This window comes from Fulmarus glacialis, unplaced genomic scaffold, assembly GCF_000690835.1.
Source record: "Fulmarus glacialis isolate BGI_N327 unplaced genomic scaffold, ASM69083v1 scaffold8023, whole genome shotgun sequence".
Lineage (NCBI taxonomy): Eukaryota > Metazoa > Chordata > Aves > Procellariiformes > Procellariidae > Fulmarus > Fulmarus glacialis.
The window spans coordinates 1-50,785 of NW_009204811.1; the positions used below are offsets into that span (position 1 = coordinate 1).

A 50,785-nucleotide genomic window follows, 5' to 3' on the forward strand; every position below is an offset into this window, starting at 1 on the left:
CGGAGCGGTTCGTGTGGGGATCCCGCCGTACCGACCGCCCCCGCTTTTCGCGAAGTTAAGACCGTGTAGTCGCCAGTGTCACCGTCACCTGGGGGCAGTAATGTTTTTAATTTTATGTTGAGTTAGTGTAGGCAATCGGTGTTCTGCCGTGGTATTTCAGTGCTTTGTAGTGGTCAGCACTTCAGTATTGTTACCTTTTTGCTGGACTGTATGAACCATGTGAATTTAGTGTGATCATCCATTGCCAAAGCGACATTTGATGGAAAAACAACTTCCTAATTAGTAATAATGTCAAATTGCTGGCATTAAAGTGTGATGTGAGACGTTTTTACCATGGTAAGTTTTATCCAAAATAGATTTTTAATTGCTTGAAATTCAGAAAACAGATTTTCGAAAATTAGTATCTCCAACTAATTAACAAGAGCGTACTTAGTAGTAAATAGCATACAGAGAGAAAGTTATTTGCTATTTGGTGTTTAGTATCTTCAAACTGTGCTCTGTTACACACTACGACATTTTACAGGAAATTGTGGAAATAGGCATGTGTGGGTGGAACTGTTCCCCATAAAAAGTGAGATAGGGCCATTTATATTAAAATTGAAGATTACTCCTACAATTTAATATCTTCACATGTGTCAGCCTGTCTGGGTTTATTCACCTGTTGCATGCACCCATATGTGAAAATATATGTGTGTGGTTTTTTCCAAGGAGATATGTTTAAGCATATTTAGAGCAGGCTTACAGAAGAGATCTGCCTTTTTACTGTATCAATCATATTACGTGTTTTAATTTCATTAGCAAGTCTGTTTTGAATTTGAAATACATAGCAATCTCACCTGTGTCTTTACAGTTTAAGATAATAACCTTAAAAGTAAGAAATTACATTAAGAAAATGTTTCTTGTATTAAGAAAATTAACAGAAATGCATTTTTATTTAAAAGCATTGAAATGTAAAACTTGTAAAATAACTGAATCCACACTCTAATTATCTCCTTTTTCTCTTTCGCTTCTTTCCCTTCGTTTTCCAGATGTGAGTGAGGTCAGTATAATTATTTTTTATCTAATAGGTAACACTCAACTTCAATTACAGGCTAGACTTCTTTTTCATGGCAGAATTATTTACTAACGTTAATTCCCAAGATGGTCATGGAAAGATACCGATTAAATCCTGAAGGGACTGCCTGGAAAGGTACCCACCCCAATTTCTCAAGTGGGACGGCCTTTTTAAGAGACTGCCTTCATAGGTGTAAAGACCATGAGGAGAAAGTAACGGAGCAGTGGTGTTTGGACATTATACCTGGCAGTTTGGATTGGAGATGACTGTACTTTAAAGGCAGTCTTCCAGTCTAAATTTCATCACACAGAAGGATTATGAGAGAACTAAGGTGTGACTTTCTTTTATGCCAGTTTTGTAGGCTGTAATAGGTATAAAATTGTCAGTCTTCAACAGAATGTTCTAATGCAGTTACATGTATCTTTGCTATATAATAAACTCCTAGCCTTCATAGTAATTTCAAACCATAGGGCATACTTAAATACACTGTACTGAGAAAAATTGTAGTTATGTAAGAAGATGAGTCTAAGTTTGTACATTATTTTAGTTTAAAATATTGGGAGAAATTCTATCTTTTTTTTAAATTCTCTTCTTTATTTTTTCCAGGTACCTGCAGGGCGGAAGGTAAGCATTTTTATTTTTCTTGTGTGGAAATGGAGACGATATCAGATATTCTTAGGAAGATTAATATTTTGTTGAATATTGGATGAAAGGAAAACTGACTACATTCATTATTTCCAGTGTTCCCTGAGAATAGCAGTAGCACTGAGATGAGTAGGAAGTAAAAAGGAGAGAACAATGGGTGCAACATCTTAACACCGGCGTAAATTCAAATATTGGATTTAAGCTGCTTTACCCAAGAGCAGAACTAAGCCTACCAAGAACTAAACTGCATCAAAGTAGCGTTCTTGTTCAACCAGAGTTCCTTTGGAAGGATTTACATGAATTGAACAGTACAGCAATGTCCATACAGGTCTAAAAGGCCGAAGAGATTCTATTTTATTTCTAAAAGTCACTACTGTTAAATTAGAGCTAGTTATTCAGTAGAGACTAAAACCAAGTTTGCAAGTACTTCTGTGGACTATGCAGTGATACTCTTAACTGTAGTAGTGACGGTGACTAATATATTTCCAATAGCTTATTGTGGAAAAAGAATATGCTGTCTGTGGAAAATAGCTATCGGACCTGTATGTGCAGTCTTCTTTCCCTTTTTCATGTACACTAATTATTTTTAATGTATCTGTTTCCCTGTACATCCTGGAAAATTTCCACGGAAACTCATTAAGTTTTATTTTCTTCCAGCAGGGCCCTAGAGGAGACAAAGGGCCACAGGGAGAAAGGGTAAGGAATTAGATTGACATTCATTTGTTTGTTGGAAGACCAGCAGGAAAAAACTAAGTTTAGGCATTGATGTGAGATTAAATGAATGTACCTATAGAAGCTTGCATGTACAATTTCATTAAACAGAAACCAAGTTATATATGTACCAGGTTCTGCCCCGGCAATACCTCACCAACCTAATTATGGTCAATGTGCCTGAGCAGATGTGGTTGAGTTCAGGCGGCAGCCTAGCACTCCAAGTGATAGTTTGAAAAACGTTTTTCCAACTGCCCACAGTGGAAATAGTGCATGAAAATGCAGAAGGGAAAGTTGACACATAAAGATGTAGTCTTTGAACAATACGGTGTATGGATAAGCTCTCTACATCAAACCTGAATAGACAAAGCTAGCTTTGAGGGTCGTTCATTATCTGTGCCTCCAAAGATGGCTTGAGAAAGCTCTCTTCTTGGCAGGTAGGCATTTGTCATCTACCTTCTATTAGTCAAAGCGGATATTGTACTGTTAAAGGCTACTGTAAAAGTAACCATAAATAAGGACAGTTGAATAATTTAATTGTAATGTTCATTCATATTGCTGATACCTGCTTTTCTGATTTGCTTCTGCATCATTGCTGCTTTTTGTAAAGTGGTATTCTGAAATTCACATCCTTACCTGGCCAGTGTGTAGTTACCATGTGTCTTTTTTGTATCTTCTGAAAATGAAAATGCAATAGTACTGATAGGTAGCTCTTGAAGATTTCTTAGATCATAATATGCTGACAAACATAATGGGAACTATTAGGAAGAGTATATCTGTATGGTCAACTGGATATTTGCTTTAGGCTTCCACTAACTAAATTTGTTTAATGAAATGAGATACATGTTTTGTCCTGAGTGTAGCAAGCCTAATCCTGCTCCTTTAGAAATCCATAAGACTTTTATCATGGATTTCATCTAGCACTGAACTGAATCCAAAATACAGATGAAATTAAATACCTCGCCTCAATGGCCACGATGGCAAAACTTGACTAGCTTTGTGCATTGAGGATGAAGGAATATACGGGCAAATGTTGCTGGACTGAACACATGTAATTTCAAGCTGTTGTAAAAGAAGTTATGACAGTTACAGCAGAGTCACGGTACCAAAAATCTGTAGAAGAGCACTGCTTTATTGTCATTGAATTTGCAATTATACCGGCAAATAGTCTAGACTGATTAAAAACTGGCCTTTGACTTACTCTGGATCTATGTTAGTTTGTACCAGTAGGGCTGACTTCTGCCAATCCTCAGTTGATCAAATTTTAGGCTCTCACTAACAGAATCTGACAGGCTGTGTGGGTCACTTGGGGTTCATGGATCCAAAATTCAGTCACTTAAAATGAAACTTCCCGATTTGGAGATTACGCTTTGGTAGCATAGATCCAATAGTGCCCCCATAAATCTTCTCAAATATGAAACTACAGTAAATACCTGATACGATGTGTGGCAAGGCAATGTAAATTCAGGCTATGCTTATTTTCTAACGTTAGCCATTTACTGAAACTGCATATATAGCACTGCTGTAGTCTGTGCTGTAGGTGCCTGGTTGTTAATGAGTTTATCACTTCAGAGATTTCTTTAGCCACTTCTAATGTTCACTTTATAATCCTCTTTTTGACTCTAGGGTCCACCAGGTCCACCAGGCAGAGATGGTGAAGATGGTCTACCAGGTCCTCCAGGCCCCCCTGGTCCTCCAGGTCTTGGCGGAGTAAGGCATCCAAACTTTCTATTACTGAAACTGATAATTTGTGCTTTGTGACTAAGACTGAATGCATATCTGCCGGAATGCATTGGAGAGTAGAGGAAACATTCTCTTGTGATCGGCAAGAAATTGATGGTCCCAGTTCCAGTGAAACTCTCCTTGGGATGTATATTTTCCGTGGCAAATTTGGATTCTGTATTCCACAGGGACTTATGCACAGGAGCAAATCAACCCTGTTAATTAGCATTAAATTTATACAGCCATGAAGTGTATGGATTAGGAATCAACTAAATGAAACCTGTGCTGTGAGGAAAAGAAATGGCACTTTGCGATTGGGTTCAAGAGACAGCAACTGTATTGGAATAAGCTGAAGAAGATTACCCTTAAGCTAAAAGTCCATACCTAAAAGTCCTTTAGAATTTTAGAATATCTTCCTTTAGAATTTTTCATTTCTATCTGTATTCGTGCTGCAGAACGTAAGTGGACTGTGTCACATATACACTTTCTGCAGAAGTGTCCATCACTGTTCTCTGCAGGATGCTGGCTTTAACTCTTTGCTTGTCATTAGCTTGCACAGGGAGCCTGAAGACATAGACAGTGTTGTATTGATCAAGTTTAGTAAATCCTCCTCCACGGAAGAATACTCTTTTGCCTTCAATATGAATAGCAATAATTCATTTTCCTATTAGCAAACCCCAAACTGCTTTCATTAATTTCTGTTATTTTAATACGCTAATAAAACAAAACAAGCAAGAAAAGGACTTTTGATTGTGTTGTATAGAACTTTTTTCCATTTTAGTGAAGAGGGAAAATGTACTCTACAAAACTAGATGTATATTTGCCTACAAAACTTATATTGATAAAAGATCAGAAATCTAGTGCAGTGTTTCTGAGGCTGCATGCTCCTCAGATCTTTTTGAAGCTGAAGGGCCCACCTCATCCGATAGTCAGTTGGGGCGGGTACATGAATTTTCCTTAAGCAATGTGATGAAAAAATAGGTATAACTTGCCTCATTGGAAATTAGGCAGAACAGTTTGAGAGTTTCAAGAAAGTTTTCAATTTTAAATGAGCACTGAGTTTATATTCTTAATTTTAAGTTCACACTATTGCAATGCCTCTCTATCACTACTGCATGGGTACTTGAGGCCGTTGTATGAAAGGGCCTTCCTAGTAAAATCAAGTCTTTCTGGAAACAAGTGAATAGAAATGTATTTATAATAGAGCCATGTTTGCCAAGTTTTACGTATGCTGCTTTAATCTACTATATAGCAAGTCAGGCAACAGTTAGATGTAGAATGATAATTATCAATACTTTTTAAAATAAAATTTCTAGTATTTTAATTTCAAACTTTTTGTCACCTACAGAACTTCGCTGCTCAATATGATCCATCTAAAGCAGCTGATTTTGGCCCAGGACCTATGGTAGGTATACAATTTAGCACTTGATAACTTGCATAGATAACATGTTTAGTATTTTCCTTTAAGTCTAATCCAGCTCTATTAACGCAAAGCATAGTTTTAAAATTAGTGTTTTGATCATATATCGAGTCAGACTGTAAACTGACATAGGACAATGTGAAGTGCTTGAAATACAGTCTTAGGACTTGAAATATGGCCTCGGGACTGTGTATTTAACTTGCATATAGCGTTACTGGGTCTTTTGCTTTAATTCTGTCTGTTGACCACACTTTTATGAACCAGTGAATCTCATAATCTGATGTCAGATAACACATGTACTTTGATATAGTATTACTTTACCCATATTGAGACAGAAGATTGTGTTTTAGGAATGAGATCAATTGTAAAGCTGCTCACTAAAGCAGACGTAGGTCTAGAAAGTAACTCAGTATCTCAGCTCCAGTTGCTGCATTTTTCTCCTGTACAACCCTTTTGATATCCTTGGATTGCACAGGTTTGGTAGGAAATTGGCCACCACATTTGGTTCTCAAAAATTGAATGTTAGTACTTGCTACTACAAGGCTATTCTGAAAAGGAATCTTTATCGGTTATTGTATACTATGTCCAAATGGACATTTAAGGAGTCTACTGCCTCTCCACATGAATTTCTAACCCTTCCTGATGTTAGTAGATATTTTCAGTGTACATAGCAGAAAATGGATTAAATTCACCACTCACACTGACATCACAGACAATGCATCTGATGGGTGAGCAGCAGGATGAAGGCTGCCCAGGATTATTCTGGGTCAAGTGCTTGCCTGAAAATAGTGTAATATTAAACAAATTTTTGAAAATATTTTGGCATCCATTTAGATACTAAATACAGGAAAATAGGAGTATCTTTAATCAAGTTCTGCCCTCAGTGTCTGACAGTAAATAAGAAAATGTAGAGGAGGATTTAGTTGGGGTGTCACAATTTCTAAGGTCCAATTTTTGCGTTGGTTAGGGATCATCTGACAGCAACAGCAGTAGAATCTATCTACTGTGAGGAATTTTTAAGTTTCATAAAGAAAATGTGAGAGATTGGGAAGATAAAAAAGGAGGGAAAAACAATTATGCAATATAATTTGTGAAGAGATTCACAGGGCTTATGCACGACATATGATTCAGACTGTCCAGAAACAGTTATTTTTCTTAGAATTACTGCATATTTTTATAGCCACAAGATTGCTTTAGCTTCCATAAGTAAATGCCTGTATTTAATATGCATTTATTTCCCTTAATAAAAAGTATTCAGTCTTACAGGAAAGCTACATAAGCCATTGAAGAGTTGGCACATGATTTTAGTCTTGTAGTGAGAAAATCTAGAAGAGTTCCCAAGCAAGTTTTAAAACCAATTAAAGCCATAATGATTTCTCTTGAAACATCTCATAAAACATTCATTTGGACAATAGAAGCCTAAATTAAATTTCAGTTCAAAGTTGTTTGCTTGCTTAGTAAAGCTTAAGACAACTGCTAAGAAAGAGCAGTAATCTATGGAAATTTCCTTTTTAGAAGTGATTCTTGACCCTTTTTTTCAAGAGGTATATAAATTCTAAATTCAGTCAAGGAGAGTATGTTAGTGACTTATTTTGGAGGTGAAATGAAGATAATTTAATCAAGAACAGAAAACAATGACATTTAAATAGAAGGTGATCAGTATTTGAAATAGACATATACACAATATATATGAGTTGTTTGATTTCTTTCCAAAATTATGTGTGAACCTCCCAGTTCATTGTAATACTGCCATTTATGTACCTTTATTTTCCCTTTTACCTTTCTACCATTTTAATGATCTTTTTCTCAAACATCTCTTCTTGAAAATCATGATAACATTGACAAGCCCAAAAATACCATCTTTCTTAATGTGTTGTTATGACCTTCATCTTTGAACTCTGGAAGTTCACGCACAGGAAGGGAGAGGGTACATAGAAGAATGAACCAGTGCACTTCCTAACAAGCCAGAACAGATTAAGAAGCCTGATCACAAGGTTCCCAGCCATAATGGTATGTTCCTAATCATCTCACTGGATTCTGCACTGGTTCATTGCCATTAGAAGATCTGTTTGCACTTGGACTGCCTGTGCAAATTCATGCAGACCTCTTAACTACCTCTAACTTGATTTGGACATTGCACACTGAAAACTGTAATGCTTACCAATATTTTAGGAATACGAGGAATTGGTGTTGTAAATGAGTTTATATAATGGTGATTTTTTAAAAAGATTTTGTAATTTTTCTCCTGTAGGGTTTAATGGGACCTAGAGGCCCACCTGGAGCATCTGGACCCCCTGTAAGTACAGTCTCATCTCTCCTATTGACCAATTAAAATTAACATACCGGTAAAGTAAAAAAATAGCTTGTTCAAACACTAACAAAATCTCCCTCCTCTTCTAGGGTCCTCCTGGTTTTCAAGGCGTTCCTGGTGAGCCTGGTGAACCTGGTCAAACAGTAAGTACAGGTTTCATGTACCAACACTGTTAGCATTAGAAATAGGACACCAAAGTAGGCTTGTAATGCTTAGGCCCATTTCTCCTATCCATATGTATGTCCTTGAATGTTCGAATTGGATATTCCTGCTTGATCCTGTTATAGAAACAGAGCTGAACACTCAGATTCAGACTCCTTCAGACTGGAATCATAAAGTGCAAAGTCAACTAGGATGCAGGACCTTGCTTCAGTTCAGGCTCCAGCTATGCCCCAATTCAAGTCGGAAACCAGTGAAAAGACTTATCTGAAAAATGATGCTTTAAGTAATCCTCAATCTATTTTTAACAGGGTCCCCACGGTCCTCGTGGTCCCCCTGGTCCTCCAGGAAAGGCTGGTGAAGATGTAAGTGGTTATTAAATGTTTTTCATCTCTTTTCGGGCTGTGATTCAACTCTAACATTAGGTTATTGTTAAACTAAGCATTCTATTGGCCATAGTTTTTACATTTTTCTATAATATTGGATAGAATAAATAAACCCCTGAAATAATTATTTTATAGTGCAAGAGATGCAGTATGTTGGAAAAGTACAGAAAAATGGATAACTTCAAAACCTCTCCAAATACATTATTTAGCTTCCTGAATACAGGAAGAGGGAAACTTGAAAGCTAACAAGCACTCTGTATTTATTGAAAAAGAGAAACTTTGCCAATGTCTTTTCTTTTTTTAATGGTTTGTGTTGTTATTTTATAAAACGAGCTTGACTTCTTAGTGCATTTTACTGCATTTTTTAGGGTCACCCTGGCAAACCTGGAAGACCTGGTGAGAGGGGTGTTGCTGGCCCTCAGGTACGTAGCCATCTACGGTATACAATATGAAACAGTTCTCTTATCAATGAAACCCAATGACATTTCTGAATTGCACCACATTAACTGTCTAGTAATATTCCCTATATGCATTAATCCAATTTCAGTTCTTAACCTTCAGAGATATCATATACTTATGGTTTTGGTTTGTGCTTCTGCCCTCCCAGTAAAGCTAGTATAATTAGTAACAGAAGTGACATAGTGAGGAGTTACACAGGAGCAGGTGAGCAGGCACCTTGGCATAGAAAGCTAAAACAGCTGTGCTATCACATGATAATGCATGAAATTTCTGAGATTCAGAGCTGGAAAATCCGGTTGATTACTGTTAGTCTTGGAACAAGTCTGGTCCTGGGAGGTTAGGGTGAAAGACTTATGCTTTTTCTTTCTTTTTAACTGCAGTATATAATATGAGAGACAATCATTCATGCACTGTATGTTTTTAGGGTGCTCGTGGTTTCCCTGGAACTCCTGGTCTGCCTGGCTTTAAGGGAATTAGGGTGAGTATATACATACCTTTTCCCTGAATAGCTAAGACTGACAACACTTCAGCATACTGAAAACCCCTGGAAATCTCCTCAAAGTTAAGAGTTCATGAATCTCTCTGAAGTTTTTAATATCTCCTGATATGAAAGAGTGATTTTTTTTTTTTAATCATAAAATTATATTAGGAAATAATTTTGTATGGAAAGAAGGATTTACCTTACAAGACTAACAGTTTGTGTATAGCCATTTGTGGGAAAATATATATTATTATTTATTTTTCTACTCAATATAGGGACACAATGGTCTGGATGGTCAAAAGGGACAACCCGGTACTCCTGGCAACAAGGTAAACATGAAATCTGAAAATGTAGGATGTAGCTCTTCCTAGCAAAAGACATATGAAGTCCCCTCCAGTCTTCCATGTTGTCATTAAACATTGCCAAGCTGCAATAATTAGAAGTCAGTGGATCCATGTAGGACAAATACGTGTACCTTAACATGAGAAATCATTCCTGGGGCCTTATTCTTGAGCCCTCAGTCAAGTTAGTACTTTCAATGAGTAAGACCTTCAGAATTGGGCTCCTGGTGATTGACTATCCAGGAGCACTTAAGACTGATTTTGCTATCTCTGCTTTCTATGGATTGTATTTTGCATTTTGGTGGGTTTTTTTAAAGCACACTAAAATGAAAACATACCATTTTTCTACAAAATTCTGCTGTGTGAGACACATGCTCTAGTGTAAGGCTTTCTGCTAAAAATTTGGATAGATGCAGTGCTCTTCTGAGTTAAGGCTATTTGATCTTCACAGTCTTTTTCCTTTTTACCTTCTTCGGATTAGTGCATATTTGAACACTATCCTTAAAAAAAGTTTTTAAATATTGTCTAGAAACATCTCTAGCAAACTCCTTCTCTCTTAAGTTTCTTCCCCCATTCCACCTCAGTGCCTAATAGCAGTGTTCTTAAAAAAACACTACTGCAATATTGTGTTGTAGGAAATTTTAATGCTGCTGACTTATTCACAGGAGATTTGTATTCAAGAACTTTTAATATAACAATGAAAAGCTCAAATACTAATTCTCCCTCTTGCTTGTTTCTAAGAGCTTAGCACTACTTGCTTATAGAGTTATTAATTGTAACATAGCATTCCCCAATATCACTGCAAGCTGTTAACCTTCAGAAAAAGTTGATAAAGACATAGCAAACACTCAGTCTGTCCGGTTGTTGGAGATTAAAAGCAGATAAAGCAATTAAGTAAAAGAAGGAACAGTTATTAGTAAGAGTGCTAATCTGACTGGAGAAAACAAGCATAATAAATCAAGGTCACTCATGGTGTAAGTATGCTGAAAGCAGTGATGAAGGCAAAAACTTGTGCTGTTTGCAGCATTTAAGACTAGGTGCATTCAGATATATTCAGGATACAAGTGCTCTAGGACAAATCTTGTCACTATAGACCAGCCTAGACTAACTGCAGGCTTGTTGAGAACACTTAATACTAAAAGGAGAGGAGTCACGTTTTAATGGCTGTTGCTCACATCTCAGCATTATTGGTCTCAAGTTAAAAATACCTGAGGCAGATCCTTATTTCCAGCCATTTGACAGGAACTTTGTCACCTTAACCTAAGGCAAAAGAAAGCATCATTCTGCTTCTGCTCTAACTAAAAAACAGCTGCTGATTGATCTGACTTGGTAGTTGACTATCCAAGCCCTATCTCTTAGATGTGTGCTACAGAGTAAATATCAGAATAAAGAAAGGGGTAAAGAAAGCTGAGATGGGTAAATGAAGCGATTTGCTCTGGCCCTCCTCTTCTAAGAGGATTCTAACTGGCCATGTTCCAGTATATGCAGGGACAATCACAGTCTCTGCACCCTCAGGACGTGATGTGCTGTTACTGTATGCTGTAGTGCAAGTGCTACAGAAGACAAAGACAGTAGGATCCAGCAGTTGATTATCTCTCTAGATGGTGTTGTGCTATCCATCCAAAGCGTCCTTTAAGTAATTCAAGCCTGCAAACTTTCTTTTTCACAGGGAGAACCTGGGGCCCCTGGTGAAAATGGTACCCCAGGACAACCTGTAAGTATTTACTGCTGCTGTGGAAAATGATAATCTGATAGATATGGTTCAGCCAGCATTTTGGTCAATTTTGTCATCGGTGACATTCCAGCTAGCTAGATACTGTAATGTAATAGTATGTGAATATTTAGAACAGAATTGGCTGGCTGCAACACACTTCATTTAGAGACTTAGCAGAAGAAAAAAAAATCTGTATATCTTTTTCAGTGAATAGGTATAAATGAGTTAATTTAATTTTTCGTTTAGGGTGCTCGTGGTCTCCCTGGTGAGAGAGGAAGAGTAGGTGCCCCTGGACCAGCTGTAAGTGCCTTCCCATCTGTCTGTTTGTAATCATGAGCGGCCATTTACTGTGGCTTTCTCTGATCTTCAAATCTCTTTTCAAACTCTATTTATCATGTTCTCCCCTCACAGGGTGCTCGTGGAAGTGATGGCAGCGCTGGCCCCACCGGCCCTGCTGTAAGTTTCAGTCTTGATCTTTGACAATCTGGTAGCGTTAGGCCTTGTGTCCCTCTTTCTGTTTATAGAGGATTTCTTGGGCTTCTGAGAAGTTGATTGTGTGGACGTTTTTAACACAGTTCTTTGTTGCTTATCAGACCATCACAAAAAGAATTAATGAAACAGACAATTGCAGAAAATTGCAGACAATATCCTGAGAGCCTCAGGATTTATATTAAACACATCTGTATCAAAGGAACCAAGTATTCTCTTATTTGCACTGGTGAGTTCATAGGGAAACACTCAATGAACAGAATTCTCATTTCCAACAGTCTAACAGAACAGTTCTCATTCCAAAATTAAAGAGACTTTATATCTTTTAACAGAGATATACCATGCACGTGTTGCAGATGACTATAATTATATACATCCTGGAACTATTATATGGGCTCCAGGACACAGCTTTGCACCTGCAACATTGTCCTGTCTGACTAACAAGAGCTAACCTTTTTCATTCACCACTGATACCTGAGTTATGTGAGCTAGTGTGAAAAGCCAGTAAGATCCAACTGTCCTGATCTGACTGGTAAGCAATAACTATTCTAATAAGTGCTAACCCAATGCAGATTTGTCCATTTAAAAGGAGTTAGTGTTGCCATAGCATACCACTGACTACAGTAAACTTCATTTATTTCTGTTGAATGTGAGTACAAGGGTATAGTTTCGAAGCTGTAAAAAAAATCAGGAATAGCCCAGAATAGTTTTTCCTTCCTGCCTTCAAAATCTGAGTCAATGATGAAGCCGTACTTGGTTCTGTTAACTTTGCTAAAGTGCATTTTAATAATCCTTGTCACTGCAAACATCTGTTGTGCTTTAAGAGTAGAATGTTTGCATAGGTGTGAATTTCACTTCAGTTCTCCCATATGGGGTATTTAAAAAACGTATGTGATTGGGCATTTAAATTGCAGGCAAATAGAGACCTTATAGCTAAGATGTTATACTTTGTAGTAGAACCAAAACATTTTAACTATCTTGAAGGCAATTGAGTTACTATAGGAAAAATATTCTGGAGCTGCTGATTGCAGAGGTGTTACTCTGAATGCAGCAGCAGAGAGTTGCATTGGGTCCCAGTGTCTATGCCAGGCTAAAGTTATTTTACGCATACTTAGGTTATGATACTGTAAACATTCTGCGTAGCACTTATTAACACTCTTTTTTTTTTACACTAAAACTGAAATAATGTTTTATTCTCCTTGGCACTGGGAATTTAAAAATAAAAAGAGTCACTGCAATGGAAATTCTGAAAGTCTATATTTTCATACATATTTTAAAGGGCATTTGTTTTTTTTTCTTCACCTATGCAAAACCAGTGAGAATTCCAGGTACCCAGTTTATAACAAGTACAGTAGGTTATATAATGTTGGAATCCAATTCCTCTTTGCTATACCAGCTGACCCATTTTACTCCCTTGGATTTATGAGGCAGCTTTATAATAAGTATTTATAATTGAAAGATGTTAGTTAGCTCACAGAAAAGTAGATATCAATCCCCAATAGCTATGAATGAGTTGGATATTTCATTAATAATTGAAGCAAAACTATCCCTTTGTATTTGTATGCATTAAACAATAACAAAGGCTATGAATCCATCAATGTATCTTCTCTTGTGGTATCTGGGTACAGTACATTAGGAAGCTTGTCCCATCATAATTACAAATCTCACAGCAATAGCTAGGCGTAGTAGAATCAGTAGAAGGCCCCCTTCAAGCTGACATGCCATTGCCTTTGACAAAAAAAAAAAACAGGTTAATGACAGGGCACTGGGGCTGCACGTGTTCACTGGGTATGTTCTGGGTATGAATCAAGATTAATAATCCATTCGCATGTTAGAATCTGACATGTTCTTCGCATGTTCTTACTGACTTCAATATAAGTTGTGCCAAGCACTGGCTTGTAAAATGGTTCAGAGATCTTACCAACCCTCTTCCCATGTGTGAAGAAGGACAAATGCTGTCATCGACACAGGGCTCTTGTGTGTGACCAGTAGTCCAGAAGGACTACTGGTGTGAAAGCATACACAGTTACCCCTGCGCAGTAAATGTGTTGGAAACAGCCACCTAAGACTTGCATTTGCAGGATGCAGTGCTCCCCTTCATTCATTGTGGGATTGTGCAGCAAGACATCTTGCCTTGCAGATGCCTGCCTCTGCCCATCCTCTTGTTTATTCTTTCTCAGGTGTTTGGCCTCAAGGCAAGGTTTTACCAATCATTGATTAATTCACACTTTTTTAGCTGCAAATGTTTTTCAGCATTGACCTCACTCTTAACTGTTTGTAGTGAACAAAATCTGTCAGTTTGGAGTTGCAAAAAGCGACTGATATTCTGAGGTGGTAATGTGCGGAAGTGTCTAAGTAAATGTGCATTTTTTTAATCTGTTTACTTCAGCAAGCAAGATGTTTCTGTCATCACTGAATACCTTTACACAACTGCTTCCCTTTCATTGCCTAGGGGCCTATTGGTGCTGCTGGTCCTCCAGGCTTCCCAGGTGCTCCTGGTGCTAAGGTACGAACATCTGCTTCTACTGGTATATTTGATGTGAAGGTGAAATACAGTAACTAGTATTGCTAGGCAGCAAAAAAACACCCTCTCTGAAATGGGAGTGGTTTCTTATCAGTTACAGATCAGGACGAGGGTGAATCCCTGCAGTATTTGGAGAACATCATATATGAATGCTAATTTAAAACACAGCAGTTATTTCACAGCTGAAGATTTATGCTGGGCAGGTTCAGGAAGACACATAACCTCTTTTTTTTTTTTTTTTAACTGTTTCCTCTGTGGTGCAGTTGTATACACCTTTGAAGGGTGACATGGATCATGATAAATAAGCAAAGTAGCAGTTTACATCACTTTACACAAGTAGTGGAGGACCAAGAAGCTGCAGTTGAGTACTGGGCTCCTTCCAACCTGAGTTCTTGAAATTACAATGGAGAAATTGCATTTAAACTTTTCAGGTTTAGGGCAGTACCATTTTGCTCTTGCAGACTATAACTTAGATGATTCAGTTTATTGCTCAGATCTTAGCATTTTTACCTGGGTAAGAGTCTCATTATTTTGAATTTTACTTTGTCCAAGGAAGGACACAGGATTTTGGGCAAGAGTAGCCCGTATACTGCATTTACAAATTCCACTGGTCATTTGCCAAGAAGCTCAGACCTGCATACACTTACATGTAGTGTGATACAGTTTTTCACCCTTACACAAGTACACAAACTCCATGTCACAACAGACAAAACTCTTATCTTAATCCACCTTTAGAAGAAAATAGAGTATTGTTTGCTAGACCTCTTAATATTAACTGCAGGAAAGAGGAGGAAAAACTGAGATCCTATTCTGGTTATTCCTGTCAAAAGGCAAGACTTTTAGAAATCATTAAGTCTTCTCTGATGCAGATGTGAGTGTGGTTACAGCATGTAATTTCAAGAGAAGACTGCCTACGTGTCCAGGGTGAACCCTGACTACTTAGAGAATTGCTGAAGAGAAGTTGTCATTATATTCAGTTTTTCATAGTAGACTTAGTGAATACAAGCTTCTGAGAGTAAAACCAAGAACTTTTTTTCCTGTAATTTATTCCACTGTGAACACTATCCTACAGCACTCTGATCAGGCCTGGTTTTGCATTTTGCATCAGTGCAAATGGCATCTCAAGGTGCAAGATAGTGGTCAGTTAGGCCAATGCTGGCATCTTAGGTCAATGCTGGAGGCACGTGGCTGCAGATAAGACTGGAATCATAATTCTGACTTTCTAGATCAACCTTCTGTGTAAACCTTGGCAATAACGTAGCTTCTCAGATATGCTAAGCATCTGTTGTGCCCATGTTAGCCATCAGCTTCAGTGGAGCCCAGCTAGGCATCCCAGCTTCAGTGCCTTTAAAATGCAATAAATGCTCTCAGCTCCTTGATTTCCTGGCCTCTGAAGTGGGAATATATGTATCAAATTGTCTTCTTAACATCAGGCTCCACTATTGCCCTAACACTGGGTACACTGATAGAGGGCTCTATCCTTCTCTCAAACAGGGTGAAATTGGACCTGCTGGTAATGTTGGTCCTAGTGGTCCTGCTGGTCCAAGAGGAGAGATTGGACTTCCCGGTTCTAGTGGTCCTGTTGGCCCTCCAGTGAGTAATTTGCCAGACTTTATTGTCAGATGGGTGCACCTGAGACTGAATTAACCAGTATTGTTGTCTTTCTTAATAGGGCAACCCTGGTGCTAACGGTCTTCCAGGGGCTAAAGGTGCAGCTGTAAGTACAGCCATACTCACACTTGTTGGCTCTGAAAAAAAACAATTCAGTTAATGCAACAGAAAAGATAATGGGCTCATAATACCTTTTTTCCCCTCCGTTGGACAGGGTCTTCCTGGTGTTGCTGGTGCTCCTGGTCTGCCCGGTCCCCGTGGTATTCCTGGTCCTCCTGGCCCTGCTGGTCCTAGTGGTGCTAGAGGACTTGTTGTAAGTGACCTTGTATATTGCATGTCTGCATTTGAAAATTGGACACAGTTGTGTTTTTGTATTTAATGCAGAAATTTTTTCTTGCTCCACTATAATTAAACATTTTAGTTCATTTCTGTGTCTTACTGCTTGCTTCAGATGCAGAGACTGAAGAGGTTCACTTTGCACTTCCTTTGAGTGCAAGGACTGTTAAGCTCTGACCATGTTGATAGTATCAAGAGGGATGTGGCAGCAATCTCATAATCAGGCCCTCAATGGGTATCCTCAGCAGAGGAACCATCTCTGGATATTGCATAGTTCAATTATTGTCATTTCTAAGCATCTTTAACATGTCCCTGTTAAGCCAAAAATACAGTTCTGTTCATTGACCATTTATCTCAATAGAGGCAGGCATAGCATTGGATGATTAAAGAGTTTTTTGATTCATGAAAAAGCTGTCCAGGTAGAAGAGAGATTTTTGGAATAATGCTTAATTCTATGATCTCTTTTTGTTTTGGACTCTAGGGTGAACCAGGCCCTGCTGGTGCCAAGGGAGAAAGTGGTAACAAGGGTGAGCCTGTAAGTATGGCAACATGTGAAGGTTTTTTCAGTGAAAAAGACTGATAGTATCTGCAACACAGCATCTGATTTCTTCTTTTTCTCTGTTTGCCTGAAATAGGGTGCTGCTGGACCCACTGGCCCTCCTGGTCCTAGTGGTGAGGAAGGCAAGAGAGGCGGCAATGGTGAACCTGGCTCTGCTGGTCCCCCGGGCCCTGCTGGTCTAAGGGTAGGTTTTCTTTTCATGTTCCAGAATTAGAAGCAAAAAGGAAAGAGGAAATAAAGCTCTTTATCAAGCAGCACTATCCACCTTTCAGGAACAGATTTCTTTCTTTCCCTTTCTTGATTTGATTTGTGTTCACTTGCAGGGTGTGCCTGGATCTCGTGGTCTCCCTGGGGCTGATGGCAGAGCTGGTGTCATGGTAGGACTTTTTTCTGGGTCACTATTTCTAAACCATCTTCTTTTATATACAGATGTGTGATACTTTTTGCCACCTCTGCCTGATTTTATTTATTTATTTTGGTAGGGACCTGCTGGTAACCGTGGTGCTAGTGGTCCTGTTGGTGCTAAGGGTCCTAGTGGTGATGGTGGCCGTCCTGGTGAGCCTGGTCTTATGGGTCCAAGAGTAAGTTTGAACTCTGTGGTGTAAGTTTGAACTATGCAAAAAGAAAATTACTTAACAATTTAGGGACAAAATTCGTCAGAAATCCAACTGCAAAAATTGAGCCTGTGCTAACCACAATTAGGGCACTTCCACCACTCCATAGAAAAAACATTCATGAGGAAATGATTAAGAAGCATCGAAATGTTTATTGAAATTAGTTTCTTTTGTGTGTGGTAGCATCTGATTGTCTTGTCATGGAGCAGTGCCCCCTTGTACTGGATACTACGTTGACTTCTGAGCGGGGGTTCCACTTGTGATTATTTAGAGAATGTGATCATTAAGATCACAGCTGAAGTGTGTGCGTTCTCTGTAACTAACTAAAAGAAAAGCAAACCCTGCTAAAATGATGTGAGGTGGCTGATCTTAATTATTTTAATTTTATTTTGCAAATTATTTCACTGAAAACAGCCATCCACTTTAGTAGTGCTGGCTCCAGCCAGATTATGTCCATGTCATTGTCTTTTATCCTCTTTAATCTACTCTTTCTCTACCCACCCCACACCATGAAGTGAAAGGGTTTTCAGTGCATGTGAACTATTAGGCATCTGCAAACATTTAAGCTCATTCTCTGCTAAAGTAGAATCTAAGGGAGTTTATCGGAGTGAAACAGGTACTTACCTATACCGATTTTCAACTGGCATGGGAGCACACCCCACCAAATTAAACCGTAGTGTGTTTTAGATGTAGGCTTGGTAGGACATACAGTCTTGTTTCCACAATGTATATTGATAACTTAGTGTCTGTGTGTAGAAAAAAAAATTTGGTTAACTCTTGGGTGAGTTGGTCCTTCTGAAAACATGGATTCTTTCCTTTCTCAGGGTCTCCCAGGTCAGCCTGGAAGCCCAGGCCCTGCTGGCAAGGAAGGTCCTGTTGTAAGTACCCTGCTTTTCATTCTCTTTCCCCAGTGCATGAGAAATGTAGACATAAACTGAGATTTTAAAAAGCAGACATCTCAGCGCTGAGCTCTAACACAACTATGTGCAAAACCAGCAAGATTGTACTACCATATTACTCAGAAGATCAGTGAGAAACTTTCCATTCATTTATGTGGATCTCAGATCAGGCCTATGTCCTGGAAACAGAAGAAGAAATACACAGTTCTACAAAAAGGAGAAAAATGGAGGAATGCATGAGCATGCAATGTAGAAACAGTATTTAAAAGTTAAATGGCATTTGCTTCCTGTCACTACACATTTCCTCTAAAACTGAACTCTAAGCACCAGTTTAAATTACCCCAGCCATTTAATAATATGATTTCTTTTTCTAGGGTTTCCCTGGAGCAGATGGTAGGGTTGGGCCAATTGGTCCAGCTGGTAATAGAGGTGAGCCTGGCAACATTGGATTCCCTGGACCAAAAGGTCCCACTGTAAGTACAATATAGACACTTTCCATTACTGTGGAGGTATTTCCAGACTAAGCTGTAGGTCCGCAACTCTTAACAATCAAACACATCTCCCTGGGTCGTCCTGTACTGCTTATTGGATGGCATCCACTTACATTCAGGAGTTCTATTGTAAATTATTTTCCAGTTATCTAAAATATGATTAAACAAAAAACAATTTAATTTTAGGAATATTTGGACATTGAAGTGATTAGAATAATGTATGTCTATATTATAATTTCTGCATGTCTATTTTATCATTTCTGTGTATACAGTTCAGTAAAAGTTCTGTAAAAGTTGGCCACCAAGCCTAAGTTTCAGTTCCAGAGTATTGTTATTTATGGGGCACAGTCCAAAGCTCACTCACTTTAGAAGAAAAGCTACCAGTGATTTCAGTGGGGCTCTTGACATACCACCCGGAGGCCACAGATAACAATAATCATCTCCAGGATCTGTGGTGTTGCTATACATACACAAACGCACACATATATATAATGTATTGCGTAGGATATTATGCAGAGTGTCACAGACTATGATCTCAGTAAATAAAGGAATGGAGTTTTCAAAAGACAAGACATTTATTTGTGTAGCTATCCCTTCTAACTGGTTCAACAAGCTAGATGGAGCTTGTGGGTTTTTTAATTAGGGTTAAAGAAATATTACAATAAATCTTCTGGCAAGGAGAGTATCAGTCTCTGTCCAGTAGTCTAAACTGAATCTGATATGAAGTCTTGGTTAACTTTTGTATCTTTTTCTTTCAACTTCAGGGTGAACCTGGCAAACCTGGTGAAAAAGGCAATGTTGGTCTTGCTGGCCCACGGGTATGTGGATATGTTTTCTTTATCAACCTCCAGAGAGAAAAAAGTAGATTTTCAAAACCTCTGTAATAAGATTGCACTGTCCTGTGCAAGCATGAACAGATGATGAAACAGAAAAGCACTTTGGAATGCATTCACCTAGCCTCATATCAGTGGGGACTATTAAGGCATAAATGAAAATTACTCTTCTTGCGTATTAATTGGGTAATTAATCATGGGGTATTACCATCCTATGAAGAGGAAAAAATAGCACTCCTTGTGCAAATTTTTGAGGACAGTGTATGGTTTCTAATTTATCCTGTAAATTTCCAACTTCTTACGGATAGTTGAAACTTACTAAATCTTCCGTTTAAGGGATCAAATAATTGGTCTCTTATGGGAAAAATGCAGTCTATCAGCCAAGTTCCCATATCTGTAATTCCAAAAGAAGTTTTCCTAAGGATGGATGTGCTGCAATAACGAAAACAATCACCAGAATTTAAAATTGAAAGCATCTTTAGTACCTTTTGACAGTGAAGCTCTTACAAGCAAATGGTTAAGTCAAATACACCTAAGACTTCACCTTAAGTGTACCAGTGTGAGTTAAAAATATGCACCCAGAGACCTTTGGTTTTTGGCACGGAAGTACTTTAGATAGGTATTATTCATAACAAATCAAAACTTTGATAACATCTTTCTACTTGAACACATTTAGGGTGCTCCTGGTCCGGAGGGAAACAACGGTGCTCAAGGTCCTCCTGGAGTCACTGTAAGTAACAGCCTCCGCACAGATCCAATTTGTGATTTATTTTTCATCAGTGGGACTTCCCATTTTAAAATCCATTTTCCTGTATTTCTTCTTCCAAGTTAATCGCTTGTTTTTCATTCCGTCCAGGGCAACCAAGGTGGAAAGGGTGAACAAGGTCCTGCTGGCCCTCCTGGCTTCCAGGTAAGTAACTCTGTGCTCTGCTCAATCTTACCTATGGTTTACAAAGCATGAAGTGCTTCTGCCTTAACTTTATTTGTATTCTTGTTTCTTTACACTTAGGGTCTGCCAGGTCCCTCGGGTCCAGCTGGTGAAGCTGGTAAACCAGGCGAAAGGGTGAGTGATAGAAACAGTACTCCACAAGTAGGGGGAGGCATTGCATAAGCATTATGTTTATAATTGCACATGTGGTAAAGCAAGAGCCTGTTGGATCCGTTTGCCAAAACAAAGCAAAACAAAGTGAAGTTTAATAGTCCCTTTTCTTAAAGCTAGCCACAAATGAAGAAGGTCCGTTGGAATTTGCTTTTGGACCTCAATTGATTTCAGTGAATTTACAATGGCATACAACTGAGGTAGCTCAGTGGTAATTCAGGCTCTAGGTCCTGCGCAGTTAAGGTATGTGATGTAATCTGCAAATTGCGCATCCTATGTGTCATAACCACCCTGAAAGTTTATAGTTACATCCCTCTGTGTCCCTGTAAAAGAGTTTACATTGCGTATACCTGAAAAATGACCTTGGAATTTAATAGCTAACTCTTTCTTTAGATAAGAAATTATTATCTCGTGTGTGCTTTGAGATATTGTGCAGCTATATAAAAGGGTTTATTTCTGTGTATTGAAAAGACGGTTTTAGTGTGAAGATTTTCAATATGCTGCTGCAATTTGCGAAGCATTTCTATTTACTGCTAAGAAACAAAGCAGAATTTAAGCTAGTAACTTTGCTTTAGAAATAAGTTTACCAATACATCTACTCTCTTCTAGGGTCTTCATGGTGAATTTGGTGTCCCTGGTCCTGCTGGCCCAAGAGTGAGTAACTCATCTGAAATCTAGTACAGACTGTCTTAATAATGTGTTCAATAATAATAGTAACTATATACATTTCCAAGTTTCTCAAGACAAATGGCTCTTCTCAGTTACAGAACACAACATATTGCAGCAGACTCCCAGGAACGAAGGAGAATTTTCTCTGCTCTTTGCATGTGTCAGGATATATGATTATATAATACAATAGTTGCCAGTGTTAGTAAACTTCTAGATAAGCAATATGAGTATTACCCAAGTAATGATATCCTGATGAGTTGATCTTTTTTTTTTTTTTTGTATTAATGAACCTCACAATGAGAATGTGGCTGACAAAAGACTGACCCTATAGTGTTACACTGAGGCCTCGTGCATATGAGAATTTTCATCTGCAGTGCCTGTGCGCAGACATTCTTACACTGACCAGTTCAGCCATATATTCCCTTGCTAGGCAGCTCCTACCTCCCATGTAATGTGTTTGTGAACAAATGGTGGGCTAAATCCAGAGCCTGGAATAGTCATTAGGAGATACTGTCCCTCACTTCCCTTTATTCCTGCACTATGAATAAACATCTGTAGAGACCTTTGTGTGGAGGCCTTCCTCATGGCAAGAAAATCCCATTTATGCAGAGCAATGAGTAGTTTATAAAATGCTCAATTAATTATTTGCTTTCCAAATCCCCCTATAAAGACGTTGATATTTAAACTACTTCTACTGCTTCCTCTTTTCTTCTGACTTCTGGACTAAATGTATTCATGACAAATATTCCCATTCACTCTTACCAGTCATGTCAATCAGTTTAAATAACACTTTTCCTCCCTATATTTAGTCCCCTGAGGCTGTATTAGTAACCATGTCCTCTTTAAACTTGCATTTTGCTAATCTATTCAAGCCAGTTCCTTTTATCATTGTAGTAGCAGTTATCTGTCTCTACTCTAGCTTGCCTTACGCATCTCGTACCCAGCCAGAGAGTATTTCATTCAGTATTCCAAATTAGGTCTTACTGATGCTTTGTACAACAAAATTAACACTTCCTAAAAAAAACTCACTGCTTGTGCCAGATCACATTTGCCTTTTTCATGTCAGCATCATACTGTTGGCTATTGTTTGTCACCTTTCCCCTTCTGTCATTTTCACGAGGTGAACCCCCCCATTTACACTCATTTTTGGTTCCTAAATAAATGGCCTGGTACTTTGCATTCTTGAATTTTGTCCCACTTCTACTGTGACAGCCAGCATTCATTTCTTCCTGTGTAATATGCTAACCCTTCTTCCTGTTGACGAGAGCTTTCACCTTTGTGATATCTGCATGTTTCATAAGTATCTTTCTTCCTTTTCTGCCTCTCTGTCATTAACAAAATATATGTAAAAATAATGAAAAGATACAATAATTGGGGAACATCATTACAATATAAGTTAGCCTTCTCATTATTGGTACTTTTCAGCAGTGTGGTATCTCTCCTTGAGTCAGTTTTCTGACCACATTATAGTTCTCATTCAAACTCCAGATTCTCCAACGTAACTAAAAATCTCCATTATGCCTGATCAGATTATTCACTGATGTCCAGCTTGATCACACTAGGATAATTTGAGATGCCTTTAGTAAAACTGATATTTCTACCTTTGATAGATCTATTGTGCATTTTAGCCCAGTTTCTGGCTACTTCCATGTTTCCAGATGACCTCTATTTCAGAATTTATCGTTATACCTGTTATAATACAGGTCACATTAGTAGGCTTTAGCTGTCACCTTTATTCTCCAATATTCACCAGGCATTTGCCACTGTAAAAATAATTGTTTGCCAATTACTATGGCTCAAATTTCACTAGAATCCATTATCTGCCCTCAAATTGGTATCAGAAGCTCCATTTGACAATAAAATGCAAGACACCGTTACCAGAATGAGCACAGTAGCCAAAATCCATGTCCAAGAAGTAGTTTTACTTTGTCAGCTGTTATCGTGATGCAAGACTTTAGTACTTCACTTTGCTATATTTGTGTCAAAAGCTAGAGCCAATTTTTATGACCGGTTTAGTTAATACCTGCACAATTCTAATACAGTTCTTGATGGTTTGTTCCGCTAAAAATGCATTGCATTGTCATTGCTACTAGTCAGTGCTTTTAAACCACTAAGCTATAGAACAATTCAAGGAAAAACTCAAATCAGACTGTCTCCTGCAGGGTGAACGTGGTCCTCCTGGTGAAAGTGGTGCTGTTGGTCCTGCTGGTTCCATTGGAAGCCGTGGTCCGTCTGGCCCACCAGGCCCTGATGGTAACAAGGTATGCCTTTTCCAGCTGCCATTGCCTTACTGTTCCAGCTGCCATTACCTCATTGTTGAATTCCTGATGAAGGCAATCCAAAACCTTCTTTCCTAAGAGCGTAAGTGATGACTGGTAACAGGTAGTTACCTATATGCCATAGCCATTGGGTCATTTCTTCAAATGGTAAAGCTCCATCCCAGCTAGTCCACACCAATATTAAAGGTTTTTGTTTGGCACTATAGATGACAGGAGGGGAAGTCCAGTTTGGAATCAGTTTGAATACATCTTGTCAGCTGGGTATACTATGATTCTGTTCTAAGATAGAATCCGAGATTTTGGCCAAAATTCATGCTGTCTTCTATTTATTCCCACCTCTACTTATACACAGGAAGTTCTTGTGTCTAGTAAGCAGTATTTTCCCCAAAACGTTAGCACAATAATGAGCCGTCATCTACCAAAATAACGTTGGCTTGATGCTAATTGAATATGGGTCTTGGTTTTCAAGATTTTTGTGGGTTGTCTTTCCACAGAAGTTTAGTTTGGAATATGGGACACCCTAAAACCTCAGGAGCCCACAGAATCAGAGAGAATGTTCACGTCTGGCATCTTCACTGAAAAAGTAAAACAAGTACAATAGCTTAAGATTAAATACTACTACTCACACTATTTACAAGCAAGCAGAATGATGGGCAAAGTAGTAATGACAGAATTTTGTTCCAAGTTGTGTGAATGATTTGACCTGTCTTACATGATACGCTGTTGCTGCTAGGGTGAGCCTGGCAATGTTGGTGCTGCTGGTGGTCCTGGTCCTGCTGGCTCTGGTGGAATCCCAGGAGAGAGAGGTGTTGCTGGTGTTCCAGGAGGCAAGGGTGAAAAGGTAAGGTGGATGGTCTAACCTGCTATGTTATGGCATGCACAGGTTTGGGAAATGCTTGAATTTCATTAACTTAAAAAAACTTGCAGGTTACCCCAATGTGTTATTCACTGTGAAACTGTATTACATGATGACTCATTAGTAGTCAATAAGTAGAGGTTTTGTTGGTCTAACAGACTGACAGTGTTTTCTAAGGTTGTATTTCGATCTTTGCTCAGCATTTGGAATTGGTTTAAGTGGCAGTTAGTGCTTCACAGGATTGGTTAACAATGAGCTTATCTTACCGAAGAAATACTAAAGCTGTCTTTGAGTATAGGCTTAATAGTAGGAATGGGCCTACTGATCACAAAGGACTGAGTCTCTGATCAAATCCTTGACTGTACTGGGTGCGGAGACTATGATATAAGTAAATCAGTTAAAAACATTTTGTGATTATATCAGTTGTCTATAAAATCAGAAAACATTTTAGCCAATGTAAGCTGTGAAGTCTGGTTGCGAGTCTTGTTGCTACATCTGCTTTATCCGTATAATTATCTACAAAATTGATTTTTATCTTGTTATGTACATCTCATTCCATATTCTCTTGTGTTCTTATTTAAAGTCTAAACTGAGATTTCTAGAACTGCTTTATTTGTTTGGACTAAAAAAATCCATAGTAATTGAGCATAAATGGAGTTGTAAGGAAATTAAGATGAAAATTGCTCGCAGCTTTTTATAAAACACTATGTACTGACATGCAGATTAATGCAGAAGAGTAGGATGTATTAAAAAAAAAGAGATAGAACAGGGCTGTCTGATTTCTTGACACTAGTGATGGCCTGGATATAACTTTTTGTTATACAAAACATACGGCATTTTATGTGATCACTCATATGACATCGTTTTTAACAGTTCTTTTCCTGCTTCAAATAGAAAAGTATAACATGAATACCCAAAAGAATTTTTATGTGTGGTTATTTCTTGACCAAAAAAAAAGGGATTTTGAGCAGGGATTTACATTCATCATTTGGAATATACATCAACTTGGTTTTGAATTTTTAACTCCATTCAAAATTCCTGCCACCTGGGGGAAACTAAATAGGTTTCCCATGAAAGAGGCAGGCTCATAATTCTGAAAAGCATGTCAGTCCCCTTTATCTGCAAATTCTCGCTTTGCAATTCAGTACATACTCAGCAATAAGAATGAAATAATAATCAAAGTCCATTCCCCAAACAAACTAGCATGATAAGCATTTCATATGATATGCAAGTAATACATGGATACTCAGCAAACAGTTCAAGACTTCTTTCATACAAACTATTGTGTTCGTTACCAATATAATGCTTTTTTCCCCGTGTGTATTCTAGGGTGCCCCAGGTCTGAGAGGTGATACTGGTGCAACAGGAAGAGATGGTGCTCGTGTAAGTATCTTTTGGTTCTACTTGAGTTTACCTTGCTACAGCTCAGAACTTAAAAGTGACTAAAAAGGATGTTCAGGACTTACGTTTCCTACTGTATTGCATTTCCTCTTATATCTGCTCACTTTTGATACAAATCAATATGGTTTTGTGGCCCCTTGTCCAGGGATGTTTGAATGTGGGGGGAAAGAGAGAAAAATTATAACTTTTCATGCACACAAGCAGAGAAATGACATCAGCAGAGAACCATGTATTTCGTAGGCAGTTGTTCAGTGTGACGTTATCCTGTTCAACTTTATGGGCTCAGCCCAGACAGCTAATTCTAAAGGCAGCCTGAAAAGCTGCACAAAATTATCATTAATTTGAGGTTTTGGCTGCCTATCCTCAAATTCGTACTTGGGAAGGAAAATAACAGAATAGATTTTGTTTATAAAATCATGTGTCCTTTATACTGAAAACAGCTGGAAGAAAGTCACACACCTGTCTCCAGGAGGAAAGGGAAAAAATATTAAAAGTAGTCACTCCTGCTTACATTTTGTTAGAAATGGTGTCCTGTCTTTTGACCTATAGGGTCTGCCTGGTGCTATTGGTGCTCCTGGCCCTGCTGGTGGTGCTGGTGATCGGGTAAGTCTACTCTTTGAATGAAAAAGTGTCTTGTTGGTTTATGCAGTTTACCCACTCATGAATATTTAAGATGAGGAGTTCCATAAAAACCAGTTCCATCTTTCTAGTGTGCACAAGTTCTTCAAGTTTTTCAGATTTGGGAGGCAAGTGTTATTGGGACTGTAGAACTATTCAGTGAAGTTTGCTATAGCACCCCAAACCTTTTCCTAAAAGGGCAGGGAAGGGATGCACATCCACATGGCAGTGGATTATATGGGGAGAAGATTCTGATTTAGGCTTTGTCTGAATTCTTCCTAGTTGAGGCTAATCTCCACAATCCTCCTCACACTGTGAGAAGAGGTTTTGATACAGTGATGGACAACCACACATTAGCTCAGAATGATTCTTTATCCTGCCTGAGTATCGTTAGAAATTATTAATAAAGGGCAGGTCAAAACAGAAGGATTTTCAGTAACACCCTCTCCATTGGAGACACAGGGTGACTGGCTATGTGCATCTGTACCACAAGATCACCCCTGCTCTGACTGCAGTGAGGCCTTCCCCCACAGCGTTGTAATGTTTTCTGCCATCTGTTTTAGGGTGAAGGAGGTCCTGCTGGTGCCGCTGGTCCTGCCGGTGCCCGTGGTATCCCTGTAAGTAGCAATTCCTACAACTATTCCTGTGTCAAAGACATGATGTTCAGAAAAATGCACTTTTAAAGTCCATTCCAACCAGTCCTCTCTTCTTTGTCCTCTCTTTAGGGTGAACGCGGTGAGCCTGGTCCTGTAGGTCCTAGTGGATTTGCTGGACCTCCTGTGAGTATTGTTTGCACTTTTCTCTTATTGATGCCACGCCATTCCTCTATTTCCTTTGCATGCTTTTCCAACTCCTTGATCTGTGTGTTTTTCTGCCCATAGGGTGCAGCTGGTCAGCCTGGTGCTAAAGGCGAGCGTGGGCCTAAAGGACCTAAGGGTGAAAGTGGACCAACAGGTGCTATTGGCCCAATCGGTGCTTCTGGACCACCAGTAAGTGAACTGTGTCTTTGTAAAATGCATGGTTCTTAACTGTGCTGTGCAAGCAATACGCTAGCCCGAAGGCCTTGAATTTTGAAAAGGTAATTAAAAAAAGAAACAAAACTTCAAACTAGGCTGTCAGGAAAGTCACCATACTGATTTTCACACATTATATGAACTTTGTCAGTCTATTTATGTGGGCTCAGATCGTGAGTCTAGAACTGAAATGAAGAGAAAAAAAAAAAAATTTTCAACTTGCTCTGAAAATCAGCAAAATCAGTCTATTGTGGATCATTCAGGGGATGATTTTGGGTAAGTTCAGAGCTGAGGAGGGTGGTATCTTCCTCTCAAAGACAGGATGTGCTGTCGCAGTCTGACTTTCAGACCCAGTCATGCAGAAGCATATGTGCAAATTTGTCTGTGCACCCACTTGCACACAGGCTTTTCATGCGCTAACCCTTTTATAGTCCAAAGGTATATACAACTTCACATGCATGCAGCCCATTATTGGGGAACTGGTTGAAATGATGCAGAAAGTCAGGCCCTGGTATCTCAAATACTGTAAAGTGTTGCAAGATAACATTGGGTTGGGGTTCTTACTGTATGCTTCTAATAGAGCAATACCAGGGCCTTGCACTACGTGGCTGAACTAGTCATACAATGCAAACAGAGGACTTGCTGTTCTTTGCCTTTCTATGTCTTTCACATTTTGACTTCCACGTTTGCTTAGATGCACGTAACATTTGCAAGGCAAATTTATTTGAATCATAAATGCCTTATGCAACTCTTCTCAGTCCTTACAAATCTGATACAAAATGTCTGTGAGAATTTACTACCCTAGTGTCAGGACAGGAACTGTGGTTTTGGGCCCAGTCCTCCTCCTGTTAAAGTAAAAAGTAAAATCGCCCTTAACTTCCATGAGAGTGAGACTGAGCCCTTATTCTAAACAGGGAACATTAACAGTCTTTGCTTGATTCATCTGTCTTTTTCAATCCTTCATACATAGGGTCCTGCTGGTGCTGCTGGTCCTGCTGGCCCCCGTGGTGATGCTGGTCCTCCTGTAAGTCTTCAGGCTTTTGGCACTGACATTGTTGCTTTTCATGAAGTCATTGTTTCCTTTAAACTAAATCTTCCTTTTCCCTTTTATTTTTAGGGCATGACTGGTTTCCCTGGTGCTGCTGGAAGAGTTGGTCCTCCTGGCCCTGCTGTAAGTAACTAATGAAGTTCTAATGGGAGATAAGTTAGAAGTTGCATTGGTTAGGGATAATCCTCATTTTTGTTACATGGACACAAATTCTAACTGCACTGGAATCATCTCAGATCCTTATAGGACTGGATGAGAGAAGAAAAAGTCTCTTAACTGTTTAAACTCCCAGAGTAGGAGTTATGCATTTAGTTTGGGGTTTTTTTTACAATCCATCAAGCATCCCTCTGCATCTTGAGGTGCTTAACCATTTGTAAAAATCTGTGTTTCTTTTGCTTTTGTTCTCCGTGAGTAACTGCATAGCCATTGATTTTGAGTGGAGTAAGAAGGTCATGTCCTATTTGAAAAAGAATGTTATCTTCTGTCCACACTTTCTAAAGTATCTGCAGTTCCAGCCCCTGTCTCAAGTAGGGCAACCTCTCATTGTGTTTAAGAATGTGAATCCCTGCTTCCTTATTTTTCAGCCAAAAATTCTCATTTCAAATTGACATTTGTAGTTTTCTTTTCAAAGGTGTTTCCAACCTTTACTGAAAGGCACTTCTTTCCTTAGATACCCTACATTGAAATATATTGTAAATCCCAGCAAATAATCCTGTTGAATTGGAAGAGGTTTTTTCTCATGGTTTTTGTAGTTGCAATTAATGTCTCCAGAACCAAATCAATATTTTCCTGCCAAATTTTGCCACTTCCACCTCTGCTGAGTAAAAAAAATAAAATTTCTCAGTTCAGTAATTCTTCTGATTCCAGCTGTCCACTGCTAACAAAAGCAATAGAAGTTGCTGCTTCAGAACAGCTGTTTATTGCAAAGCACAATTTTTGTACATGGACATAAAATGAAACTTATCTCTGATCTCCCCAGTTGATGGCTCTATACTGTAAAGATATCATATTCATACTCAATCCTAGGGCATCACTGGTCCCCCTGGTCCTCCTGGCCCAGCTGGCAAAGATGGTGCTAGAGGTCTGCGTGGCGATGTTGGTCCCGTTGGCCGTACTGGTGAACAAGGTATTGCTGGCCCACCTGGTTTTGCTGGTGAGAAAGGTCCATCTGGAGAGGCTGGTGCTGCTGTAAGTTACTGAGTATCACATCTCATTAAAAATGTTTCTCTTCGTGTAAATATTATGGCTTCTAAGATACTTTTGGTATTTGTGAAGGGCTTTTCTCTTTTGTCCACAAATTTAGCAAAGCTTTTAAGCAGAAGCTTCACTGAGACTCAAGAAATGGTTTATAGACATGTTTGACAAACATGCCATAAAAAGTGAACCTGATCTCTGGGTCAGGTTTTTCTCTCTTTTTTTTCTTGTGGTGAGTTGCATCTTTCTCTGCAAGTAGCCCAAGTGAAAGCAACAAGGCTAACTGCAGAAGAAATTGCTACTTAGTCTGAGAAAGGGAAGCAGAGTCTCCTGCTCTGAAATTGAGCATCATGGATGGAAAAAGGAGGAACATGTGAACATCCATTTAGAACAATTACCTCAATTCATTTCTGCATCAGAAATTCTGATTTGTGGGGATCACAAGGTTAAAGTTGTCTGACCCAAGGGTGGCTTAGAATTATGTAAATAAATAAATCAATTTTGAGTGCCTTTAAGCTTGCACATCCAGAATTACTGGCGTTTTTAATGGCAGACCATTTCTGTCTTATGGAAGTATGCACTTGTGTGAATTACCATTCTGTTGTTTCTCAATAAAAATTTATAGATATTTCTTCTGTGATCTGCAGAAGTTGCAGCTAAGAATGGAATCTTCAGTGTCATTGTCAGACATGTATGTTAAAATTTTGAAAGTGACAATTGAAAATTTGCCCTTTAATGTCCAGTATAAAACAATACATTTTCTAATTTTTATGTTCTAATTCAATTTCAATTATGAAAACCATAATTGAACTAGTCGGCCTGACTCTAAGTTAGGATAATAATTTAGGGTAATCTGTCAGGATGATTACTTATGCCAAATTTAGCACCACATATGCTCAAATTTCAAGGAAATGGAAAAGTCACTTAACTAAACAACCATTACCTTTGGTCAGTAGAGAGCTCTAAGGGTTTTTTGGAGATGTCACATACCACCTAGAAATATTCTAAGGCTGTCTCAGGATCAGTTGCAGATGATCAGTCTCTTCGCTATGGAATCCCCTCACATAGTCATCTTCTCTGTACTGAATACCCCAATTTTCATGCATCACCCACTGTTACTGAATGGGAAGGGAAAAGGCATGTGTATAGTGTTGCTCAGAAACAGCATTTTCACTTGAAAACAGTTGTGAGGAGAGTATAACAGGCATTACGTTCTTACAGACCTTTAGCTTTGGAGTTTTAAGTCTTATGGCTTGGCTACAACTTTTTCCATGCAGGAACTAGCACTGACACACACTGAGATCCTTGGAAAGCGGTTGTAGAGCAAAACAAATGAGAAATGTGGAGCGCCATAAAAATTTCTTTTTCTCTGTTAATATAAATAATATTCTCTTCATGTCATAGGGTCCTCCTGGTAGCCCAGGTCCTCAGGGTATTCTTGGTGCTCCTGGTATCCTTGGTCTGCCTGGCTCTCGGGGAGAACGTGGTCTTCCAGGCATTTCTGGAGCAACAGTGAGTATATGACTAGGTAACTGCTTTAAACAGATAAGTGTAAAGAAAAAAGTTGAGGTCTCCTCTTAAGGGAAACCAGGGAAAAGGAGACGTAGATTCTGCTGTTTCCATTGCTGCTGCAAACAGAGGATATGGACCTAACAGACTAAGACCAGTGGAAGAAATGATTGCTTGCTGCAGACAAACAAGACTTGTGTCTGCAGGTGAGCATATTTTTGAACGGCATCAGAGGTTTCTGATAGAAGAGGTAGAAAATTTAGAATGAGGATAATATTTGGTATAGTTAGATATGTTTCTTGTGTCCTGGATCTGTTTAACTTCCAGAATTGATTGCAGAGAAATGCTTCTCTTAGGTATAGGCCAAAAGTTCTGTAAGACTGGTTTGTGTTGTATTATAATGTCACATTTTGTTACCACTGTTCCTGTATTAGGGTGAACCTGGTCCCCTGGGTGTTTCTGGTCCTCCTGGTGCCCGTGGTCCCTCTGGTCCTGTGGGTTCTCCTGGTCCAAATGGTGCTCCTGGTGAAGCTGGTCGTGATGTAAGCTATGTCTTATTTCCTCTTCAGGATTGCTTTTCTTTTATTCTGAGCCAAAGACAAACACACAGAAAAGACGGATGCAACTGGAGGTCATCCTGCTAGCAAACTGGTACCTTCCGGTGTCCTCAGGGAAAATTATAGTAGGATTCTAATAGACATGGATTCCCACCCCTAACTAGGTGACAAATTCTTCAAGGCACAAGTTGTGTCTGAAGTACATCCTGGAGTCACTATCAGAATTTTTTGACTTTTTACTTCATTGCCAAGAAAGGTGGAGTGGGAAAAAGATTACTTTGTTCCTGGAGCTAGGAAAAATAGTACACCCCAGGGGATAAGGTTTTGGCTACAGAGAAGAATGTATCAGGAAAGCTTGTTAGCAGCAAAATTTCTTAAGCATCATGTTAGATGCAATATACATATCTTTCAGGGAAGTATAAAAATCAAAGTCACTTTTACTTGAGGGATCTAGTGATTTGGGGTATTAAATACAAAGTGTTTTTTAACTTAAGGCTCACTCAGAAGGCATATAAAGTGCATTACACAAAATGTTGGAATTCAGTTATTGGACTTGTGCAACACTCAGCACTATTTTGGAGTCCTAACAAAACAGACACACTTTAACATTGTGAGCTGAGCTACATAATGTTTCCCAATGTGCATTCCCTCACCATAAAATGTAAAGTATGTTTGTAGGCTAAACACGATGGAGCAAACTCTGGCCTGTGTGGCAAGTACTGCTGAACTGCAGAGATCAGTGCAGGTTAAGACACAGGACCTGAGTCCTGTGCAGAAGGGGGAATGCGGGAACACTGGAGTGAACAAATTGCTCCCTCTAATGCCCTGCCTTGTGGGTGATCACTTGGAGGACATGGCCCTGCTCCCAGTTCTTCATAGAGCAGCAAATAAACTTACCCATCCAATTTAACCATCCAAGTTAGTAGTTCACCTTGAAGAAGGGTATCCATACAGTGGCTATACATGACTTACACTATAAGAACAGTTGAAGTAAAGTATTAACATATTATCTTGTCTCCTGTAAGTATAACTATATGAAGTTTTCTCTGGGCCTTATCAGGGAAGCTTATTTGATAACCTGAGCATTGTTAATACAGGACTCCTGTAAGTCCTGAAACTCACAGGATTTCAAAGAGATCAGAGAATAGTAATTTTATTTTGTAAGTATTAAGAAGAAATAAACTTTCTGTTCCTTGGGAATTTTCCGAAGGAAGAGGTTTGCTAGTGTACACAGTGAAACAGTTGAAGTGACATTAACATTCACAAAGGAAGCCATTTAAGCTTGTAAAGTGCCACCACAAAGTAATTTAGCTGTGACTACTGTTGAAATCCTTTTCTCGCCACTGGCATTTTTCATCTAAAAAGTAGGTCTCAGTTTTACAACAGTGCAAGCTAGGTGAAGACCACTGTTGTCTTGACCTTTTCATTTAGAGAAATACAGCAAAACCCAGTAATTTTCTTCTATACTGAACTTGTGAAATCTAAAATATTTGAAGACCATTGTATTTTTCTGAGAACATTCATATATTTGAAGGGATTTGAGAGTGGCATCTATAAGGAAGAGTTTGTTATCTTCAAGATTTATGCTGTCCCATCTCAGTGTCTTCTTACTCTCATTGGGAGCAATTAGACTGACACACAGTTCCGTGTAAGATGAAGGTTGATGGAATGTAATGCTTTTTCATGGTATTTTAACAGGGCAATCCTGGAAACGATGGTCCTCCAGGCCGTGATGGTGCTCCTGGTTTCAAGGTAACTTGTTCTGTTCTTTTATTTCATAATGATGGAAGAAATACTGCAGTATGTGTAAGTCAGTAGTAACATACCGTCTCCCCCTTTGCATTCCTTTGTTCCCAGGGTGAGCGTGGTGCTCCTGGTAACCCTGGTCCCAGTGGTGCTCTGGGTGCTCCTGGTGCTCATGGCCAAGTTGGTCCTTCTGGAAAGCCTGGAAACCGTGGTGATCCTGTAAGTGGATGAGACCTTAATTTTTTTGATTAACACAGGACTAACATTTGTCCATCATATATATACATTATACATCAAACCCCTACAATATGTGGATAATTACTTTGCTTTCTGTAGAGATGTGTTGAGCATGGAACCTTTATTAGGTATAATATACAGCAGTGACATGCATTTTTTATTCCTGTTTCAGGGTCCTGCTGGCGCTGTTGGTCCTGCTGGTGCTTTTGGTCCAAGAGGTCTTGCTGTAAGTCTGATTTCTAAATACATTACCACATTGATGCAAGAAGAGAAAACATGCTTTATTAATAAGGACTCATGACTGTGCTTAAGGTACGGGCCCAAAAAGTAGTGCTTAAGGACTGTAAATATTTATAGACCTAGAATCTCGATAAGCATTCTCTCTTATGGGACCGATCCTGAAGCTTTTGGGATTGATGCTCTTCCTAGGTGTGTTAACAGGATGTACATATAGATATATATATATATCTCAGGGGCAACCTATGGCATAATGTAGAATGCTCATGCTTAATTCTTGCTTTGACAGTGGTGTATACTTGAAGCCTTCTATTTTATTCCTCTGATAACCTATATCCCTTCCTAGGGCCCACAAGGTCCACGTGGTGAGAAAGGTGAACCTGGTGATAAGGGGCATAGAGGTCTGCCTGGCTTGAAGGGACACAATGGATTGCAGGGTCTTCCTGGTCTTGCTGTAAGTAAATGATTTTCAGTATTTTGAATATAAAGAGCAAAAAAAGGAAATAAGGTCACCCTAGTGTGGAATTACATATGCACAACCCAGCAGGTTGATACCACTTACTCCACTCTGCATCATCTTTCAAAGGCCATAAGATTCTCTTTAGCGCTCAACGCTCTTCACGTAAAATGGCAAATTTTGGTATTGCTATTGATAGTTTGCTTTAGAAGTGTGAGTACCATTAGTTGCCCTGAAACTCGACTGCATTTGGCTAGCAAAGAATTCAAAAGCTCTGCCTTTGTTTTAATATTATTTCTTATTTTGGCCAGAAATTGTAAAGCCTTTTTATCACAGAGAAGAAGTAGTAATCTGTAGATTTTCTTCCCTTTAAATTTTGGTATCCCCTTTAGGAATTCTGACTTTTATTTTAAAGCCTTCTCTGAAAATCTGAAGAAACAATATAAAGACTTCTATAGCTATATTAATATAGCTCTTTATGCTCTCTCTCCTCCCTCCCCCAACAGGAATTTTATACCCCAACTCCACTAGTAAATGCCATTAGCCCTAGATACCCATTCTCTGAGCCCAAATACACATGCTGACTATAGCTCCCTCTTGAATCATGCTAATACAAGTGTGTGCCACTGCATTTTTTTAATGACTCTGCATGTATCTTTCTCAATAGGGTCAACATGGTGATCAAGGTCCTCCTGGTAACAACGGTCCTGCTGGCCCAAGGGTACGTGAATTTAAGAGCATACTCAAATAACTCTCCCATTCCTTTTGTGCAATATATATGTACACTCCCATGTAGATGAATCTCTATTTGTAGTGTTTTCTACTGTCATTAAAGTGTTTGAGTTTCCTTTTAGGGTCCACCTGGTCCTTCTGGTCCTCCTGGTAAAGATGGTCGCAATGGTCTCCCTGGACCTATTGGCCCTGCTGGTGTGCGTGGCTCTCATGGTAGCCAAGGCCCTGCTGTGAGTATAACTTATTTTTTGTTGATTTAACACATTTATGTCACATGGGGTACTAGGAGTTAAGTAGGACTATGCATGTGTGGAAGCATTTAATTGAGAGAAACACATGTCTAATAGAATGCTTCTTGTCTTTTGCTTTTGAAAAACTTCAGGGTCCCCCTGGTCCTCCTGGTCCCCCTGGTCCCCCTGGTCCCAATGGTGGTGGATATGAAGTTGGCTATGATGCAGAATACTACCGGGCTGATCAGCCTTCTCTCAGACCCAAGGATTATGAAGTTGATGCCACTCTGAAAACATTGAACAATCAAATTGAGACCCTGCTGACCCCAGAAGGCTCTAGAAAGAACCCAGCTCGCACCTGCCGTGACCTAAGACTTAGCCACCCAGAATGGAGCAGCGGTATGTTAGTGCCAGATATTTGCCCCTTCTGGCTCAGGGAGTACTTCCAGCTTATTAGCTTTCTTTGATGAATGGTATCCTTGGCCACCCAGTGAAAATACCAAATGACCAGTGAAGAAGTTCTCTCTGCCTCCACTGAAAATAGATACAAGGACATTCTGAAAAGCTCTTTATAGCTATTGTTGCGCGATTGTTGCAATAATTTTTCAAAATAATACAAAAATATTTAACCCTAGCTTTCAAATACAGTTTGTTATACATTAACAATCTAAAATATGTATTCTTCCCAGCTATCACCTTAATATTGTACCTAGTTGGGATATTTAGGACCTCTCTCTGAGTTCCTATATCAAACAAGTGAATATAAACTGAATGCAAATGTTGGGCTGAGTGAACTATTGTTCGCATTTCTTTCCTCAATGGCAGGCTTCTACTGGATTGATCCTAACCAAGGCTGCTCTGCAGATGCCATTAGAGCATACTGTGACTTTGCCACTGGTGAGACTTGCATCCATGCCAACCCTGACAATATTCCCGCTAAGAACTGGTATGTCAACAAGAATCCCAAGGACAAGAAGCATGTATGGTTTGGTGAAACCATCCATGGTGGCAGCCAGGTAAGTGATGTATAGGAGGATGATTGTTTCCTACAGTGCTGTCTGAAGAATTGCCAATTCACTGACTCTCAGCAAGCAAACACATAAATTAAACTCTCTTAGAGGAGAAACATGAAAAAGGGAACTATCTTTTATCTCAAGGGAACAGAGCTCCAGTTCTGGTTTGGATCATAGTTTGCTAAAAGGATTTCTCACTATTGTTCTAATTTTTCTTGGTGTCTGCAAATAATCAATTCAGCATGACTAATGGCTATTGCTAAGGGAAACCTGGACTGGAATATGGTACATTAGTATAAAGACAGTCCAGAAACTGTCTGAAAAACACCTTTGCTTATTCTTTTAATTGAGATTTTTTACATACAACACTGTTCCTGGAAAGATATTTATATTACACACCACAGATCCTGAGTGTATGCCACCGTAACATTCAGAATTGCCAGTGTAAGTAAAGACAAGAAATACGTCTACTTGCATGTTAGACACTGTGCCAGCCAACTGCAAGTAAATCACTTTTGTACAGCTAAGGAGATCTAATGACATAATTCTTAAATGAATTTGAGTTGATCTTATGATGAAATTGCAGTGTCCAAGATCTTCAATATAAGAACATAAGGTTGATCACACTGGGTCAGAACAAGGGTCCAGGGTAGTCTAGGGTCCTGTTTCTTAACAGTGGCTAAAAGTAGGTGCTGTAAAAGAATATAAGAATGAAGTAAACATTTGTCACATGCACAGACATTGTTCTATTGGACTCAAAAAAAAAAATTCAGGGTTTTCTTGAGACAGGCATTGTTTCTGTGTATCTACGCAAACAATAGATTTCTCTTTCTTGAACTTGTCTGATATTGTCTTTGAATCCACATAAACTGTTAACACCCTATCTTGGAACAGAGTTCTGCAATTTAACTACCTCCACTCATGTCAGGTTTTCAACCTACCTCCTACTAGTTTTATTTGATGCTCTTTAGTTGCAATAGACAAGTGATTGCAGACTTACATTATTTTTTTTTTTTAGTGTTCCTAGAGCAAATATCACATACTTCCATTACAAATATCCACCTTTCCCCAGCAATACAACTGACTGGGTTCCTTTCTGTTTTTCAGTTTGAATACAATGATGAAGGAGTGACCTCAAAGGACATGGCCACCCAACTTGCCTTCATGCGTCTGCTAGCCAACCATGCCTCCCAGAACATCACCTACCACTGCAAGAACAGCATTGCCTACATGGATGAGGAAACTGGCAACCTTAAAAAGGCTGTTATACTGCAGGGATCCAACGATGTTGAACTACGAGCTGAAGGCAACAGCAGATTCACTTTCAGTGTTCTTGAGGATGGCTGCTCTGTAAGTAACGCAGAAACCATGGGCACCATGATTGCCCATGTTTAAGCATGTGATTAGGCAAAGAGTTTGCTTTCATTCAGAATTAGATTATCAGTCAGACCAGAAAAATTTTACGCAGTAAAGATAAATAGCCTACAAAACCAACTATGCCAGATCTTTAACAAGTGGGAAGGACTGGGGTACAAACATTGTACTGTGCAGTGCAGCAAAAAAGAAAAAGCTTTTCAGAGGGACCAGACCCAAGTTCTGGGTAAGCTGAAGACTGATGAGAAAATGGTGCACAAGCTGTAGGAGGAGCAGGATCTGTAAGTCCTGAAAAACTCAGTCAGGGTTGTCTGAGGATTTAACATCAGTGTGAATAATATGGTAGCTTATGTAAAGCATCACGCATATGACTTCAGAAGATTAAAGTAAATATTTTCTCTGTATCAGAGATCTAAATAGTTGGACATGGGTATCTGATTTGCAAACAATGGCAGCAAAATTAATATGAAATTCTTTCAGAAATTATCAATTCAGGTGAAACAATTCTCAATGCTATGAACAATGCAGTAACAATTGTAATGAATCTTCTCTTGCAGAGAAAGAACAATGAATGGGGCAAAACGATCATTGAATACAGAACAAATAAGCCATCTCGCTTGCCCATCCTTGACATTGCACCTTTGGATATTGGCGGCGCTGACCAAGAATTCGGTTTGGACATTGGCCCAGTCTGTTTCAAATAAATGAACTAAAATTAACTTAAAGCCTCTCCCAAATTATTCTCTTGTCATTTCTTTTTATAATGAAAGCTGACTCCTTCCATTTCTTCTGTTCATCTACTTGCTTAAACTCTGGGCGAAAGAGAAGGAGAAGAATTGATTGGAGCATTGTGCAATGAAATTTAATACAGCCCCAAAAGGACTTGGAAGTCTTTCAAGATTTAACACCTTGCTTTGGGAAATGTCAACCTTTGTAAAGAAAAAAAAAACAAAATAAAAAATCATGAAAGTTTGCACCATTTGTGGCCTTTGAATATCTTCCACAGAGGAAGTTTAAAACCACAACTTCCAAAGGTTTAAACTACCTCATACACTAAATGAAGTGTGATCCACGTCTTTTGTAGGTACTTCTCCATATGATCTGAGGTACTTTCAGTTCCACTCAAAGTACAGTGGTGCTAATTGCATTATTACAGAGTATCTTTCCAATACTTGAACTTTGATGGTGCTAGTAGCATTTAAAATATCACTTCTCTGTTTCTTTGAAGTCTGTCTCAAAACTTAGAATTTCCTGTCTCACCCGCAGCTTAAGCATGTGGATCATTTTTCCTCATCTTTGTCCTCTTCCTCCAAAATCAGGTGCTCCTGCTTTCAAATCTCATTTCCATCTTCTACAATGCGTGAAAAAAAACCATCATTTCTCAAAAAAAAGAAAGAAAATGTATTTTGTATATGTGAGATGTTTAAATAAATTGTGAAAAAATGAAATAAAGCATGTCCAGTGTTCCAAAAGAAACTATTTAATGAGTTAAGTTACTTGCTTAGATGCATTGGCGGATACTCATACCCAGAATTTACAATATGTTTTCATCACTGCAACTATCTTAGCCCATTGCTGTAAAACATTTGCTTACAGCATTTGAAGTCTGCCTACAACTGCCTTATGGGTGTGATTGTCTATTCAACTCTTCATTTCAACACCGCCTTTTGAGAAGTCCAGAAGAGACTCAGTAACTCCGTGCTCATAGTAGGACAAGTTCAAAAGCAGAAATAATTCCTTCCTTTTTTCCAAATGCTAAGTAGGATTAATGGCCGAAAGAAGGAAAATGAGCCTTCTGTCTTACACTTTAAGACAGAAAGCTCCTTGGTGTTGAGAGAGCTGGCTGATGCCGTGCTGTGTGATTTTGAAATGATGTGCAGAAGTCCATGCAAGGGATCTCTAAATTTAGTTGTCTTGTCACGAAGATCAGGGTTTGTTAGCCCCTTACAGTTCATTCAGTTCTGTATGAGACACGGGACTATCTGCTGTTGCTAACCTTAATAATTCACTGTCACAAAAAACACCACGAGAAGCAAAGACCGTTCTTACCTGAGGCCTTTTAAGAGACTGCTATCATACAGTGCTTTTCTGAAAACCCTAGATGAACTGCAATTCTGACAGCCACGTTTTTGGAATTGGGAAGGCGCTTGGGAGAACACACAAAGGACCATGAGGACAACAGCAAAAGCAGGTAAGGAGAGAGATGAGACAGGCTTAGTAGCAGGAACCCCTAAAGGGAAGCATGAAGAAAATATCCAGAAGGAGGTTCCTGTAACTTGAGGAAAGCACCACTCCAAAGGTTAGCGGCTGAGAGTCTGAAGGCAGCTCCAAACAGTGCAAAGAGAAATAAGCACTAAAACCTGTTTCTGAATAAGGTTTTTCATTCTTGCTTGCAATTAGTTGGTAAAGGAAAAAAGGGTAAATATCAAAATATGGCCCTAAGTGCAGCTGCTATGTGCCCACAGCTGTGTGCTGAATTAGTAAAAGGGGAAGTGCCATGATAAAATACAGCCCATTTTTTCTTAAAATAATAAAACATACCGCAGGTTAACACCTGCATTTATTCATTGGACCATAATGATTCTTAAAGTGTTAGTATTTCAATCACTGTCTTAGTATTTCAAAATATATTTTTTGTTGTTGTAAAAAGAAAATAATTAAATGCTTTAAAATGGTAAGTTTCTTTTCTCACGTAGATTATCTACACACCAGGAAGTTCCTACAGGGACTGAAAAGATAAAATTACATCCCTCAGTCTATATAATCGACTAGGATGTATGCAAAAGGTTATTGCTAGGACTAGGAGGTGGACTATTGCTGCCTGGGAAGGAAAAAAAACCCCACAGTTAAAGTAATGCTTGAGGTTTAGAAAAGAAACTAGAAAGGGTAAATGCTGTCTCTTTTGTCATCTTCTGTTTTCTCCTTTGCTCTCTGTGATCTATTCCACGGCACGTCCTGTTAGGCAGAGAATGCTTCTTTTCTACCAGCCCATTGGTAACATCCAAATTCTGTGTTTTCACACCTTCACCACAAAAGTGGACTCATTTGGAAATTAAACCAGAAAAAATACATAGCACCTATCTCACAACTTCTAGCCTCATTAGCACCGAGAAGATACTCACTTTGGCCTGCAGGTTTCGAGCTCGTGAGAACTTACTGCTCAATCAAGCATTTTGCTTATGCTATGCACAGTACCGAAGAAACTGTCTTTCCTCTCAAGGACCGTAGCTAAATGTAAGTGAGATGAACTGCAGACAGTGCAGGGAGCCTTCATATTGTCTAATCTCAGGAATATAAAATGTTGAGCAAACTTCTAGTGAAGTGAGCTTAATCATCTTTGGGAGTGGTCTGCCTCCCTATAAGGATTACCTCTGGAGAATTTAATTATAAGTAGGTATGCAACAGCAGTAATGCAACTAGACGTTCAGCATAAATTAGCTAAAACAATAGGGTTAAAATAGGTTAAAGTTTGCATTTGGAACAAGAAAGAAACCTGGAAGGAAAGGAAAATAGCTGGAGTAACTAAGTGAAAGATAAAGGTTGCAGCAAGCCCTGGCTGTACTGCATAGGAACAGAACTGCTGGAGAAGCGGCGTAAGGCTGGGTAGAGAGGCTACGGGGCCGCTGACATACACAGTGCTCGGCTGTGGTATGGTTGTGTAAATTAAAGTACTGCAGCATTCAGACCATTTTCCTCCCTGGACTCTGTGGGGCTGATCACCCACTTGCGTGATCAATAAATGTGTCCTGTTCGTTGGTTCCTTATGCTATCTTCCCGGAAGAACAGAGGTTAAAAGGCTCCTGTCAGTACGTGCTTCGAATTGCATCTAAGCTGAAGCCTGAAGTCTCGAGTGCAAATATTCCTTACTGTATCCATAAATCGTACTAAAAAGTCTTCAGAAGTGTTTAAAGTGCCTCTGTGTGTATGAACTGGGCTTGCTACATAGTCCTCTTGACACCTGAATTTTACTAGTTGTGATGGGCAACAGCTCTTGGGGCTAGTTTGCACTTATATAAGCACGTATTTCCATGAGCGCAACTCCCTCTCTGTCAGCCTGGGATCCCAGTATGCAGGGGAATCATTTGGATAAACGGGAATGAAACAAAACTGCAGTTGCTGCGGGTGATGAATTCAGACTCCCCTTTCCTTGCTCCTCCTGAGCGTCACTTGCTCTCCTGGGGCCGGTGTCAGGCTGATAGATGCTGTTCCCCGTTTCAGCAGGCTCAGCCGGCAGCACGGTGGGCTCCCTGTAGCATGTGCTTTTGCATGAACATGGCGCAAGTAGGTAAAAAATAGAGGCGATGAGAACACGGTAAATTCAACCAAGGCAGAGCGGAAAGAAACTTCAAAACTTGAAAAGCTGTTGTAGAAGGGACAGTTGTAACTGTGCAGGCTGCTTCACTGGGAAGAGAATCATGAGCCACTGACAATTATCTTAAAGACCTCTGTTTATCAGTTTAAAATATGACTACTGTGCCAAAGACTATGAATAGACAAATTTCCTTTAATACAAGTAAGGGACAAAACAACATTAACAGATTAACAGATCTACATTTCCACCACACAGCTTTAAATTGCAGCTTTTGACACGACTTTTGACTAGTTTTACTGTCATGCTTAAATCTCCTAGAAGCTGTTTTTCTACCACCCGCTTGATGCAGTGTTTTATAATATGAGAATAATGTATACCAATTTCAAACAATGAGATAATCGCAAGTTCAAATAAAGAAATTTTTAGACATGCTACCAGAAGTAATCTCCAGTTCATCTAGCTTTACCCAGGCTTCATTCCGAGCTCATTAAAATGCCACTGATTTTCTGTATTGCTCCTCCATAAATCTCAGATGCAAAATCAATGCAATCTATGGTGCATAAATGAAGATCTTCTGCAGAAATTACTGTATTTCCATATTCTTAGGCTGGAGTAAATTTGCCCTTTCCTGGTGTCGTGGTTTAACCCCAGCCGGCCACTGAGCACCACGCAGCCGCTCGCTCACTCCGCCCTGGGTGGGATGGGGGAGAGAATCAGAAGGGTAAAAGTGAGAAAACTCGTGGGTTGAGATAAAGACAGTTTAATAGGGAAAGCAAAAGCCGCGCGTGCAAGCAAAGCAAAACAAGGAATTCATTCACTACTTCCCATCGGCAGGCAGGTGTTCAGCCACCTCCAGGAAAGCAGGGCTCCATCACGCGTAACGGTTACTTGGGAAGACAAACGCCATCACTCCGAACGTCCCCCCCTCCTTCTTCTTCGCCCAGCCTTATATGCTGAGCACGACGTCATAGGGTATGGAATAGCCCATTGGCCAGCTGGGCCAGCCGTCCCGGCCACACTCCCTCCCAGCCCCCCGCGCACCTGGCAGGGCACGGGAAGATGAAAAGTCCTTGACTAGCGTAAACATTACTTAGCAACAACTAAAACATCAGTGTGTTATCAACACTATTCTCATACTACATCCAAAACACAGCACTATACCAGTTAATAGGAAGAAAATCAACTCCATCCCAGACAAAACCAGGACACCTGGAAAATAGGTGGTTGAATACAGGTATTGCATGAGCAAAATTTCCTAAACGTGATTCCATACTTAAGTGTACTCTCCAACTACTCATGAAATGATGGTTCTCATTAAGCCAAATAGAAGTATCTAAACAAACAAATACAACATTTGAATGCCATTTTGAACACAGGCATTTGAAATATAAATAATTCATTCCAATAATTATTGTCAACACCATCTTAAAAACACACATATATTTTATTTTCTCTTACTGCTTTCAAGCTACCGAAATTGGTTCTTTGGGTAAAATGAAACAAGTTTTCCCAAATGCCAATTCTTAAGACCCTTAGTGAAACAGCGGAGCAGTTCTCCACCATTTCCACACGCGTAGTGCACCACCTATTGACCTAGACACTAATTACCGGCTCCTGAAGAGTATTTTTCTAGCTTTTTTTCCTGAATTCACTGTCATGGTTACTGTCCAAATCTTCTGAGCTGCTTGGGGCCAAGAATATCCCAAGGACTATTTCTGCAAAATATCAGCATCACAACTCATCCTAAAAATATATGAGCTCAGCAGAAGAACACCCATCCAAACCAGGGAAGCTCCTGGCAGCAAACTGCAGCCTCACTTGGGGTAGAAAAGACAATAGTAATTTAGTAGTCAAGACTCTAGTCAAGACAATAATAATTTAGTCTTTCAGTTGTCAGGTTCTATGAATCTGAAGCAGCAGATGCAAATTCATCTGATTAATAGCTCCCCAGTGAAGCAAATGCTTGTTAACATGCTGCCCGTAACTCACCTATCAATCTCCTGCAACCACCTCTGTGCAAAGATACTGCTGTTAAATGGACTTCTGTCATTTTAGGTATGCACTACAGTTGGTCGTGATCTGGAACAGGTCAGAGCAAAAAGAATTTAATTTACAGAGGAACTGCAGAACTGGGTTCCTTCTGTTCCACAACACAGGTGGCAGAAAGGAAATTCAGGCTGGCATCTCACAGGCGTCTTTCTTCCTCTCTGTCTTCCTCATAAACTGCTCAGCTCCCACAGTCAGGGCCTTAGCCTTTGAGCATACCCTGTGTTTTCAGATGAGAAAGTCGATTGGAGAAGTAGAGCATTTATACCACCTCTCTTGCTAAGCAATCCATTTACACTGGAATCACTCTGGACAATTTAATTTTATCTTAATCGAGGGCGAGGTTTCAACTTTTTCCTCCTGTTGTCTGCCTGCACTTCTGGAAAGGTGAAAAGTTATTTGTGCAAGGCAAAGACAGCCTTGTCCTGAGGTGTAAGTGGAGGCCATTTACAACTGCACCCACGCTTGAGTAAACTATTCACAACCCACTAAATTAGCCTCCAGACCTCACGGTGGGACATGGGCATCAACAATTATGCTTTACACAAATACATATACAGGGCTAACATGAGGTTCATAATGGTGCCAAATGGTAGCAAACCAGTTCGAGGTGAGAATGGGTTTGGATGCCCTCTTATGACTGATGGAGGGCACAAATTTCCTCCACAAATTGCCACAGTAGGAGTCAACTGACAGGGTTATTTCAGAAATGCCAGTATTCCAAGACTCTTACCATGCCAACACACCGGCTGTAGCATTTATTGGGTGTTTGATATGAACAACATCTGCATCAAGTTCCTGAAGCGTTACCTCCACAGTTGGAGGGCAGAACGTCTTTCCTCCGTATTACAGAGTCAGGGTAGGCGAGAATCGGGCCCTGACTTACTGTTTGCAAAGGCAGGCAATGGCACAGACCTCGTACTTCTATCATCAGGCAGCTTTTTTTCAAACAGAAGGTAGTTCTCACTTCAGAAAGCAAGAAAGGGATCTTTGATCCTGTGTCTTGACATTTAAGTATTTTGTTAAAATTCAAACTATGCGGGAGAGCAGCATTTCCTCAGCCTACTCATATTCTTTCTGAAAAAAAATCTAGATTACCTAAAAACTGACAGGAACAATAGGATGTCTGAGTAACTAAATAATGTAGTAGTATTAACTAGATCTTGTAATTATTGTAAATATTAATGATATTAATCAATTAACCGTTTAACTACATTTAATTAGGACATTATTGATTAATGCTGGTATTATACACTATTAAATAGCAATAATTAAATAATTGCAGAATGTGATAATTAGAAATTTCCCATTAAAAACCAGAATTTGCTTTTGGTTTTCTCCAGAAACCAAGTGGTTCTACGATGTTCATGTTGGAGGAATATCTGTCCCTTTCTTCTTTCCACGCCTTCTTCCATCCTTAACGCCAATATGGCAAACTATCTCACCCTGCCAGCTCTACTTTTACACTTAGATTTTTTTTTTTAAGTGGATCCTTCCATTACCCCACTGCCATACCCAAATGCTTTTTGTACTCTTCCCAGAAGCAGTAACTATGACCAGGTTCTCAGGCCTGGGAAAAATCATGCAATAGCCTCATTGCTGAAATTATCCTCTCTACTTAGTCGTCTAAAGGACAGGGGTTTGTCTTCATGAAATCCTCCCTCCATAATGATTATAGGTTTTTCTGGGCAATTTTCTCCAAAGGGGTTTACCACTACCTTTTGGTTAAGGAATTTAGCATCTCGAGGTGTTAGTGTCTGCTCCTGATTCCCTGTAAATTCTCTACACAGTGCCTAGAATATGTGTCAAGAAGAGTCACCCACGCAGGGCCTTCCTCAATTTAGGCAAAACATTTTTCATGTATACAATCGTTTCTGGTTGATAGTCTTTTTTACCCTCTCCTTAATTTTTATTTTTCAGGAATAAGACTATGTCTAATTCCTCAGTTCAAAAGAACATCCATGGCTATTATTGCTGTACCTATTAGTTCAAAAGAACATCCATGGCTATTATTGCTGTACCTATCTCTACATCATGTCTGGTTTAACAGTCATCTAAAATTTCAATTCCTACAGAAGCTGCACATACCCGAAATGACTGGTTCCCCAGACTCTGCAATGAGATCCAAAGGACCTCTGCTTATTCTTCTGAAGAGGAGCAAAGAGGGCAAACCACATCCATGCAGAGCACCTGCCTCACAGTACACAAAGAGTAGAATTAAAGTGTGTATCATCTTCATTTCTCTCGGCTACTTTCATTTGCAAATAGATACAAGAGGTCCTTTGAACTTTTTCAGTTCCATATTTGGTTCTGGGGTACAGACTTCAAATACTTTATTTCATATAGTCCCTGTAACTTTTGAAACTATTGTTTTAGTTAGTAGTCTCCAACTTGTTGAGTATCTTAAGAGTTAAGGTTAAGAACACCTTCCCTGTGCAAGACAAGCTGGTGGCTTGTGCCTACAGATGAGAATGTCCTTGGCTGGCTCCATTCCCCGTGCCTGCTCTCTTTGCCAGGTGAGAGGAACTCACATTTCAGGTACCTCCTCCTGAGCTGGGATGCTCCTTCATGAGTATGAGCTCTTTGTCTCTCCTGGAGATTCGGGAATTACATTCCTACGCCCCACCCCACCCCCTGCCACAGGTTAACCATTAAATATGCATTTTGACAAGCATGCCCAATAGTAAACAATACTGTTTCTAAGACCTTGCTCATGTTTAAGCCAGTGTTTCTCTGGCCCTGTATACAATTATATTACTATCTCCATGGTCTTTACTGTTTTCCGTATATCAGGATCTCATTGATCACTTCTTTGTAATAAGACTTGGGTATCCATTCCAGGTGTGACCACTCTGTTAATAAAATTACAGGCCAAGGACTGACCTTTGGAGTAACTGAGTTTCTCTCTCACCTTCTTTTCTGGTCCATATCAGTGTTCTTATCTTTTCCTCATCCTCTGCTCCAGAAGCTTAGTCTATAAACCTGTTCTCTATGTTAATTCTACATAAATACAGTGGAAATTTCATATGCAACAACTCAGGAGCTGTTTTCTGTGGGCTTTCTCTAAACAACTCCTTTACCTCTTTGCATGATAGTGCACTGTTCAAACACAACATGAAGAATAATTACATTGATTCCTATTGACCCCTTCCTCTGTTTCTTAGCATGGTTACGAAGTTTAATAGATATTTCAGTTAAACTCATAGCTTTTTACTATCTGAAGCTCTGAAATTTATGATAGCATGATCTTCTAAACCATAACAATTTTAAACTGGTTATCTGGTATGATCTAGTCTGTTGAAAAACAACTGGCGTTTCTTTTCCATTTTCAAGTTGCTTTGCACTCTTCTGCCACCTTGAGGGCATAGAGCCATCTTCTGAAAACCAGGAGGTGTTTTTAAGACTGGTGCCGTATTTGTAGAGTGGAAGCACTCTGTCAAAGCCAACAGACAAGACCAAAGATCTCTTCTGGTTTTATTAGCTGCTCTTTTGCATCTAGATTAAGGCCAGCATTTTTTCTTGGCTACTGGCTCACCCCTTTACCAGCTAACTATCTGCTTCCTGCTCCCAAGCTGGTAGTATGCTAGAGTTTTTGCCTTCAACTTTGAAAACAGCATTTTGATTGCCTCTTTCCTAGTAATTAGAACCTTATGCTCCAGGACTATAGAAACAAAGACATCTCAGAATGATTAAATTCTTGCACATACCGTGAAAACAGGCAGATGGGCAGTGGAGAGGGAGCCCTATCAGTTTTCCCCATGAGAGAATGGCTGACTCATAAAATGGTAACAAGAGAGAGCTGCTGAAGGATATAGGCTTCAGTGCTTTCACTGCATATGGATTTGTTCTGGTTTTAGGCTTTAGAGAAAGTCATATTCTGTTAAAGCCTCTCAGTACAAGTGTTTTTAAAGCATAAGCAAAAACATCACATCAAAAACTTAGATCCATATGCCTGTCATTAGAGCAATTATTAAAGTGTGCCATGCACAGGAGATTTAAAGCTAGAAGCAAACAATAACAGCTGTCCTGTAGATTCCAACTCACCAGGCTTTTACACAAAATTTCTGGAAATGGCACAACTACTCACCTATCTATTAATTCCTAAATGACACTTCTTTGCTAAGCCTGAGGTGCACAGTAGCCCACGTTGATATTTTATGTACATATATATTTTTACATTTCAACATCATAAAATTACATAGACCCATTAGAGCTCACAGCAACCCAACAGAGTACCATATAGACAAACAGATATGACAGAACAATGTGAACCCTAAGGAACGCTCTGTAATATTCTGCTTAAATTAAACAATTTCTGTGCCATTTCATCTTTAAATAATGACCCATGGAAATATTTTATTGTGTTAATCCATTGCTGATATTTCAGCAAACTAGTGTTTTAATGAGCCTGAGGCTAACAGAGAATTTGTTTTGCAATCTTTCATAGAATGGTTTGGGTTGGAAGGCACCATAAAGACCCTGTAGTTCCAACCCTCCTGCCATGGGCAGAGGAAAGGGGAGAACCCGTCCCTGGGTGGGCTCGAACCACCAACCTTTCGGTTAACAGCCGAACGCGCTAACCTATTGCGCCACAGAGACTCCCTGGTTATAATTCTCTTCGTAAAAAAAAAATAATTTTCCTTCCTAAAATAAAATTACCTACCTAAAAACATTGACTCCAAGCAGAGATACTCTGCATTAAATCCTACTAGATCCTAGAATCTTTCAAGCTGAAAAAAACCTTACAATACAATGTTTCATTGTAGTAGATTATTTCATATAGGATCTAAGTAATTCAGTGTTTAAATGCAAAAACTACTCAACAGCACCCTACAAATTCCTGTGAGAAATTACAATGGAAAATAAATAAGATGATTGTTCTTATTGGAGAAGTTATATTGGCTGGCAGGTTCTCCCTATTAGTAGTGAGAAAAAAGCCCTCCTCCAAAGGCTTGCTTTTCCACTATCAAAATCAACAGATAGGGATATTTTCCTCCCTGACCTCAGTCAAGCATGCCCAGTTCCACCAAATTTCAAACTCATTTAAAGAAACTTGGGAAATTAGCATAACTCTAAAGATTCAGAATTATATTAAGTTCAGTGAGAAATGACCTTCTGGAGATATCTTTATAAAAACTGACTTCTTCCATTTCTAATACAGCTTGGTTTTCACTCCTAAAAGAATATTACAAATCAATGCATAAATATCAGTTGCTTGGAAAAATCAGAGCTGACAAGACATTTAGTAATTTCAAAAAAGTGTATTTTTGCACTTGTGTCCATAACAGTCAATTACAATTTTTCATTCACAAATAAAGCTTCTCATACTTTGACTTTTCCATTTTAGCTTTTGTCCCATAAAGTAGTCAGACCTTCCCATTTTTTTATTTGCTTTTAAATTATAAATTCCATAGCTCATTCATAGCTGGTTCCACAGTGAAATACATGCCACTTTTACAATCACCCAATTTCACTGCCTGAAATATTGCTGGATAAGCAACATCAGCTGAGAACATGAAGAGAAGGCTGCTGAATGAGGACAGCTTAATAGTTGCTCTGCAGAGCTGGGGTGTTCTCAGTGGCCAGCCAAAAGATGCTGTGCAGCCTGCCTCCAGCAGCATTAAATAACCTAGCCAAGTATTTGCTGATTGGCATAAGTATATTTAATATTTTACTTTCTATTTTGGAGAGAAATTCTGAATTGCACAAAAATAGTGACAATCATACATGAGTGAAAACGGGTCGGTTAGGTTTGGGATCTGAAAGCCAGTGGAACATTCTTCCAGTTTCTCATAGCGAGCAGGAGATGCCACTTCATTCATCATTAATATTTACATTGTCCTTAATTTTTCTTTAGCCAAATGTCCTTTGTGACACTGATGTTTGCCTCTGTCCAGCCTCAAGGATCAAAGGATTTAGTTTCCTACCCCAGTGTTTTCTTATCCACTGCGATATTTTCGTAACCCAGTGTTCCAGGCATTACTGCAGGCACTAATAGCTGCTTCACTTCTCGCTTGCTTTTCTAACAGAAAAGCTTCACCTTCTTGTTCCAGCTTTTTACCTACCTTCAATTCTCAAAATGTCACTCCTTTCTTATACTGCTTTTATGCTTGTGAACATTGTTTTGCCAGGAAATCCAGCTTGCCTCTTCATCTAAGCCTCTTCATGATGTTCTTTTGATCATTTTCTAGGTTTTGACTGTTTTCCTGTCAGTCATACTGTTTTCCTTGCTGGTTTGCACTATATTGATTGCTGATCCCATTGCAGACTCCAGGCTTTGAAAACTAAACTGATTCTTTAAGAATTAAGGGAACGAAGAGAACCGCTTTACAGAGTTGCTTTACCCTCAACCAGCATTCATACCAAGTGCAGCCTGAAGAGAGTCAGTCAGCCCCACGC

The 50,785-nt window shown here is 39.3% G+C and overlaps 1 protein-coding gene and 1 non-coding gene across 2 annotated transcripts; one reads left to right on the forward strand and one right to left on the reverse strand.

Moving 5' to 3' along the window:
- Positions 1-1,140: 1,140 nt before the first annotated feature.
- COL1A2 (collagen, type I, alpha 2) lies at positions 1,141-39,500 on the forward strand. Its single transcript, XM_009575128.1, has 51 exons — positions 1,141-1,266; positions 1,661-1,678; positions 2,360-2,395; positions 4,037-4,120; positions 5,481-5,537; positions 7,804-7,848; positions 7,953-8,006; positions 8,334-8,387; positions 8,777-8,830; positions 9,292-9,345; positions 9,624-9,677; positions 11,359-11,403; positions 11,650-11,703; positions 11,815-11,859; positions 14,345-14,398; positions 15,911-16,009; positions 16,089-16,133; positions 16,242-16,340; positions 16,845-16,898; positions 16,999-17,106; positions 17,246-17,299; positions 17,405-17,503; positions 18,361-18,414; positions 18,810-18,908; positions 19,691-19,744; positions 20,436-20,489; positions 20,616-20,669; positions 20,769-20,822; positions 21,468-21,512; positions 23,690-23,788; positions 24,540-24,647; positions 25,992-26,045; positions 26,613-26,666; positions 27,245-27,298; positions 27,407-27,460; positions 27,563-27,670; positions 28,665-28,718; positions 28,812-28,865; positions 29,769-29,930; positions 31,341-31,448; positions 31,880-31,987; positions 33,701-33,754; positions 33,860-33,967; positions 34,158-34,211; positions 34,569-34,676; positions 35,347-35,400; positions 35,534-35,641; positions 35,794-36,040; positions 36,467-36,657; positions 37,762-38,004; positions 38,586-39,500. Exons 1-51 carry the CDS (start codon positions 1,141-1,143, stop codon positions 38,730-38,732), a joined length of 4,137 nt encoding a protein of 1,378 aa, XP_009573423.1. The 3' UTR covers positions 38,733-39,500.
- A 9,411-nt stretch (positions 39,501-48,911) lies between these two features.
- Positions 48,912-48,985, reverse strand: TRNAN-GUU. The gene has a single exon. It is a non-coding gene; the product is annotated as a tRNA-Asn (tRNA).
- Positions 48,986-50,785: the final 1,800 nt, after the last annotated feature.

Bases quoted from the DNA above. Each gene is read 5' to 3' on its own strand.
- COL1A2 (XM_009575128.1), top strand. From the start codon at position 1,141: ATGGTCATGGAAAGATACCGATTAAATCCTGAAGGGACTGCCTGGAAA. The intron at 14,399-15,910 runs GTACGAACATCT...TCTCTCAAACAG, and splicing joins CAGGTGCTCCTGGTGCTAAG to GGTGAAATTGGACCTGCTGG. The intron at 26,667-27,244 runs GTAAGTCTACTC...CATCTGTTTTAG, and splicing joins CTGGTGGTGCTGGTGATCGG to GGTGAAGGAGGTCCTGCTGG.